We start from the raw sequence: 60,948 nt of genomic DNA, 5'->3' as shown, positions 1-60,948 counted from the left end.
ACAAAGACCCAACGCAACCATAAATAAATAAATAAATTTAAAAAAATAAATTAAAAAAAACAACTAAAACAATGGGCAGAAGACTTGAATAGACATTTTTCCAAGACATACAGGTGGCCAACAGGCACATGAAAAGATGCTCAACATCATTAATCATCAGAGAAATGCAAATCAAAACCACAATGAGATATCACACCTGTTAGAATGGCTAGCCTCATAAACAAGACAAAAAGACAACCCTCAGAATGGGAGAAAATATTTGCAAATGAAACAACAGACAAAGCATTAATCTCCAAAATATACAAACAGCTCATGCAGCTCAATATCAATAAAACAAACAATCCAGTTAAAAAATGGGTGGAAGACCTAAATAGACATTTCACCAAGGAAGACATACAGATGGCCAAAGGCACACGAAAAGGTGCTCAACATCACTATTAGAGAAATGCAAATGAAAACTACAATGAGGTATCACCTCACACCAGTCAGAACGGCCATTACCAAAAAATCTACAAATAGTAAATGCTGGAGAGAGGGTGTGGAGAAAAGGGAACCCTCTTGCACTGTTGGTGGGAATGTAAATTGATACAGCCACTATGGAGAACAGTATGGAGGTTCCTTAAAAAAATAAAAATAGAGCTACCATACGACCCAGCAATCCCACTACTGGGCGTATACCCTGAGAAAACCATAATTCAAAAAGACTCATGTACCACAATGTTCATTGCAGCACTATTTACAATAGCCAGGACATGGAAGCAATCTAAGTGTCCACCAACAGATGGATGCATAAAGAAGATGTGGCACATATATACAGTGGAATATCAGCCATAAAAAGGAACGAAATTGAGTTATTTGTAGTGAGGTAGATGGACCTAGAGTCTGTCACACAGAGTGAAGTAAGTCAGAAAGAGAAAAACAAATACCATGTGCTAACACATATATATGGAATCTAAAAAAAAAACAAAAAAAACAATGGTACTGATGAGCCTAGTTGCCAGGCAGGAATAAAGAGGCAGACATAGAGAATGGACTTGAGGACATGGGGTGGGAGGGGGAAGTTTGGGCGAAGTGAGAGTAGCATCGACATATACACACTACAGAATGTAAAACAGTTAGGTGGTGGGAAGCAGCAGCATAGCATAGGGAGATCGGCTCGGTGCTTTGCAATGACCTAGAGGGGTGGGATAGGGACGATGGGAGGGAGGCTCAAAAGGGAGGGGATATGGGGACATATGTATGCATATGGCTGATTTGCTTTGTTGTGCAACAGAAAATAGCACAGTATTGTGAAGCAATTATACTCCAATAAAGATTAAAAAAAAAAAAAGAATGGCTAGCATCGAAAAGAGCACAACAAATATTGGCGAGGATGTGAAGAAAAGGGAACCCTTGTACACTGCTGGTGGGAATGTAAATTGGTGCAGCCAATGTGGAAAACTAAAACTAAAAATAGAACTACCATATGACCCAGCAATTCCACTCCTGGGTACGTATCTGGAAAAAACAAAAACACTAAGTTGAAAAGATACATGCACCCCAATGTACACAGCAGCATTATTTACAACAGCCAAGATAAGGAAGCAACCTAAGTGTCCATCAACAGATGAATAGATAAAGATGTGGAATACATATACGATGAAATACTACTCAGCAATAAAAAGAAAATGAAATTTTGCCATTTGCAACAACATAGATGGACTTGGAAGGTATTATGCTTAGTGAAATAAGTCAGAGAAGATAAACACTGTATGTTATCACTTACATGTAGAATCTAAAAATTAAAACAAACTAGTGAATATAACAAAAAAGAAACAGACTCACAGATATAGAGAACAAACTAGTGGTTACCAGTGGGTAAAGGGAATGGGGGGAGAGCAAGGTAGGGGTAGGGCATTAACAGGTACAAACTACTACATATAAAATAAACTACAAGGATATACTGTACAACACAGGGAATACAGCCAATATTTCATAATAACTATAAGTGGGGTACAACTTTTAAAAAAATAAAAAGATAGTCTAATGATTGCCCTGTGTGTTCCCAAGGGTACAGAAATAGAACCAATAAATAGAAGTAACAAGGTGCTGCTCAACTGAAAGAAGAACCTCCTAAGTAATTAGGTGCTCAAAGAATGTGCTGTTCAGGGCTTCCCTAGTGGCGCAAGTGGTTGAGAGTCCGCCTGCCGATGCAGGGGATACGGGTTCGTGCCCCGGTCTGGGAGGATCCCATGTGCCGCGGAGCGGCTGGGCCCGTGAGCCATGGCCGCTGAGCCTGCGCGTCCGGAGCCTGTGCTCCGCAACGGGGGAGGCCACAGCGGTGGGAGGCCCGCATACCGCAAAAAAAAAAAAAAAAAAAAAAAAAAAAAAGAATGTGCTGTTCAAAGAGGCAGTATGTTCTCACTTAACAAATATTTATTTCACACCTGCTATGTGCCAGGCACTATGCCCTCTACTGGGGAGACAAACAGTAAGCAGCACAAACCAAATCCCTGCCATCTCTACAATTAAAGTTTCATAAATGCCATGACATGCTATATATATATATATAGTATGTATATGTATTCCTGATATGTAAATATATATATAGCATATATACTAGGGATATCTGACCTAGTCTAGCTAGGGGGCAGGGTGTAGTCAGTAAAGATTTCACAGTAGTTACATTGAAGCTGGGACCTGGAAAATTTAGTAGACATTAGCCGGGTCATCGGGAGTATTGGTAAATATTCCAGAAGAGGGAAAAATACGCATGAAGGCCCAGAGTGAGAGAGGGCATGTATTACCCTTTCAACAAACTTAAAGGATTTTAAGATTAAAGTTGACTGGAACTTACTAAGAAGAAAAAAAGTGGCAAAAGATAAAACTGAGTGAGTCCTAGTCAAGGGGGAGTTTGGACTTAAGCCTAAAGGCAAACTGTAGACATTCAGTGACTTCAGCAAGAGTGAAAAGGTCATGCTCTAGGAAGATCACTTTGGGGGTGTAAGGTGGCAGAACTAGAAGCAGAGAGCCTTTTTTTTTTTTTTTTTTCCTGGTATGCGGGCCTCTCACTGTTGCGGCCTCTTCCGTTGCGGAGCACAGGCTCCGGACGCGCAGGCTCAGTGGCCATGGCTCACGGGCCCAGCCGCTCTGCAGCACGTGGGATCCTCCCGGACCGGGGCACGAACCCGTGTCCCCCGCATCAGCAGGCAGACTCTCAACCACTGCGCCACCAGGGAAGCCCCAGAGAGCCCATTTAGGCGGCTCTCAGAGGATACATGTGGTGGCCTGAACTCATTGAGGATACATGTGGTGGCCTGAACTAAAATAAGGGTACTTGACAGAGGGGGACAGGGAGGAATTGGAGTTAATGAGGGAAAAGGAAGTGTCTAAAAATGATTTCTGCTTTGGGTAGCTGGGTAGACAGTGAGACCATTCCCTAAGAAAGGAAACAGAGGAGTTGAAGCAGATTGTGCATATGTGTGTGTGTCTCTCTGTGTGTAAGGGGTAAGGGGCAGTAGTTCACATGTGCATGCTGAGGTCCCTTGTAAGCTATGCAAGTGAGATCAACTATAGCACCTAAATATATGGGGTCTGAGGCTCAGGAGAGAACTCTGGGCTGGAAATTTGCAAGCCACCTACATATAAAGGGGGAAAAAAAGCTACATAAATGGATGAAAAAAAAACAGCGCAGTTCTGTAGTGAGAGCACAGCAAATCCTTGACAGAGTAAAATAGAAACCTGAAGAGACTGGGGAGGAAGGGCCAGAGAAGTAAGAAGGAAAACCTGGCGAGAAGATGTCACAAAGCCAAGGGAAAAGAGGGGTAAAGGGAGAGTGGGAAGCCAAGTTGCAGGCTTCCCAAAGGCAAGCTAAGAAGACTAAAACATGCTGAAATTAGTAAAAGGGTCATGGGGAACTGGTGAGAACAGTTTTACTGGGTCAACGAGCTTAAATGCTAGATTGGAATAGCTTGAGAAATGGGGGGCAGAATGGAGGCAACTCAGGAAGGGGATGAGAGGGTCACAGACAGAAGGGAGGATTTTGTTGTTTAGGACAGGCAGGGATGATTTGACATTTAAATGCTGGTGGAGAGTCCAGTATTATGCTAGAAAAAAAAAATAGTGGCAGTACTATTTCATTCTTCAACTCTAAAGAATGTTGAAGATTGAAAACAGAAAAAAACAAAAAAAACAAAATCAATCAAACAAACAAAACCCTTAGAAGAGCAAGACTTGGAGGACAGAAGGAATACAGAGTACAAGTGGAGAGATTCGATTTCAATGGTAGAAGAACCCAATATATAATGGAACTGCTCCAGTGAATCCTGAATGACCACTTGCCAAAAATGGTGTGAGTGCTGACCCATGGTGTTTTGAAATAGTCACCCCTTCCCCCAAACCTTGAGAGGCAGTAGAACATAATGGCTAAGAGCATGGGCTCCAGAACCAACCACATAGATTTCTATACCAGCTCTACCACACAGCTGTGTGATACAGGTGAATTAGAAACCTTTCTGTGCCTCCGTTTCCTACTCGGTTGTTCAAGGATTAGGTTAATAAGTGTAAAAGGTTTAGAACAGTCCCTGGCACAGTGTGGCACCCAGGCATCACAGTTCATTGCCGTTATTATTTTATTAGGTTTTTAAATTAAACTTGCTAAGGATCATGAAAAGCAGGACTAATCGGACTCCTACATGCCATGAGAATCTTAATTTATATCCTTAAAACCAAGCATCTTTAAATGCTATAGAAGGGTCCAGTTAAAAGATGGTTTCAGAGATTTCACTTCCTAGAAATCTAACCTAATGACAGTAGGTTGAGAATTAGGAACAGTATATTAGTCTTTTTTGTAATGTTGTCAGATGGAAACATGGTTCTCTATTAATATAATAATGAAGAGTAAGGATCAAAATTTAGATCATGTTCAAGGATAATCTGAAATTGAACTTCATCTCCTCTAGGAGGCATTACATACTATAGTGTCTGAAAGCTACAGTGTCAAAAAGGTTAGTCAGTAATCTTCCAGAGAAGACAATTCTTTGGGGAGAATTAAATATGTGATTTATAATTGCTGAAAACATAAGATGTAATACTGAATAACCTGGATAAAAAGGAAAAAAAATCTTAATTGAAAAGGCAAAAGAAATCCCCTAGTCATCATCTCTAACAGATGTTTTCTGGCCTCTGCTTAAAAAAAAAGTGATGAGAAGCTTACTCCTTCCCAAGCAGCCATTTATGAACAGTTCTGTTAGAAAATCATATTTAGCAGACTGTTTTACTGAAATTTCCCCTTTTTGTGCAAACTGTCTTTTGAGGGCACAGGTGAATTCTTCTTCCACTTGATGGCAGTTTTCAGATAGTTCAAAGGCTATCACGTATCCCTATCATGTCCCTTGTCCAGGCCAAACTCTCCCAATTCCCAAAGTATGTCCTCATTAACATAATTTCCAGAGCCATTGTCATCCCAACTTAATACAAGAAAATCCAGTTTTAAATCACATAAAGAACAAAGTCAATTTGGGAAGCAAAATGACTAGTGTCTAGTTTAGGAAACTATCATTATAATAGTGACTGCAGATCCAATCCCACTAGTATGAGTTGTGCAAGAATTTCTAGGGTGTACTTTTTATTTTCATGACATTTAAAAAAACTGTTACCAGTTATAAACACACAGCTCTTTTACAATAAGAATTTTCAATTTTAAGACCTTTTACAGAATAAGACTTTGAAGTCAGTGTTTTTCAAACTGAGGTATCCTTTGGGTCCATGAAAAACTGTTTCTTTGAAAACATATTAATGTTTGAAAAATAGTTTTAGGATACCGCATGGGATTTAGAGTAATGTTACCCAATCAGTGTTTTAAGGACTTAATATGCCTATTTGGCAAAAAGGTTATTACATTTATAAATTCTGGGAAATCAGATTCAGCATACTGATATAAATTTGCAGCAGTGAACTTTAGTGTACAAAAAAAAGTCATGTTTTAAAAATCAACCTAATTGGGGCTTCCCTGGTGGTGTAGTAGATAAGGATCTGCCTGCCAATGCAGGGGACACAGGTTTGATCCCTGGTCAGGGAAGATCCCACATGCCGTGGAGCAACTAAGCCCATGCACCACAACTACCGAGCCTGTGCTCTAGAGCCCGCGAGCCACAACTACTAAAGCCCGTGTGCCTAGAGCCCATGCTCTACAAGAGAAGCCACCGCAATGAGAAGCCCACGCACTGCAACGAAGAGTAGCCCCCGCTCTCCGCAACTACAGAAAGCCCACACGCAGCAACGAAAACCCAACGCAGCCATAAATAAATAAATAAATAAAATCAACCCAACTGAATCAGAATCTTGAAACAGAATCTCTATTTCATAGGACTGGCAGGTAAGATTTCCTATCTTTGGTCCATACTGATGACTAGTGTCAAAGCCCCACAGTCTCCTGAAGTCCAGGGCTCCTCTGCTTCCACGCTGTTTTGGGGAAATGAATGTGTAGCCTGCGGACGACACTTTCCTACGTGCACAACTCAGCTACCTCCCGGTGAGGTCATCTCTCCCTGAGGCAGTATTACCGACCAGCAGCAGTTTCCCAAGACTCCTGGGAGCCACCCTGTGCCTGTCCTCAACCATCCTGTCCTCTCCTCACTCTCAGGCAATCTACTCTCCCTTGGGTCCACTATTACAAATAGGAGGCATGCAGTCCAACTTTTTACTTAAGCTATTATTAACAAGGTGATACAGATGTGGTTAAATAATTTGTCTTACTTTTTTAATAGGTTGCATCTGGCACAAGTATTTTAAAAATTTGTGTCCTGGGGAAAGAGTCAGATGCCTTTAAAGTCAGACCAAAGTAAATTGATTCTGTAAGTTCACTGATAAGTAGTAAGTCAGTGGAAATTACTTTGTTTCCTCAGCCTCAAAGATGATATTCTGTTATTTGAAAAAAAAATCCTTACTAGAGAAACACATTCCTCTTATGCAGCAAGAAAGTAACAACAGAAGGGAAAAGAAGTGAGAAGAGAAGGTTATTAAAAAATCCTCTGGGAATTACTTCCAATTATTAGTCAAGCAAAGAGTAAAGGATTATTTATTTATTGAGCACTTACTATGTGTCACACAGTAGACGCTGAGAAAGCATCCCGCTGCCTTTATAAAGTCAATGACAAAGACCAATTGCTAAGAGCATGAGCAGCAGGGTTATTAACTCAGAACTAAATGAGCAGGCAAAGACAGGTATCAGATGGAATGGGAATCTTTCACTTAAGAAGCAATCACTCGAAAGCAATCAGAACTGGGAATGTTCCCCAAAGAGGTTCTAATGCCATTCTGACCCAATCTCCTGTTAGTATCATCTCAAGGATGTGGGTGGAATTTAAAATTTAAGGAGTCAGTTGGCTGACAAGCTTACATGTGCTTATATTTTCTTAAATTTTGCTTTGGAATTATTTTTATAAATACAATATTCTTAATCATGCTTATATGCTTTAACATTTTTATTTCAATAAGACATAGCAGTAGAAAAGTAAGCTATAATCTTGAGCTCCTATTTACCATGCATATCTGCCTTGCTTTTTGGACAAGGCCAAATAATCCCTCCACCTATGCAGCTTATCTGAATCATAGTCAACATGATTACATCAAAAACCAATCCTTGGGGCTTCCCTGGTGGCGCAGTGGTTGAGAGTCCGTCTGCCGATGCAGGGGACACGGGTTCGTGCCCTGGTCTGGGAGGATCCCACATGCCGCGGAGAGGCTGGGCCCGTGAGCCATGGCCGCTGAGCCTGCGCGTCCGGAGCCTGTGCTCTGCAACGGGAGAGGCCACAACAGTGAGAGGCCCGCATACCGCAAAAAAAAAAAACCAAAAAAAACCAATCCTTTACTTAATATGAAAGTATGTACCTACCCAGCTGTCTTGAAAAGCATAAACTTATAAAATGACAGCAAATTCTGTAAGACATTTAAGCAATTACCTTGGAAATTTAACCAGCATAAACTACTAAACTGGGCATCTCTGAACAAAACTGCGTGTGACGTTTTGTCCTCTGCTTTAAAAAGACAAAGAAAACAAAAAGAACATGCAAAAAAGGTAGAATAATGATGTATTCTTTTATGACATTAACAACTGTAATTATAAACTAAAAACTTGTGCAGATGTGGAATTCTATAAAAGGTGTGACAACACAGGCCTATACCTCCACATTTTCTCCACTGGACAGATGCATGAATGGCTGCGGTAACATCACTGTATTCAACTTTAAAGTATTAGTCCATGTCTGCACTTATTTGTGTGTTCCAAAGTGTACCAACTACATAACTTGTTTTCAAAGGTGATGGTTTCTGTCCTAATCAAGTAAGTGTTTTTCTTCAAGTAAATGTTTTTCTTCAAGTAAATTTGGTCACACAGTATTTAGAAGCCTGAATTTAAAATATGCATGCAGTATTTAGCTAGCCAAATTAATTTTTAAAAATTTTAGTTCTATGAAAGGAAAATATAAGCAAAGGACACCAAACTATTTTAATTGCCAACATCTAGGGAGATTTCACATGAACATTTCAGACTTACCGTCTTCCTTCTGTGGTGACAATTAGTTGGAGCTGAGTAGTGATGTCCGCCTTACCTAGGGAATGAGGTCTCTCCCCATCTCTCTCTCAGGTCTCCATGGCCCTGAGATCAAGTCAGTGGCTATTTAGTAAGGGGCTCTGTGCTGCTCCGCTTTTCTTAGAGAGGAGCTGAGAAAACCCACCAATGTGGGAAAACAGCACAGACAAAAGGGAGAAAGTAAATGAGTGTAAGTAAATATTCCCACATTAAGTATGCAAATATGTCTAAAAAAGAATTATTCCACTATAAAACAAACTCATGGCTTGCTTCACTGATTTATATTACATGCTTAGTTCCTATATGTGTTTTACATCATTGACTTTGATTTCAATTTTTTAGAAGTATTTTTGGAAAAAACCTACCTTATCTGATTTCACTGTTTATTAGCACCTCCAGTTAGAGGCAAGAACTGTAACGCATACTTAAACTGATCATTTTGACATTTTGCCCAATTCTAGGAAAAGGGCTTACTGTAAATGAACATCTAGATTAAATGACGTAGTATTTTCTCTGTGCATTGTAGCTAGTAATGTTTTTATTTGAGTAATTGACTGGGGACTCTGAGAGCAGAAACAATGTTAACTTTTTCAGAAATGGAGTCTTCAATGGGCTCAATTTGCTGGATTAATGTTCTAACACTCTGGTGAGTCCCAGATTTATAGCTTCAAAACTGATGGCATATACTTGAGACCCAAGCTGGACAATTCAGTCCCTATCACTAAACATCAAAGACAGGATAATGCTAAAAGTCCTACATGGACTCCAAGATTCAGGATTCTTCTAAGAATGGCCTTTCTTATAAGGAAAGTCTTATGTTTTTAATAGCTCACAAAAATATGAAACACTTTCCGATCAAGGACTACTATTCAGAATGAATCCCAACTGGGCCATCATTTTGTCAAGTTAATAAAAATTATATTAAATCGGTAAATCTGTAACTATACTTCAAAGACCAAATCTTATGTTCTCAAATTCAGGATGAAAATAGTACAGGTTTTAAAATAAGCTGCTGTAACTAATCAGAACATTGTAATTTAGCAATGGGTAGAAAGTATTTTAAGAGACATGAAAAAGAATCATTCCTACTAACAGTCATGACACACGACTCTCAGCTATCAACAGCACACTCAAACTCACAAGCATCCTACCATTATGACTCCGTCAACTTAAAATGGAACTATGGCATAACGCTTACTCAGTTTTCGAATAAGAGAGACATGTACTGACAGTTTAAGTTTCCACGTTTATGAGCTAAGCACTCATAGGTGGCTCTTCTACTTACCAAAGTATCAGCAGTATACCGCTGGTACAATACTGATCCACTCCAACTCTGGATATGTGACCTGCCTGCCAAGTCAGACTTGATCCTGTTCCCCAGCTTGACACCTCTTGCACTGTGCTGTCTCAATCCACACTCAGACTGACATCTCTACAATTCCTTGGTCTAAACTGCTGCAGCAGTGTTTGGGTATGATATTCCCCACCACGAACTCTATCCTAACTGACATCATCAACCTGCTCCCCTTTTCTATTCTACACATTGAGGACAAGTCAAAAAGTACTTTGGGCCTCCTTATCTCCATCCTCTGAAAGGAGACAGGTAACAGGGAAAACTGTTGCCAATGAAAATAAACATCAACATTTGGCTTAGAATACCTAGAACTGTAATTATGTATAATACTAGGAATGCTGATCTTAAAATTTTTAAACTAAAAAAGTTTAGGATTATTACAGAGTTACTGGTTTCAATCCTCCATAAGGAATTAGTAAATAAAGCAACTAAAAATCATTTTTGGTGATCCCTAGATGATTCTGTGACATATAAAAATGATCAATATAAATAGATGACCAAAAGTCAGAAGAGGTCAGAGTAACTGAGTTTTCATTGGAAACCTTTCCTCAATGAATGAAGATCTATTGTAAAACTGATACCCCAACCTTTACTGAAAGTGAAGCATAGCAAAACTAGTAGGTCAATTCCATCCCGTTATAAAAATGCCCATTACATTGTCAAAGGGAAATTCTTGGCCTTGCTTTTTTTCCCCTAACACCTACTCTTTTCTTACTTACTCTATTCTAAATATGGTGGGCTGTGGCTCCTTTTAACTTTCAATCTACAAAAAAGCCATTCATAACTCTCTGTAAGATGACATTATGATACAGATCTCACAGATGACTAGACTAGCTAAGCACCAGAAATGCTGCGTCCCTTGGCTAAGCCCAGGGCATGGACCAGACTACAGTCCTGTTTAAAGAAGAGAGTCACTCCCTAGCTGATATTTCTAAGGACCTACACTGGGCAACTGGAGCATCACTTTTTTTTTTTTTTTTTTTAATACAGCAGGTTCTTATTAGTCATCCATTTTATACACATCACTGTATACATGTCAATCCCAATCGCCCAATTCATCACACCACCACCACCACCAGCACCACCACCCCCGCTTTCCCCCCCTTGGTGTCCACACGTTTGCTCTCTACATCTCTCAATTTCTGCCCTGAAAACCGGTTCATCTGTACCATTTTTCTAGGTTCCACATATGTGCGTTAATATATGTTTTTCTCTTTCTGACTTAATTCACTCTGTATGACAGTCTCTAGATACATCCATGTCTCAAATGACCCAATTTCGTTCCTTTTTACGGCTGAGTAATATTCTATCCCATATATGAACGACGTTTTCTTTATCCATTTGTCTGTCGATGGGCATTTAGGTTGCTTCCATGACCTGGCTATTGTAAATAGTGCTGCAATGAACATTGGGGTGCGTGTGTCTGTTTGAATTGTGGTTTTCTCTGGGTATATGCCCAGTAGTGGGATTGCTGGATTGTATGGGAATTCTACTTTTAGTTTTTTAAGGAACATCCATACTGTTCTAGATAGTGGCTGTATCAGTTTACATTCCCACCAACAGTACAAGAGGGTTCCCTTTGCTCCACACCCTCTCCAGCATTTGTTGTTTGTAGATTTTCTGATGATGAGCATTCTAACTCATGTGAGGTGATCTCATTGTAGTTTCTGTTTGCATTTCTTTAATAATTAGTGATGTTGTGCAGCTTGTCATGTGCTTTTTGGCCATCTGTATGACTTCTTTGGAGAAATGTCTATTTAGGTCTTCGGCCCATTTTTGTTTTTTGTTTTTGTGGTAGGCGGGCCTCTCACTGTTGTGGCCTCTCCCCTTGCGGAGCACAGGCTCCGGACGCGCAGGCTCAGCGGCCATGGCTCACGGGCCCAGCCGCTCCGCGGCATGTGGGATCCTCCCAGACCGGGGCACGAACCCGTGTCCCCTGCATCGGCAGGTGGACTCTCAACCACTGTGCCACCAGGGAAGCCCCTTCTGCCCATTTTTGGTTTGGGTTGTTTTTTTAGTATCAAGCTGCATGAGCTGTTTATATATTTTGGAGATTAATCCTTTGTCCGTTGATTCGTTTGTAAATATTTTCTCCCATTTTGAGGGTTGTCTTTTTGTCTTGTTTAGGGTTTCCTTTGCTGTGCAAAAGCTTTTAAGTTTCATTAGGTCCCATTTGTTTACTGTTGTTTCTATTTCCATTTCTCTCAGAGGTGGGTCAAAAAAGATCTTGCTGTGATTTATGTCAAAGAGTGTTCTTCCTATGTTTTCCTCTAAGAGTTTTATAGTGTCCAGTCTTACATTTAGGTCTCAAATCCATTTGGAGTTTATTTTTGTGTATGGTGTTAGGGAGTGTTCTAATTTCATTCTTTTACATGTAGCTGTCCAGTTTTCCCAGCACCACTTATTGAAGAGACTGCCTTTTCACCATTGTATATCCTTGCCTCCTTTGTCATACATTAGTTGACCATAGGTGCATGGGTTTACCTCTGGGCTTTCTATCTTGTACCATTGATCTATGTTTCTGTTTTTGTGCTAGTACCATATTGTCTTGATTACTGTAGCTTTGTAGTATAGTCTGAAGTAAGGGAGTTTGATTCCTCCAGCTCCGTTGTTTGCCTTCAAGACTGCTTTGGCTATTCGGGGTCTTTTGTGTCTCCATACAAATTTTAAGATTTTTGTTCTAGTTCTGTCAAAAATGCCATTGGTAATTTGATAGGGATTGCATTGAATCTGTAGATTGCTTTGGGTAGTACATTTTCACAATACTGATTCTTCCAATCCAAGAACATGGTATATCTGTTGGTATCATCTTTAATTTCTTTCATCAGTGTCTTACAGTTTTCTGCATATAGGTCTTTTGTCTCCCTAGGTAGGTTTATTCCTAGGTATTTTATTCTTTTTGTTGCAGTGATAAATGGGAGTGTTTCCTTAATCTCTCAGATATTTCATCATTAGTGTATAAGAATGCAAGAGGCTTCTGTGCATTAATTTTGTATCCTGCAACTTTACAAAATTCCTTGATTAGGTCTAGTAGTTTTCTGGTAGCATCTTTAGGATTCTCCATGTATAGTATGTCATCTGCAAACAGTGACAGTTTCACTTCTTCTTTTCCAATTTGGATTCCTTTTATTTATTTTTCTTCTCTGATTGCCATGGCTAGGACTCCCAAAACTATGTTGAATAATAGCGGTGAAAGTGGACATCCTTGTCTTGTTCCTGATCTTACAGGAAATGCTTTCAGTTTTTCACCATTGAGAATGATGTTTGCTGTGGGTTTGTCATATATGGCCTTTATTATGTTGAGGTACATTACCTCTATGCCCACTTTCTGGAGACTTTTTATCATAAGTGGGTGTTGAATTTTGTCAAAAGCTTTTTCGGCATCTATTGAGATGATCATATGGTTTTGATTCCTCAATTTGTTAATATGGTGTATCATATTGATTTGCATATATTGAAGGATCCTTGCATCCCTGGGATAAATCCCACTTGATCATGGTGTATGATCCTTTTAATGTGTTGTTGGATTCTGTTTGCTAGTATTTTGTTGAGGATTTTTGCATGTATATTCATCAGAGATATTGGTCTGTAATTTTCTTTTTGTAGTATCTTTGTCTGTTTTGGTTATCAGGGTGATGGTGGCCTCGTAGAAAGAGTTTGGGAGTGTTCTTTCCTCTGCAATTTTTTGGAAGAGTTTAAGAAGCATGGGTGTTAGCTCTTCTCTAAATGTTTGATAGAATTCACCTGTGAAGCCATCTGGTCCTGGACTTTTGTTTGTTGGAAGATTTTTAATCACATTTTCAATTTCATTACTTGTGATTGGTCTGTTCATATTTTCTATTTCTTCCTGGTTCAGTCTTGGAAGGTTATACCTTTCTAAGAATTTGTCCATTTCTTCCAGGTTGTCCATTTTATTGGCATAGAGTTGCCTGTAGTAGTCTCTTAGGATGCTTTGTATTTCTGTGGCGTCTGTGGTAGCTTCTCCTTTTTCATTTCTAATTTTATTGATTTGAGTCCTCTCCCTCTTTTTCTTAATGCATCTGGCTAATGGTTTATCAATTTTATCTTCTCAAAGAACCAGCTTTTAGTTTTACTGATCTTTGCTATTGTTTTCATTGTTTCTATTTCATTTATTTCTGCTCTGATCTTTGTGATTTCTTTCCTTCTGATAACTTTGGGTTTTGTTTGTTCTTGTTTCTCTAGTTCCTTTAGGTGTAAGGTTAGATTATTTATTTGAGATTTTTCTTGTTTCTTGAGGTAGGCTTGTATAGTTATAAACTTCCCTTAGAACTGCTTTTGCTGCATCCCATAGGTTTTGGATTGTCGTGTTTTCATTGTCGTTTGTCTCTAGGTATTTTTTGATTTCCTTTTTGATTTCTTCAGTGATCTCTTGGTTATTTAGTAACGTAGTGTTTAGCCTCCATGTGTTTGTGTTTTTTATGTTCTTTCCCCTGTAATTCATTTCTAATCTCATAGTGGTGTGGTCAGAAAAGATGCTTGGTATGATTTCAATTTTCTTAAATTTACTGAGGCTTGATTTGTGACCCACGATGTGATCTCTCCTGGAGAATATTCCATGCGCACTTGAGAAGAAAGTGTAATCTGCTGTTTTTGGATGGAATGTCCTCTAAATATCAATTAAATCTATCTGGTCTATTGCGTCATTTAAAGCTTGTGTTTTCTTATTTATTTTCATTTTGGATGATCTATCCATTGGTGTGAGGGAGGTGTTAAAGTCCCCCACTATTATTGTGTTACTGTAGATTTCCTCTTTTACAGCTGTTGGCAGTTGCTGTATGTATTGAGGTGCTCCTATGTTGGGTGTATATATAATTGTTACATCTTCTTCTTGGATTGATCCCTTGATCATTATGTAGTGTCTTTCCTTGTCTCTTGTAACCTTCTTTATTTTAAAGTCTATTTTATCTGATATGAGTACTGCTACTCCAGCTTTCTTTTGATTTCCATTTGCATGGAGTATCTTTTTCCATCCCCTCACTTTCAGTCTGTATGTGTCCCTAGGTCTGAAGTGGGTCTCTTGTCGACAGCATATGGGTCTTGCTTTTGTATCCATTCAGCAAGCCTGTGTCGTTTGGTTGGAGCATTTAATCCATTCACCTTCAAGGTAATTATCAATATGTATGTTCCTATGACCATTTTCTTGTTTTGGGTTTTTTCAGGTCCTCTTCTTCTCGTGTTTCCCACTTAGAGAAGTTCCTTTAGCATTTGTTGTAGAGCTGGTTTGGTGGTGGTGAATTCTCTTACCTTTTGCTTGTCTGTAAAGCTTTTGATTTCTCCATCGAATCTGAATGTGATCCTTGCCAGGTAAACATGGTTGTAGGTTCTTCCATCACTTCAAGTATATCATACCACTCCCTTCTGGCTTGTAGAGTTTCTGCTGAGAAATCAGCTGTTAACCTTATGGGAGTTCCCTTGTATGTTATTTGTTGTTTTTCCCTTGCTGCTTTCAATAATTTTTCTTTGTCTTTAATTGTTGCCAATTTGATTACTATGTGTCTCAGCGTGTTTCTCCTGTATGGGACTTGCTCCCCTTCCTGGACTTGGGTGGCTATTTCCTTTCCCATGTTAGGGAAGTTTTTGACTATAGGCTCTTCAAATATTTTCTCGGGTCCTTTCTCTCTTCTCCTTCTGGGACCCCAATAATGCAAACGTTGTTGCGTTTAATGTTGTCCCAGAGGTCTCTGAGGCTGTCTTCATTTCTTTTCATTCTTTTTTCTTTATTCTGTTCTGCAGCAGTGAATTCCACCATTCTGTCTTCCAGGTCACTTATCCGTTCTTCTGCCTCAATTCTTCTGCTACTGGTTCCTTCTAGTGTAGTTTTCATTTCAGTTACTGTGTTGTTCACCTGTTAATTCTTCTAGGTCTTTGTTAAACAGTTCTTGCATCTTCTCCATCTTTGCCTCCATTGTTTTTCCGAGGTCCTAGATCATCTTCACTGTCACTATTCTGAATTCTTTTTCTGGAAGGTTGCCTATCTCTACTTCATTTAGTTGTTTTTCTGAGGTTTTATCTTGTTCCTTCATCTGGTACATAGACCTCTGCCTTTTCATCTTGTCTGTGAATGTGGTTTTTGTTCCACAGGCTGCAGGATTGCAGTTCTTGCTTCTGCTGTCTGTCCTCTAGTGGATGAGGCTATCTAGAGGCCTGTGCAGTTTCCTGATGGGAGGGACTGGTGGTGGGTAGAGCTGGGTGTTGCTCTGGTGGGCAGAGCTCAGTAAAACTTTAGTCCGCTTGTCTGCTGACGGGTGGAGCTGGGTTCCCTCCCTGTTGGTTGTTTGGCCTGAGGTGACCCAACACTGGATCCTTCCCAGCTCTTTGGTGGGGCTAATGGCAGACTCTGGGAGGGCTCACACCAAGGCGTACTTCCCAGAACTTCTGCTGCCAGTGTCCTTGTCCCCACAGTGAAAGAGAGTCACCCCCTGCCTCTGCAGGAGACCCTCCAACACTAGCAGGTAGGTCTGGTTCATTCTCCCCTGGGTTCACTGCTCCTTCCCCTGGGTCCCGATGCACACACTACTTTGTGTGTGCCCTCCAAGAGTGGAGCCTCTGTTTCCCCCAGTCCTGTCGAAGTCCTGCAATCAAATCCCACTAGCCTTCAAAGTCTGATTCTCTACGAATTCCTCCTCCTGTTGCCAGACCCCCAGGTTGGGAAGCCTGATGTGGGGCTCAGAACCTTCACTCCAGTGAGTGGACTTTTGTGGTATAAGTGTTCTCCAGTCTGTGAGTCACCCACCCAGCAGTTACAGGATTTGATTTTGCTGTGATTGCACCCCTCCTACCATCTCACTGTGGCTTCTCTGTTGTCTGTGGATGTGCGATATCTTTTTTGGTGAGTTCCAGAGCCTTTCTGTCGATAACTGTCCAGCAGCTAGTTGTGATTCTGGTGTTCTCACAAGAGGGAGTGAAAGCACATCCTTCTCCGCCATCTTGGTTCAGCCTCAAGACCAGTATCTCTGTCTTCTTCGTTCCCAGGTCAGCTCTAACAAATACAGTTCTATCTCTAGGTAAGTTTTAATCACTAAAGTTGAAAATGTACCATCATTTGAGTAAAAATTCTAACCAACAGTTCCACATCGTATCTACATCAAGAAAAGCATTAGTCAAATGCTATCTGTATTAGAAAGCACTAACATGTTGAACATGTTAAATTCATCAGGCTTTTAAGGATCTCAAGCCTATTTCTGTAATTCAGTCCCTATCTTCGAACTGAGTCTTTAGTAAATACAACAAAACCTCATTTTATGAGCCAATGAAAAGCACAGAACGGCTACTCACAGACCAAGAGAATAATCTCATCTTAGGTCAGTCCTTTTTCATTTGGTAACAATGACAATTTCACTCACAGAAAAGAGACTCCCAAATTTCAAAGGTTTAAAGTTTCATTAGAAAAATCATACACAAAATAAAAAATAGATTTATCAAGAACAATAATGGCATTATTTCATTCAGCAAATTCATTTAAAACATGGGTTACAGTACAGAAAGAGAAATGACAACATAAAGTCTCACACAACTAACTGATCTGGGAAACCAGTCCCTTAAAAGGCAACTGCAGTTCCATTTTCCAAGCTCTCTTCTTAAGTTGAGGGTCTTCTGTAATTTGGTTTTACATTAAGTTTTCTCCATAACAAGTTTAAACATGCATGTCATTTCCTCAACACCAAGTGCTTTATTTCCCAAAATGTTTAAACCAAGTACCTGATAACCAGATGTCTCTGTTGCGTCCAATTCTTTTATTTTGTTAAGGAATATGAAACTGCTTTGAAAGTCAATCCAAGATCAAGTCCATACCAAAGTTCTAGCACTTGGATGTTTGTCCTTGTTTGTTTTTTAGGAAGTATTGTTAACAGTCATCAGTAGCTGCACAACTGAGATTATAATGAGTATTTTTTTTCTCTTTGTAAAGTCTGCCTACTAGGTTCTACCTCTTACCTTCCCACCCCTGGGAGCTCCACCTCCCCAATCAGATTTAGATTTGGGAGGATGTGATTTTGTTCCAAGTCTCTCAATTTCTTCTGTGGTCAAATTATATGAGTTTAAGATTTTTCATAAAGAAAGAAAAAATAAGTCTCTTTTCATTGTTTCAACAAGAAAATATTAAAAGCCTAAGAGAAGTTTACCATCTGTCCCAACTTCATTCCATCAAGGCTGTCAGACAGCTTCCCATTTACAGTGACAGCAGTGGCAGGATGTCCATTATCAACTACTGTCAGCACTAGTATGATACTCCAGATGGGGTCTTTTTTCACTGCTCACTTTATTTCTAAAAAGCAAAAGCCTTTGTAATTAGTTGAAATCTATCAGAATAAATTCCATCTCTGAAAGTGAAAGTATTTGTGTTGTTCCATTTTGTTCGGCTACATGCACATGACAAGCCAGGATGACTCATTTATTCTGGACAAAACCAGACAGTGACAACTGCAAGGGAGGTTGGCTAAAATATTCCTGCAGCTTGGAGAAACTAAAGCAAAGTGCAAGTTGGAACAGAGTTCTAAACAACGTCTCCCAGTTGAAATTCAAACTATCAGAAAGGTGAAGGGGCATTAATAGGATCACTGTCCTAAAAACTATCGAGGTGGAAAGCCACCTCTGTGTGCTCCTCCACGGCCCCCCCTGAAACCACCTCTTTCTCCTCGGAAGTTAGATCGATTTCTTTCTCGCCCGCGGCCAGCAGAAGTTCCACCTCTTCCTCCTCCTCTGGGAGCTCCACCTCCCCGATCAGATTTAGATTTGGGAGGAGGTGATTTTGGTCGAAGTCTCTCAATTTCTTCTGTACATCCAGTCAAATAGGAATTAGGGGTACTGAAGTAGGATGCATACGTTTCTGCATTGTAGTTGCTATTTGTAAGAGTTGGTCCAACTGTAAGCCAGCCTGAAATGGAGGGAAAAGAGATTATCCTTTCTTTTTCTTTTTTTCAGTTCTCTCTTATTGATCCTTTAGGAGCTATTTCAAATCTCCAATGCATTCTTTTTCTCACTGTTGTGGCCTCACCTGTTGCGGAGCACAGGCTCCGGACGCACAGGCTCTGCTGCATGGCTCACAGGCCCAGCCACTCCGCGGCATGTGGGATCTTCCCGGACCAGGGCACGAACCCGTGTCCCCTGCATCAGCAGGCGGACTCTCAACCACTGCGCCACCAGGGAAGCCCCTCCAATGCATTCTTAAGGGTGTCCCAATCACTCACCCAATATTGATATTTTTTACAGAACACATAGCATTTAATCATGGTCATAAAGATTTCATATGTATATATCCTGTTTCTCCTCCTAGACTGTAACTTTTATAATATAACTTCTTACATTGTCTCCACCCATATTTCACATTCTGTGAGAACAGCACTTAGAAAAAAAAATATTACACACTATACTGAGTTAGGGCTTAGTGAAAATTTAATAAATTTTATATCACCTTCCTACTTGTAGAAATGATACAACAGTTTTCTGATTAACATCCTGAAACTAACTTTTACCTCTATTCTTCCCAACCACAACATTAACCCAGCTGATAGGTCTCAGGAATTCAACCACGACCATGCTGCTCCTATTCATTCCCATCTTTCCATTTCTATTGCCACCCTTAAATTTTAGTCTTTATTTTCCTATATTAGGGGCTATTCCCCTAACACATGTAACAGACATACATATAAACTGTAATGATCTCCCAACCTCTCCTCCCTTTAAAAGTGGAAAGCCTAAAGCAAAGCTTAAACTATGTTCCTTCCCTACACAACCTTCTGGGCTTTCCACAAAGCCCAAACTTATAAACATGGAATCTGAAGTCTTATACGATGAGGCGTGAACTAGCTTTCCAATCACATTGCTCATTAATGCTTTTCATGACACCTTCACTTGAGTAAAAACAATGAACTGCTACAGTTAACTGTTTGTGCACTGGTCTCCACCTCTGTGCCTGTTACTTTTCCTATCCTGTCAACCTGCTGAAAATTCCTCCTTCCACATCCACTTCAAATATATATCTTATATGAAATTAATTTTCTCTCAGAATTTCCATTGCACTTTACATTTCTATGGGTAAAAAGGTATTTTGGTCAACTACATTGCTAGACAACTCTGCTTATAATAGGGATTTTTTTTTTTTTTTTTTGCGGTACGCGGGCCTCTCACTGTTCTGGCCTCTCCCGTTGCGGAGCACAGGCTCCGGACGCACAGGCTCAGCGGCCATGGCTCATGGGCCCAGCCGCTCCGCGGCATGTGGGATCCTCCTGGACCGTGGCACGAACCCGTTTCCCCTGCATCGGCAGGGGAACTCTCAACCACTCTGCCACCAGGGAAGCCCAGGGATGGTTTCTTTTTTATTACATTGTATCTGGAATGGGAGGAACTACAAATTAACTGTAAATGCCTGAGAGAGACACCATGCTTCAAGGTTTCCTGGGTGTGGTTATTCTTGCTCATTAGGACAGGCTGAGGAATCTCTAAGAATCAGGTTCTTCGGGCTTCCCCGGTGGCACAGTGGTTGAGAATCCGCCTGCCAATGCAGGGAACACAGGTTCGATCCCTGGTCCGGGAAGATCTCACATGCCACGGAGCAACTAAGCTCGTGTGCCACAACTACTGAGCCTGTGCTCTAGAGCCCGTGAGCCACAAGTACTGAGCCCACGTGCCGCAACTACTGAAGCCTGCGTACCTAGAGCCCTTGCTCCACAATGAGAGAAGCCACTGCAATGAGAAGCCCCCGCTCGCCACAACTAGAGAAAGCCTGAACACGGCAAGAAAGACCCAACACAGCCATAAATAAGTAAATAAATAAATAAAAATTTAAAAAAGAATCAGGTTCTTCATAGGTTCACACTATTTCTGCCCTATCATTGTGAAGATTATTTCTTAGAATATTAGGTCCATTATAAAATGCTATAAAATGAAAATATTTTACTAGGATCATATTCTAAAATATAGTAGCCATTTTTGTACAAAATTTTGTTCAGCATTTAAAAAAATCATCAGTATCTAACAGTGCACAGATAACTAAGATCTGTAATATATGAAGAAAAAATGACAGATAAATCAGATTGTGCCTTTTATGTCTCATCTAGTAGATATCACCCTGATAAGTAGAGAAGTACTTAATCAGATGAAAGAGTACACGGCACACCTATATGGTCTCACTGACAACTGAATCTATGAGACTTTTACTTGCTCCCTTCTGGTTTGTTTTTTGGCACGTATGTTGTGTTGTGAAACACAACGCACAAGCAAGAGAAAAGAAAGGAGAAAATTTAAAGATTTAATAAAAATAGTTAATATTGCCTCTTTCATGCTATATTGCCTCTTACATAATAAATAAGACATGTAAATCTTTACAGAGTAAACTGCAAGGGACTCCACCTCCCACCCACAAATTCTTCATTGCAATAGCATTTTATTACAACTTCTAAAGGAATTACTAAGACCCAAGTAAGTTTAAATTAGCCTGGCTTCAGCATATACGACACATATAGCAATTTTTAAACCTTTTAAAGCAATAGTGAAGAGTACTCCTATGGTATATGTGATAAATAGCTTTGACTACCTCCTTGAGGAAGAAGTGCACTTGAGGATTCAACCCAAATAAATTAAGGCCCCTTGAACAGACTTACCTCAATTGCTCCTACTATTATTTACATGGTTAACCTCCAACTACCTACAATTTCCCCAAGCAGATATTCCTTCTTAATTTTGTTTTACTAAAGCCAATACTAAAATCATTTTTTCAGGACTTCCCTGGTGGCGCAGTGGTTAAGATTCTGCACTCCCAATGCAGGGGGCCTAGTCTAGTCAGGGAACTAGATCCCACATGCACGCCACAACTAAGAGTTCACATGCCACAACTAAGGAGCCCACAAGCCACAACTAAGAAGCCTGCCTGCCACAACTAAGGAGCTGGCGAACCACAACAAAGGAACCCACCTGCCACAACTAAGACCCAGCACAACCAAATAAAGAAACAAATAGAATAAAATAAAATAATTTTTGCAAGAATGGGCAAAGATAAAGAATTGGATAGTAGTTCGAAGCAAAAAATAAAACTTGTACCTCTAAGACTTTGTTCAACTGGTAGAGATACAGCTAGAAGTATATCGTATATGAAAGATATAATGTACAATCTAAAGTGGATAAAGTGGCCACAGCTAAATGGATGGAGAAAACCCTCATTATGTTATAGTTTTGGAATATTATAGTTACAAATAAAAATTGGCATCAAGCAAAATTTCTATTTTAGTTGCTGTTTATGCTTATACCTATAATATACGTAACAATTATTCTCTCTACTCCTTAGGTTCTTCTACTCATGTTAAAAAAAAAACACTAATTAAAATAATGCTGTAAGGCCATTAAAAGCATTATAATTATTTAAAATGTAGAAATATATTTGACATAATATTGAGAAAAATACAAAATGATGACTACAGTTATATAAAACTTTGTATGCACAAGAGGAGTGGAAAGTATTATGTAAAAAAAATGAAAATAATTCTTAGAAGTAGTGAGATTGAATCTCTTTCCCTCTTCAAAATTTTCTTTAATGTTTCTTTAACACTGATTTTCAATTATTAAAAGATATCCATCTGGTTTGATGTTGCCTTTACTCTTCAAATAGTTTTGCTTTTTCTTTAAAGTTTTCTACTTCCTTTACACAGCAGTTGCCACTGGAGATTGTTCCCAGATTCAGGAGCTGTTTTTGGGTAGAACAGGTTAATGATGGAAGAGAAAAATCTGTTCCTTATTTCCTCAAACACTAGAGCCATAATCTTGATATTCAATATATACGGACATCTACACTTTCTGAAAAACACACCACTCGAGTTGAGTATCTAGTGATGTTACTTTCTTTTAAGCCAGTGAAGAGGAAACATTTGCTTGCCACAAGCTCTGCTGCCAAAATATTTTACTTTGATAAGAGAGTAAAATCATCCACAAAATTTCCAAACAAGATTTTATGTATATGTTCAATGGAAGTCTAAACAACTCAAAGCTCATTCTATAGCTGTATATATACTACGTATGTAGTGACTTATGCATGAACTCTACGTGTATTGCAAAAAACTGGTTTAAAAAGATTAAATTTAAACCATAGCACTCCCACCCTTTAAAAATCAATATACTATTTTAATTTAGAATAATTCAAGGATGCATGCTGCAATTTCCGAGATAAACACTGAAGGAACAATAAAAGAATATCTAACTAACAAGCTAATTAAAAAAAAGAAAAATTTAATAATACAAGAATACGTAATCCAAAAGAAACAAGAGAAAAGGGAACACAGAACAGGGGGTACCGATGTAAAGCAAACAGTCAGATGGTAATTTATGCCCAAATATATCAGGAATTACATTAAATATAAACTGACTAAGCAATTCAATTAAAAGATAAAGATAAAATGGATGAAAACTATGTGTTTGCTCACAAGAGATACACCTTAAATGTAAGGATATGGAAGATCGAGAGTAGAAGGCTGGAAATAATATGCCAAGCAAACACAAACCAAAAGGAAGCTGAAATAGCTATAATAATGTCAGATGAAGTAGAATTTAAAGTTGAGAAACACTGGATAAAGAAGAACATTTCATAATACTAAGAGGGTCAATCTACTAGGAAGGCATAAAAATTTTTACCTTTTAGATACACCTAACAACAGAATCTCAGATATAAACTAACAACTAAACAAAACCACAAACCCATAATCCTAATAGATTTTAACATACCTTTCTCATAGAGTAAGTAGTTTAAAAAAAAAATCAGTAAAGACATGGCTGACATAAACAGCAACAATAAATACAACCAATCAAAAAAACAATATATTGTTACATTGTTTTCAATCAGACTTCAATTATTTATCTAAATTGGGTCAAAAGCAAATCTTAACAAATTACAAACAAGTGAAATCTTATGGTATATGTTATTTAACAATATTAATCAAAAAAGCAATGACAAAATGATAATTTAAGCAACATAATACTGAATAACAACCTGCCAGGAGCAAAAATTTACTTTTAAATATAGGAAACATTTTCTCTAAAGCCAAGCCCCAGAGTAAACATTTCACATGCAAAATATTTCTTTGTAAAGAGAATGTAGTTTTTTACTTTTCTCTTTATCATTTTACACAATTTTATGAAATTTAAGGCCATCAGTTTCTACAACTGAAATTTTTTTTTTTTTTTTTTTTTTTTTTTTTGCGGTACGCAGGCCTCTCACTGTTGTGGCCTCTCCCGTTGCGGAGCACAGACTCCAGACGCGCAGGCTCAGCGGCCATGGCTCACGGGCCTAGCCGCTCCACGGCATGTGGGATCCTCCCGAACCAGGGCACAAACCCGTCTCCCCTGCATCAGCAGGCGGACCCTCAACCACTGCACCACCAGGGAAGCCCTACAACTGAAATATTTTTAAGATACCGTGTTCGCCAGCGCACACTCACAAAGAAATAGCTGATGGGGCTGAGGAGGGGGTAGAGGAGTGATGGATTACGTCATACATACATAAGGCAACTTTAAGCATTACTTTTTTTTTAGAATGAACATCAGAGTTTCTTCTAAATTCTTAGGTACTTTTAAGGCCAATTATTCCACTGTTAACTTCTTCAATTTTTACTTTTTATAAAATGTAGACTGTTTAAGAAATAAGATCCTGGCTCATTTCAGTATTTTTCCTTTCAGCTTTAAACAGCATTTCTAGCATGGTAAGGCCAAACAGGTTGATTTTATACATTGTGACTGAAGTGATGCAATGTTCTTAAAAGTTACTTCTATATTTTCTGAGAAGTAAAAGAAACAGAATGCACTATTATTTCAACAATACTTTGTAAACAAAAGCTGTGCCCTCTATAAAAGAAAATCCTGGTCCATAAGATTATTATTTTCTACTCATTTTTTTTTCAAAATAGTAAATTCACATTATATCGATTTAGTAAAGTGTTAAAATTTTGATGAAACAACATCATGATACATTTAAGGAAAGAAGCCAGGTACTTTCATTTCTAATAAAGCCAAGATCTGTATTTCAAAAAGGTATGGTTATTTTCTGCAGGATCATTTTATTAGCAGACATTTAGTCCTGTCCAAAGATACTTGAAATTTAGTCCTATCCAAGACATCCATGAGCACATTTGGTCCATGCCAAATGGTTTTGGACAGGGCCATATATCAGGGACATTTTGGTGTGGACCAAATATCTTACAGATGTTTTGGACAGGACCACATGTCCTTTATGCATTTCTTCACTCAACACAATATTTACTCAATAACCTGAATGCTGGGTAGAGAGAAGAGAATAAGACAATCTCCGCTTTCTATGAGACTGCACACTAAAGAGACTGACTATAAACATATGCCCAAATGTATCTATAATTCAGATAACGATAAGTGCTATGAAGAAAAAGAAAATAGATTGAAGGGAAGGAGAGCAGTGGGAGGAAGGGAGTGGAGTGGCAAGTTGGCTAATTTAGACAGGGTTGTGAGAAAAGGTCCATCAGGTATTTGAATGATAGGAGAGAGGTCCATGGAAGAGTACTGAGACAAGACTGAGCTTAGCATATTTGAAGTATAGCAAGAAGAGGAATCAAACATATAAGAATTTTATTTTACATAACACTGTGTGATCTTTCTTAACATCTATATCCCAAGGAACTATCAAAGTTTTTTTTCCTCCTGAGGTCTTACCTGGTCGAATTGTACTATCTCTTCCAAATAAATGAAGGCGTCTTCTACCAAGACAAAAATGTTCAATTATATGAAAAATTTCTACAGGTTTTTCTATATTGCCAATTTCAGGTTCTTCTGTGATAATCAAGTCAATGTCAACATTAGCATGAATGAAGTCCCCGTCTGTGCTACGCTTAACAGTTCCTTTGATCCCCATAAGGCAGTGTTCCTAAATAACAATAAGAGCAGAACAATTAATCTCTTTTCATCAACAGTCATATTTCACAACATTTTACATTTCTGACGTTCCTCAATTCCAAAACAATCCTCATTTCTCTGACTCTTTGGGATACAGGTCTATGGGCAAAAACACAAAAGGAAAAACCTGGATCTCTGGATCTGAGAAGACTGCCAGGGAAACTAGACATTAGAGTATTAAACTTGGGGCCATGACATTTTAGAATTGAGTCAACAACCGTAGAATCTTTTCCTCTGCAACCCTTGATAATAACTTGTCTTCAGCTGTTATGGGCATGGCACTTGACCTTGGAATCTTTTTTTTTTTTTTTTTTTTTTTTTTGCTGTACGCGGGCCTCTCACGGTTGTGGCCTCTCCCATTGCGGAGCACAGGCTCCGGACGCACAGGCCCAGCGGCCACGGCTCACGGGCCCAGCCTCTCCGCGGCATGTGGGATCTTCCCAGACCGGGGCACGAACCCGTATCCCCTGCATCGGCAGGCGGACTCTCAACCACTGCGCCACCAGGGAAGCCCGACCTTGGAATCTTAAAATGATGTTATACTGGGCCTCACATGATCCAAGATCAAAACTATATATAAGGTATAAGGCTTTTCATATGGAGAGGACTTCAAGCATGGATACAGACTTATAAATACTCAACATAAGTAAATGTGAAAATCAAACGATTTTTTTGTTGTTTGTTTTTTGACCTCTATTTAATCTGGATGACAGAGTATGGTTTAAATAAATTTAATCTCACTTGACTCCATGAACCAATAATAGCAAGGATGGCTTAGATTCCCTTCAAACAGAATTCCTAGTCCAAGAAAGACTTAAAAAGGACCCTCCGGGCCTCCCTGGTGGCGCAAGTGGTTGAGAGTCCGCCTGCCGATGCAGGGGATACGGGTTCGTGCCCCGGTCTGGGAGGATCCCATATGCCGCGGAGCGGCTGGGCCCGTGAGCCATGGCCGCTGAGCCTGTGCGTCCGGAGCCTGTGCTCCGCAACGGGGGAGGCCACAACAGTGAGAGGCCCGCGTACCGCAAAAAAAAAAAAAAAAAAAAAAAAAAAAAAAAAAAAAAAAAGGACCCTCCACCAGAGGGTCCCTGCAGAGTGAAAGACTGGAGGACAAACTGTTAAACCCTTATAACTAGCTGGGCAGTCCTCTGAAGCAGAGGTTCTCAGTGGTTCTTGTTCAGGTTCTTATGTAAAAAAAGAAAGGAAGGGGAAAGAAATATTCATCTAAGCTGGCCAGCTATGAGTCTTGCTGCCATTTCTTTTTTCTGAGCATAGAGAAAGGAAAAAAAGCTCGGGGTCAGAAGTACTAAAAGCCCATATCTGACTTAGAATTACAGCAGTTTAGGATATACAGGAATATCTTCTCCAGCTCAGTATAGGTTGATCTGAGTGAATAAAATATTTTTAAATTAACTTGGATGTATTACTTTAATGCTCAATGCCATCTGTACAAGTCAAAGAGAAAGACCTTTCCACCAAAATTAATTAAACAGTATACAGTCATCTGGAAAAGCTTGAGAGAAAATAATGAAAATAAAGAAAACAAAACAGTAAAGGCAATACCTTTGTTCTCTGGAAGACAGCCTTTGGATCTAAAGTCTTAGTCTTCCCAGGATTGTTTTTATTGGTTTTAATCCAACAAATATCTTCACATCTTCTGTAACCCCACTTGCGTAAACACTAGAAATGAAAGAATTTTTTTAAAAATCCTTAGTTAAAAGAAATAAACAATACTTAAAATAACCAACCAGCATTAAAAGCTTCCTAGAGGTTTGAGACATTAAATTCCAAGGTGTCACAGTAATTTTGTCTTTGTGCAGAAATAAAGAAATACTAGTCTTTAAATATACAGCCATTATACAGAATACACATATACCTTCTGAATATTAATACAGTTGATATCAAAACATAGAAAGGATTACATAATACTGATTCTTTAATACTATCTTCTACTGTCATCAGTAGAAAGTTTTAAATCATAAGAAAACTCAGTCTCTTTAATCAGAAAATAATTCAAAAGATAATTTTGAATAAATGGGCCACACTCTTCAAAATGTTAAGGTCATGAAAGATAAGAAAAACTAAGAAAGTCTTCCAGATAAAAGAAGATTGAAGAGGGCCTCCCTGGTGGCGCAAGTGGTTGAGAGTCCGCCTGCCGATGCAGGGGATACGGGTTCGTGCCCCGGTCTGGGAGGATCCCATATGCCGCGGAGCGGCTGGGCCCGTGGGCCATGGCCGCTGAGCCTGCGCGTCCGGAGCCTGCGCGTCCGGAGCCTGTGCTCCGCGACGGGGGAGGCCACAACAGTGAGAGGCCCGCGTACCGCAAAAAAAAAAAAAAAAAAAAAAAAAAAAAAAAAAAGAAGATTGAAGAGACATGAAAACTGATGACACTGAGTGATCCTAAGACCAGAAAAAAAATATTTATACTATATAGATGTTGTAAGTGGGACAACTGCAAAAATTGTCTTATTGAGAATAGTATCAAAACAGTGTTAATTTTATGATGCTAATAATTGTACTATTATTATATAAGAAAATGACCTTATCTTTCAGAAATATAACTGAAGCACTTAGAGGGAAAGGGACATTATGTCTAGAATAACTCTGAAATGGGGGAGGGAAAAAGGGAAAGAATGAAAAAGAGTAAAAGAGAGAGTGAGGGGGAGAGGAGAATTAAAAAGTAAATGTGAACATTTGAGCTTCTGGGTGTAAATGAGGATTGTTGCATAATTTTTAGAACTTTTCTGTAAGACTGAAGTTATTTTGGGCTTCCCTGGTGGTGCAGTGGTTGAGAATCTGCCTGCCAGTGCAGGGGACACGGTTCGAGCCCTGGTCTGGGAAGATCCAACATGCCACGGAGCAACTGGGCCCGTGAGCCACAACTACTGAGCCTGCGCGTCTGGAGCCTGTGCTCCGCAACAAGAGACGCCCATGCACTGCGATGAAGAGTGGCCCCCGCTCTCTGCAACTAGAGAAAGCCCTCGCACAGAAACGAAGATCCAACACAGACAAAAATAAATAAATAAATTAAAAAAAAAAAAAAAGACTGAAGTTATTTTGAAATAAAATGTCTTAGAATCAGAAAAAAAAAGATAATTTTGTTCCTTCCACCTCAACTTCCTATCCTCTGACAAAGCTAAAAACTGTTGAAAATGTTCTGATAACTTCTTTTCAAGTGAGAGTCTTATGTATTTTTATGATTTAATACTAAACCTCAAAAATTCAAAGACTTGGGCTTCCCTGGTGGCGCAGTGGTTGAGAGTCCGCCTGCCGATGCAGGGGACACGGGTTCATGCCCTGGTCTGGGAAGATCCCACATGCCGCGGAGCGGCTGGGCCCGTGAGCCATGCTGCTGAGCTTGTGCGTCTGGAGCCTGTGCTCCGCAACGGGAGAGGCCACAACAGTGAGAGGCCCACATACCGCAAAAAAAAATTTAAAGACTTAAAATGGTTCTTATATTTCTTTATTGAGTAAAACTTTACTTTCATCTTTATGTAATCTAGACAATAGAGAGATTTGAACCTTAGTGTCCTAGAATCTGTTATATATGAACATATAACAAATACTAGCTAAGTGAGTACTCAGAGTGGCATTTTGAGGCCCACCATATGTAGGTGTTGACTAGCTGCTGGGAAAAAAAACATGAATAAGATATAGTCCTTACCCCTAGCTGATTAAGAGCAAAGTAGGGGGAAATAAGTAAATTGTGCAGTACAATATTGTTGGTACTATGATCAAGTCCAAATAGAGATGTAGTGGAACAATATACACACTTTTCAGGAATGCTCTTATTGTATAAACTGAGATACACCACAAAATGAAACTTAGATTTTTAATTTAAAAACTCAAAAATCAAGATCAGTATCTGTTCCTGTTGCCAAGTATTTGTTTCGCACTGCATTAAATATCACAAGGGCCTAAATCCAACATGCCCTAATCAACTTAGCACAAGCTCATGAGTATTTATCATGCTGAATTATTTTTGTAATCATTTGAAGCCAAAACCTGCTTTCAGCAATATGATAAATTGCTGCATAAATAAGATAAAACCTCCTTATCAATTTCAACCTAATTTGGGGGGTGGGAGAAAAGCCCAAAGCCAGACATCAGAGCTAAAAAAGGTAAATACCAATACACCTATAAAAACATACAGTATGTCTCTATTTTCTTAGATTTTCTATAGCATCTTAGGGAGGTGCCAGCAATAAAGTAGATACCCTATATACAGTTATAGTCTTACCATGGATTTAACAAATGACAGAAGCAATGATGTTATCCAAGTCTCAAACTTGCTATTTATACAAAGAATACAAAAGCAATTGCAGAATTTCAGGATTTGAGAACCAATTTATCTCAATATAATCCTACTTAAATTCTTCACCTGTCAAATGGACACATCCTAAAATTACCAGGATTTAAATGAGATCATAGGCAGTAGATCAAGTAATATTTCCTAAAAATGGAAAGTATTATCCAATAACAAGTGAGGTAACTGAAACACACAAGAGTAAATATCTCTTTACCCAAAGTTTCACTGTTGGACATCAGAACTGAGACCAGAACTAGCCGCAATGATTCCATTATAAAAAAGCTTTATTATTTTGTTTCCATTTAGAAATCCAAAATACTCCAATCAAAAAACCAAAAAAAGTTCTGAAATACAATAAATATAAGGTACTTAAATTGAGATGTTATAACTTCTCACTCTCATGAATTTATTCAAACTATATGCTCCAGATGCTGTGTTATTTTTCCAATTTGATTTGGTGTTCACTTAGAATTCAGGAGTTAATGCTATTCAGAAGAATACTTTTTAACTACTAATAATGAACAGTAAATGACACTAAGCAGCTTGCTTTTGAGCTGCAATTCAGTTTCAAATCTCTGAACTGTTCTCTTCCTGCAGTTGTAATAAATCGTATTTTGATTTATTCACCCCTAATGTTAGTTAACTAAGGGATACTGCCTTTTGCACATTCTTTTTTTTTTTTTTGCGGTACGCGGGCCTCTCACTGCTGTGGCCTCTCCCGTTGCGGAGCACAGGCTCCGGACGCGCAGGCTCAGCGGCCATGGCTCACGGGCCCAGTCGCTCTGCGGCATGTGGGATCTTCCCGGACCGGGGCACGAACCCGCGTCCCCTGCATCGGCAGGCAGACTCTCAACCACTGCGCCACCAGGGAAGCCCTGCACATTCTTTTTTAAACATTTTTTCTTCTGAATATTTTAGTACTGTTCAAGAAACAGAGGAAAAAATAACATTAATCTTCAAACTTCTTATGCAACATACTATGTTATTTTTTTCTTACGAATTTAAAAAACCACTTTAAAAAACACCATCTTACCACTCTTCCAAGGTCCAATCCCTCCCCAGAACCACACCAGAGAAAAATAAATGATCGAGGTGCTGCAATCTCATCAATTTCTAACTTCATGATCTGTAAGAAACCAAACCAATATTGCATAGAAGCATTTTATTTCCCATTCATCCTAAATCCAAAAGAACAACCATTGAGATTTATCAGGACTTACAGTAAATGTGTTCTTTAAATGTACTAATTTTCATTAGAAAATACAATGGAAAATAAATTTTATCCTTAAAACTTGTTCTTCTGGTTTTTTATTCCCTATTAAGACAACAACACGCAGATGCACACATGCACATACATACACTTGATTTTATATGGCAAGAGTTTACAGGAAACCATATTTATAGAATTACAGAATTTTATAAGTTATAGCTTGAGAGCAACCTGTTACCATTAACAGAAAAAGAAACTGAAAAGGGATTAAATTACTCCAAAGATAGGGGCAAAATTAAAACATAACCACAAATGTTTGGGGGAGGACTTTGTTTCCAGTAGAACAGTTCTAAACAAAATAAAATCAATATACACATTTCAGTATAATGACTAAGTCTGAAATGTCACAAACAATAGACTATAATTGCTTTGTATTTGTTAAGTGTGTCAATTTAAAAAAAAGTTCTGCAATAATTAAATCTCTAAATTGGGGAAATACCTTATACTTGTATAAATGACTACAAAAGCAACCATTTTATATGGTATTCCTTTTCTTTTAGCTTCCTGTCACAGTTAAGAAGTTCCAGAGACAACGATTCAAGCAAATATTTTTTAGTTTCATGTATTAAGAAAATCTTAACTTCTACATGAGTGGATCATAACCACATCATCTATAATTTATCTAGGTAAAAATACATTATTTGACAGTAGTAATGGAAAAAAAATTACAATAGGCATAAACCTATTCAGTTTTATACTTCCGATTTTAAGTCTTGATATATCTCATCTAATATTCTCATAGGAATATGAATTAAATATGTAATACACACACACATATATTCCTACAAACGTCTATACATGGTATAGCTAAAGATAAGTGATGGCACACATCAGTGAAGAATATTAAGCAAATTACTCTCTTGACATTACAATTATAAATGCTAAATGCTGTTATTTTAAGAAAGTGCTTATATTCTTTTGTTTTGTTTTGTTTTTGCAGTACGCGGGCCTCTCACTGTTGTGGCCTCTCCCATTGCGGAGCACAGGCTCTGGACGCTCAGGCTCAGCGGCCATAGCTCACGGGCCCAGCCGCTCCGCAGCATGTGGGATCCTCCCGGACCGGGGCACAAACCCGTGTCCTCTGCATCGGCAGGCAGACTCTCAACCACTGCGCCACCAGGGAAGCCCAAAAATGCTTTAATTCTTAAACAAAACACACTGGCCTCTACTGACTCTCTAATGTGAAAAAGAATACCTGTGAAACCTGAATGCTTTTCTTATTTATACTTTATTTATATTAGCTACTGGCACTTTCTTTAAGGTATTATCACATAAACGTTAAGAGCTTAGGGCTCTGGGGCCAGACAAAACTTTTCAATATGCATATAAAATGGAATTCCTTTATTTCAAAAACTCTGTTAGTTTATCAGATGTAATTGAAGCTCCTGTACCTTCACTGACCAAACCTTAGAGACTGGCTAGAGAAAATAAAGTTCAACCTAACCACTAATCAGACATAATAAGATTAATTTTTCAATTTTCTTTTGACTAAACTGACGAAGTTTGTTTTACATTATTAATCAATTTTGATGAGGATATAGTGAGATAGACATTTCTTAAACACTACTAGAAGGAATGTAAATTTGTGCAACCTATCTGGAGAACTTCTCAGCAATATCAAGAGCATTACATCTTTAACCTTAAGTTTGGGGGATACTATATACTGTATACTTTTCTATTTCAACAACAAACACAGATTACACTTATCAGAGGAGAGGAAAAACTTTTGTAAAGTAAAATAAAATAAATAAAATTGCCAGAGGTACTGAAGCTGAAAGGAAAAGCTTCAAGGAAGAAAAACTGAAGTTATTACGTCTTGAAAAGTAAGTAATATTAACAATAGTTAATAATTATTAACTCAGAAGATGTGCAAGCATTCAAAGCAGTTTTCTATGAAACACCAGTCTAGAATTTCAGTCCTTTCCCTTCCCTACCTCTCTTCTGTGTTCAGTGCTCCTGATCACTCTCCTCCTCGAAATTCCCTATTCCGTTGGTTTCCGTGACATTCATACTCCCTTGGTTCACCTCATTCATCTTTGACCCACTCTTTTCACACCTCTTTTATAATGTGCCTCTTAAATGTAAGTTCCCTGAGGATTTACAGTAAATCCACACTGTATCTTAACTGAGACACTATCTCGAGACAAATTCATTTATTCTCATAGGTTTAATGTGCTAACTCTTTAAAATCTGTATTTTGAGATATCAGATCTGTCTTTTAAGTTTCATACTCTTATTACAACCTCTACGTGAATGTCTCGCATACACCTCTAAATCAACACATTCAGTAAAATCTAATCGCTCTAATCCTGCTACTCTTCTTACTCTCTCAGCTGGTGATAACTCAACCCATTTATCCCAAGACTCAAACTCCTGAGTCATCCTTTAACTCTTCCCCTCTTCCCAATCACTAGATCTCACCAGAAGTATCTACAAAACATTACTGAATTTATCATCTCCTTTCTATTCTTATTACCATCACCTTAAATCAGGGTCCCTTCATCTCCTAACTAGACTACTGCAACGGTCTTCTATCTGCTCTCCCCTCTCCAGACTTCAATTTCTCTAGTCCATCCTCCTCTACACACTAATCTGACCATTTTACTAAACTGGTTAAAGCCCTTCAAAGATTCTTTAATGCCTTTAGGCATTAAGCTAAGTTTCTAAGAAGACAGCATCTCAAGACAGTCCCAATCTGTGTTCCAACATCAACCTACATACAGACCTCCCTCACCCGTCTCTTTGCCTCCATCCCTTCTGCTCTTGCTGTTCCTTCTGCTTGGAATCCCTAATCCACCCTTTTCTTCAGCTGGTCAATTCCAGCTAATCTATCCATACATACTGTTCATGTGTCATCTCCTCTGTTTATGTCCCCGCAGCTTCCTCAGCTTGGTCAGTTTTTCTCAGATCACCTTATGCAGTCCTCTATTATTGAACTAACAATATGATAATGCAATTATCTGTTTAGGTCATTGTTTATTTTATCCCATTAAACTGTGTGCCCCTTAAGGCCAAATACTAAGTCTTATTCATCTTCCAATCTCCAGTACCTAGTTGCCTAGTACAAAGTGGTGCTCAATAAATATTTGTTATTTTTGTTATTGATCAGTAAAAACAGGTTACGTTATGTAACTAACTGAAGCTATCAGCTTGTTCAATTTTATTCAGGAAAATATAACATTATCACAATTATATAATACTAAATTATATCACAATTATATAATACATATGTCCCTTAAATCTATTATACTGTAAGTTCTTTAAAAAGTAGAAATTATGTTCATATGTGTGTGTGTGTGTGTACGTATACTCTGTTTACTAAAACTAACCAAATATGGAATGTTATCAACCATTCAATCTGTTTTTAGACTTACTTCTAGCTATATATCCAAGGACTCTAAGACTGGAATTGTGAGTCTTCCACAGACGATTTACTCACTATCTGTTCAACTTCTGCCTCAAAAAGACAAATCAGACTAAAGATATTATAATATTTGTTAATGTACCTTAGACCTTCAGCCATAATATATACTATAAATCTATATTTACAATTCCTAAAAAAGTAGGGATATTTATAATATTACTTTCTGATCAGACATATATTTATTTGAAAAATAAATAATTCGTTACAATGTAAAAGTTTGATCATACATCATCCCAAGTCCAGCATTTTTCATTAGCAGTGATGCCAGTCTCTCTGTAATATTCTTCTAAAGGGGGTTCAAGAAGAATCACATCAAATTTGGGTGTTAATTCTCTGATGTCAAAGGCTTCTATATCTGCTTGTAAGTACCTATTTGATTAAAGCATAAAATGTAAGAGATTTTCAAATACTTTATAGATGGTAATGAAAGAAATTTCTTAAATGTTTCCTAAACACTATTTACAAAGTCACCATGAGCTAATTGCTGAATACCTTTTTATGGAGGAGTATCCTTCCTCAGTACAGACAGTAAACCATCTACCAGTGCTCTTCCCGAGGACATGGATACACTCACACTACAAAGTAAAATCACAGTCCCACACGAACATCCGAAATACAAACTTCTCTCATTTCTTATATTGAAAATCCATACTCAGATGAGTGTCTGAGCCCCTTTCCATTATCATCTTAATATTCCAAAGAATACCATATTACTTTCTCCACAATTGTTAAGTTAGAAAAACTATTTGTTAGTAAGTTTTAAATTTCTCCCTCTAAAAGTTTCTAAAAATGGACATAATTTTCTTTCTTTAGTTTGTGCCTTAGTAATATTGTTTAACAGTCTTTTCTAGATACTTAGTATAAATTACTACTAGCCTTTACTTAATGGTTATTTCCACATAGGATGAAAGTATTTTAAATATAAATATAAAATACTTTAAATGTAAGAGTATTTTTAAATAGGATGAATATTAGTCTGCTAAAATTTTTGCCACAAACTCAGACTTCTTCGTGGTTCTTCTAATCATTAACAGTATACATTTTAGCAAACTGTTAAATGTACAAAATGTTCAAAGTAAGCTAAATGTGTAATAAAGAGAGTCTCCAATTTCAAAGACCTTAAACACATTTTTTTAGGGAAACATTAGTCTGTTTAGCAAAGGTTAAAATGAATTTTTGTATTCCAAAATGTTAATAGCATCTCTGGTTGCTGAGTTATAATTAACTTTCATTTTCTTACTTTCCCTCTCTAAGTTTTCTAACTTTCTTCAATAAATAATTTTTGAGAAAAAAAGTCATTTAAAAACATTTTAAGATAATCAGGAATACAACAAATATGATTTTCTAAGAAAAAAATTTAAATTAGTAATTTAAAGTAAATTATCTAGAAAACTGAAAATAAATTAAATGAGAACCTACTGTGTACTCAGCACTGGAGTTTCAAACTAATATATTTTACTATACAGAAGAAAGAGAGTGTGTTAACCTTACAAAGATGGTGAATTTTTTTCAAACAGAAAAGGGGTTACATGATAAAATGACTAATATTTTAAGCCTGAGTTGGGAACAAAAAACCCCACTTACATAGGAGGAGTGTTAGATTTAGCTATTAACTCATCCTTCAGCCTGATGAGCTCCCTCAGTTTAGGGTATTCTTCAAATCTGTCAGCCAAACCTGAAGAGGAAACATAGTAAATTCCAAATTTCAATACAAATGAGTATCAGTGCATTCAAACGTGATGAGCCTGCTCAGAACAAAACAATACACAACCACCTCTTCATCCTCACATCCTTTTAAAAAAGTCTGAGGACTTTTAAACAATTCATATATACATTTTATATACCTAATGACCTTAATCCCACATGCAGGCAAACTCCCAGATGTTCTAAAGCCCAGATCAAGTCAATTAACCATTTAATTTCTCAAATTTATTAGATTAACTAACCTGCTTATAGCATCAAATTTAGACATTCTGTTCTCAGGAAAAGAAAATTTTTTCTTTCAATCATGCTTTTTTCATTTTCTTTTTACTAAAAAAAGTCTTCCTCCCAAAGAATCAAGTGATTGTTAAAATTTTTACTTAGTTTCTTAGACAGTTATCCAAAGCACAGAAAATGAGGATTCTTTTCTTTACTACTGATGGTCTTAAATTAAGTGGCTACACTTTATGGACACAATCCCAGAACAAATCTAGTTAAAAAGATAATGAGTCCCTAACAGTCATTAGCTCACACCTCATTCACTCTGATTACTTATCAAAATTGTACTACCAATTCCAAGATAAGTCACTTTCTCTAAGAATATTTCCTATATCAATATTTATAGTTTTAAAGATCTCACTCCACATTATTATAAACCAAATCCTCAGATACATTTTCAAGCTTAGGACGTTGAAAAACATCTCCAAGTTCCATAAAGGTTAAAAACAGGAGACTTGTTCCCATGTCCTCAAAAATATTTAAATCTCTGAGCCTCAGAAGAGATTTTAGATAAAACAACATAATAACTGTTTAAACAACTGTAGGAGTAAGTAGGGCTTTGAATATCAAAGATTCCTAAAAGTTTTTATTTTGTTTTTTTCCTTCCCTACAAGAAGCATATTCATAACAATATAAATTATATAAACATCTTAAGTTGAAAACCAGAAGTACATTTTAATAACTTTAATATCAAAGAGTAAAAAAGTGAAAGATTTTGTAAAGCCTCCTCAATCAGTGGTTACATATCAAATTTCAAATGAAGCAAGTTTGAAGATTTTAGTACAGTCAGGTTTCAATCACAATAGAGTCAGCTCTCAATCATCTACAGAAGAGGTACACCTTTTTCTCAATCCGTAATAGTTTCCTAAGTACATTTTCTTTGCCTTGGAGAAATAAGTATCTTAAAAGCAGAAAGTCTGATAATGAAATTTGGTTATATCAATATAACTTATCACAACTTTGAGGAGAAAAATAGCTTTTTGAAGTATAATTGATAAATAAAAACCTTATATATTAAACCTGTATTTAATGTATGCAATTCGATGAGTTTGAACATATGCATACACCTGTGAAACCATCACCACAATCAAGGTAAGACATATCAATAATCTCCAAAAGTTTCTTTGTGTTCCTCTGGTTTTAGTGTGTGTGCGTGTGTGTGTATGTGTGTGCGGTAAGAACACTTAAGTAAGATGAAATCTACCCTCTTAAATTTTTTTAAGTATTGCTGACTATAGTCAACAGTATTGCTGACTACAATTTGCTATACAGCAAATCTACAGAAAAAATTTATCTTGCATAACTGAAATTTTATACCAATTGAACAACAACTCCCCATTTTCCTGTCTCTCTAGCCCAACAATCACTCCTGCATTCTCTGCTTCTATGAGATTGACTACTCCAGGTACCTCATAAAAGTTATATGTTTATATACACATACTATTTTAGATACCTCTGTAAGTGCATGCATATTTGTCATCCTGTGACTGGCCTATTTCACTTACCATTATCATAACTTTTTGTGCTACATCTCAATTTTGCCTGTGAAAAACATTAAAATCAGTTTCTACATGTTGCTTACAAACAAGAAAGGAGAAAATAAATTGGATTACATCAAAATTAAAATTTTTGTGTTGTAAATGGTACCAACAAGAAAGTGAAAAGACAGGAATTCCCTGGCGGTCCGGTGGTTAGAACTCTGCGCTCTCACTGCCAAGGGTGTAGGTTCAATCCCTGGTCAGGGAACTAAGATCCTGCAAGCCACAGTGTGGCCAAAAGAAAGACAACCCACAGAATGGGAGACAATATTTGCAAATCATACACCTGATAAGGGACTTGTACTGAGAACATATAAAGAACTCTTACAATGTAATAATAAAAAGAAAAATTACCAATTAAAAAATAAGCAGAGTTTAGACATCTCTCTAAAGTAGGTATTTAAGTAAGTGCAAAAATAAGCATAGAAAAAGATTCTTAATATCATTAGTCACTAGGGAAATGTACATCAAAACCACAATGAAATACTACTTCATACCACTAGGAGGGCTATAATTAAAAAGACAGATAATAAAATGTCAAGGGTGGTAAGAAACTGGAAATCTCACATATTGTTGGTAGGAATGTAAATGGTACAGCTGCTCTGAAAAACATTTGGGCAGTTCCTCAAAAAGTTAAACATAGTTATCACATGACACAGCAATTCCACTCCCAGGTATATACCGAAGAGAAATGAAAGCATACATTCACACAAAAACTTTACATGAATATTCACAGCAGCAGAGTTTATAACAATCAAAAAGTGGAAACAACACAAATGAATAGATAAACGAAATGTGGTATGTACATACAATGGAATATTTGGCAATAAAAAGAAATGAAGTACTGATAATATGCTGCAACATCAATGGCCCCTGAAAACATTATGTTAAGTGAAAAAACCCCAATCACAAAATATCACATATTGTATGAGTCCAATTATATGCAATGTCTAGAATAGGCAAATTGATAGACAATAGTCAGTTAATGATTACTTAAGGCTGGGGGGCAACTGTGGGAGAAGGAATGGGAACTGACCGCTAATGAGGACTAAATTTCTTTAGGGGAGATGAAAATATTCTAAGGATGTGGAGAAAGGGGACTTGTACACTGTTGGTAGGCATATAAATCGGTAGCCACTGTGGAAAACAGTATAGAGGTTTCTTAAAAAAACTAAAAATAGAACTACCACATGATCCAGCAACTCCATTTCCGGGTATATATCTGAAGAAAATGAAAACACTAATTCAAAAAGATACACACACCCCAGTGTTCTTAGCAGCATTATTTACAATAGCCAAGAAATGGAAGCAACCTAAGCGTCCAGCAAAGGTAAATGGATAAAGACAATGTGCCATATATATATATATATATATATATATATATATATATATATATATATACACACACATACACACACAATGTGGTGTATGTACTCACACACACACACACAAACATTTATTACTCAGCCATAAAAAAAAAAGTGAAATTCTGCCTTTTGCAACAACATGGATGGATTGGAGGGTATTATGCTTAGTGAAATAAGTCAGACAGAGAAAGACAAATACTGTATATTACCACTTATACGTTGAATCTAAAAAATAAAACTAGTGAATATAACAAAAAAGAAGCAGACTCACAGATAAAGAGAACAAACTAGTGGTTACCAGGGGGGAGAGGGAAGTGGGGAGAGCAAAATAGGGGGAGGGGATTAAGAAGTACAAACTTCTATGCATGTAATAAATAAGCTACAAGGATATATTGTACAGCAGAGAAAATACAGCCAATATTTTATAATAACTATAAATGAAATATAATCTTTAAAAATTGTAAACCATATTGGTACACCTAAAACTTATATAATATTGTAAATCGATGATACCTCAATTTTTTTAAAAAGTTCTAAAATTAGATTGTGGCAATGGCTGCACAAATCTATAGATATTCTTAAAAAACTGAATTATATTCTTTAACTAGGTGCACTGTATGGTACATGAATTATCTCCGTCAAGCTGTTTTTAAAAATGTAGGGATAATGCCCTTGGTAAGCTTATCGGTAGACTGGACACAGCTGAGAAAAGCTTCTGAGCTTGACGATATCTCAATAGAAACCTCAAAAACTGAAAAGTAAATAGAATAAAAATTGGGAAAAAAAAAGCCAGACTATCTAAGGAATGTGGGACAACTACAAAAGGTAAAATGTGTAATGGAAATATAAGGAGAAAAAACAGAAAGAGGAACAGAAGAAATATTTGAAATAATAATGACTGAGAATTTTCCCAAAATAATGTCAGACATCAAACCCCAGACACAGGAAGCTCAGAGAGTACCAAAGAGGATAAATGCAAAAAAACCCCAAAGCAAACAAAACCCAGCTAAACCTACACATATGATTCTCAAACTACAGAAAATCAAAGCTAACGAAAAAATTCTTAAAGAAACCAGAAAAAAAAACCCAAACCTATTGAGGAACAAAGTTAAGAATTATATCCAACTTCTCAGAAACAAGCAAGAACAGGGTGAAGTAAAATACTTAAAGTGTTGAAAGAAAGAAAACACCAATCTAGAATTCTGTACTTTGCAAAATTAATCTTTCAAAAGTAAAGGAAAAATAAAGACTTTCTCAGGCAAACAAAAATTGAGGGAATTTGTTGCCAATAGGCCTGCCTTGCAAGAAATGTTAAAAGAAATTCTTTAGAAATTTTGTTAGAAATAAACCACAAAATGGGTAAATTACATGCATGTAATCAACAGCTAGCAATAGCATATTCCCAACAAATCTGACATACCTACATCTCTGATGAAATTTTGAGGTCTATGTCCGGTGTCTACAAAATGTTGGCAGTAATCATTATGGGGATTTAAACTCTGTGTTCCCTAAAGAAAACGTCAAAATTAAATTAATAGCATTCGCTCTGAGGGCAGATACACTAACTCTGAACTTTATTTTTTATTATGAGGCCATACAAAATATAAGTTAACTGACATTAAAAAAAACAGAAAACATCACTATTAAAATAATAGTATTACAATTCAGTATCTACAGACATTAATAAAGCATTATCTCATCCTAAATGGGCAAGCATCAGAAGAATATTTCATGAATAACTTTAAATGACCTTTATTTTATAATGATGATCCCTCAATAACTGAAAAAATCTTGAAAACAAATAAGTATTTAAAATCTTTTCAGGCATAGAGCTGAAATGTGAAGTTATGACCTGAAAATTATTTATTTACCTTAAGAAAAGTACTAGAATCTTTGTAAATCTCTTCTTCATATGGCAAATTCTCATCCTCCTGTTGCATTTCTAATTCATCCTTGGAAAAGGAAGTATACATTTTAAGAGGAATATCTTACATATTATGATATCTCGATTATTAAGACTCATATAAATATTTTCTTTCCCTAAGACACAATAAAGTTTTCAAATTACTGTTAAAGTCAAATATTGAAGTCAGGACTTCCCTGGTGGTCCAGTGGTTAAGAATCTGCCTTCCAATACAGGGGACGCGGGTTGGATCCCTGGTCCAGGAACTAAGATCCCACATGCTGTGGGGGAACTAAGATCCCACGTGCCGTGGGCAAGTAAGCCCGCGCACATATCCGACAGCTAGAGAGAAGCCCACGGGCGGCAATGAAGAGCCCACATGCCACAACTAAGGCCCGATGCAGCCAAATAAATACATACATACATAAGTAAATAAATAAAAATACAAATTAAAAAAATTTTTTGAATCTAAAAACAAATTGAAGTTTTTGCTTTCTCATCATTAGCTGTAACTAGTTATGCTTATAATATATAAAATATTTCTTTTTCATTCTCATCAGTAATAACTGTCTATAACTACTAATTTTGTTGACTAAGTTATCTAGGATTATTTATCTCTGATATAATACCTTAAATATTAGAATTTAGCTCAAATCGTGAAAGATATGACCACCAATAGGGCAATTTTATTTCTACTAGATCAAACCATATGAAACTATTTTATAAGTCAAAAATGTTAAAATATCAGAAACTGTATGTATATGGTTTGACCTAATATAATCACAAATAGTTAAGTTATATAAGAGGATATATCAAATGCAACCAATACACAAGAGAATATCTATGAAATCAGATAATTATATCTAAAGATTTACTGAAACTATTTATTCTCTTCTCTATTGAATATAGTTGTATGACAATTAATTTGAAAAAATGGAGGTAGGTTATTTTGTCCTTAACTTTCTTTCTTTTCAACTACATATTGTAATTACAAGTTGAGAAGCTGGGTTTTTGCCTTGGGCCTCTGTCAGAAATGGTGCTACACTGCTGTCTAGCCCATGAGTTCTCAAAATATTTTAATTGTACTACCCTATATTGTTAACATGGAATAATGCAAGTCAAAGAAGACAGTATTGTAGCCTCTCAAAATATGATCAAATTACCCAAAGTTTCTGATACATCTACCTCCTTACTCTTATTTAAGAATGCTATCGCCTAGTGCTTACTAGGCATTAAGCTAAGTGCTTTATATACATCACCTAATTTAATCCACATACCTCTTGTGTTAAACTGATATAAATGTCTTAAATTTACCTAATTACATACACACTACCAACAATTATTCAGTATTCTGTCAAAATTCAGCTTCTGTCAAATTTTGTTTTCCTGGGTAAGACTCTACAGATTGTAAGGACTTATTTTCTTCTTGACCATAAAATTGTCCCATTCTCTACTTGCCTTATATTCTTCCATTTTGTCTTCATCTGTCTCTCCTTCATCCTGATACTTACGTTTTGCATTTGGAGCAGAGGTATCATAGGAAGCCCTGAAATTTAAAACTGAAATATCACTCACAAATATATACAAGATGTATAAATGTACCCATTAATAATATTAAAGAACCGGTTATAAAAACAGAAAAAGGCAAATTTTTCCTGACTAAACAGTATCTATTCACCCAGTTTATAAATCTTAAAAGTAATACAACCTGATGAATAATCTGTATTTTTTTGAGAAAGCAAACAAATAAGAAACTAAGCTTTTATAAGGTATGAATGGCAAAAAGAAAGTTCTACATTGTGTATCATTCTAATGTCTTGAGCAAAACTGATGTTCTACAAAGGATCATGAGAGACTACTACAAGCAACCATATGCCAATAAAATGGACAACCTGGAAGAAATGGACAAATTTTTAGAAATGTAAAAAATTCCCAGACTGAACCAGGAAGAAACAGAAAATATAAACAGACCAATCACAAGTAATAAAATTAAAACTGTAATTAACAATCTTCCATCAGGGGCCTCCCTGGTGGCGCAGTGGTTGAGAGTCCACCTGTCAATGCAGGGGACACGGGTTCGTGCGCCGGTCCGGAAAGATCCCACATGCCACGGAGCGGCTAGGCCCGTGAGCCACGGCCGCTAAGCCTGCGCGTCCAGAGCCTGTGCTCCACAACGGGAGAGACCACAACAGTGAGAGGCCCGCGCACCGCAAAAAAAAAAAAAAAAAACAACTTCCATCAAACAAGTCCAGGAACAGATGGCTTCACAGGTGAATTCTATCAAACATTTAGAGAAGAGCTAACACCTATCCTTCTCAGACTCTTGCAAAAAACTGCAGAGGGAGGAACACTCCCAAACTCTATTAAACTCTATTAAAAGGATCATACACCATGATCAAGTGGGATTTATCCCAGGAATGCAAGGATTCTTCAATATATGCAAATCAATCAATGTGATACACCATATCAACAAATTAAAGAATAAAAACCATATGATCATCTCAATAGATGCAGAAAAAGCTTTTGACAAAACTCAACACCCATTTATGATAAAAACTCTCCAGAAAGTGGGCACAGAGGGAACCTACCTCAACATAATAAAGGACATATATGACAAACCCACAGCAAACATCATTCTCAATGGTGAAAAACTCAAAGCATTTCCTCTAAGATCAGGAACAAGACAAGGATGTCCACTCTCACCACTATTATTCAACATAGTTTTGGAAGTCCTAGCCACAGCAATCACAAAAGGAAAAGAAATAAAAGGAATACAAATTGGAGGGACTTCCCTGGTGGCACAGTGGTTAAGAATCCACTTGCCAATGCAGGGGACACGGGTTCGAGCCCTGGCCGGGAAGATCCCACATGCCGCAGAGCAACTAAGCCCGTGCGCCACAACTACTGAGCCTGCGCTCTAGAGCCCACGAGCCACAACTAATGAAGCCCACATGCCTAGAGCCCATGCCCCACAACAAGAGAAGCCACCGCAATGAGAAGCCCACACACCACAATGAAGAGTAGCCCCTGCTCACTGCAACTAGAGAAAGCCTGTGCACAGCAACGAAGACCCAACACAGTGAAAGATAAATAAATAAATAAATAAATATTTTTTTTAAAAAGGAATACAAATTCGAAAAGAAGTAAAACCATTGCTGCTTGCAGATGACATAATATACACAGAAAAATCCTACAGATGCCACCAGAAAACTACTAATCAATGAATTTGGTACCGGATACAAAATTAATGCACAGAAATCTCTTGCATTCCCATACACTACAGAAGATAAGAAAAATAAATTAAGGAAACAATCCCATTTACCAATGCAACAAAAAGAATAAAATACCTAGGAATAAACCTACCTAATGAGGCAAAAGACCTGTACTCAGAAAACTATAAAACACTTTTGAAAGAAATCAAATATGACACAAACAGATGGAGAGATATACCATGTTCTTGGATCTGAAGAATCAATATTGTGAAAATGACTATATTGCCCAAAGCAATCTACAAATTCAATGCAATCCCTATCAAATCACTAAAGCCATTTTTCAGAACAAAGAATTTTACAATTTATATGGAAACAGAAAAGATGCCATATAGTCAAAGCAACCTTGAGAAAGAAAAACGGAGCTGGAGGAACCAGGCTCCCAACTTCAGACTATACTACAAAGCTACAGTAATCAATACAGTATGGTACTGGCACAAAAAAAGAAATATACATCAGTGGAACAGGATATAAAGCCCAGAGATAAACCCACACACCTATGGTCACCTTATCTTTGATAAAGGAGGCAAGAATATACAATGGAGAAAAGTCAGCCTCTTCACTAAGTGGTGCTGGGAAAACTGGACAGCTACATGTAAAAGAATGAAATCAGAACACTACCTAACACCATACACAAAAATAAACTCTAAATGGATTAAAGACCTAAATGTAAGATTGGACACCATAAAACTCTTAGAGGAAAATGTGGGAAAAACACTCTTTGACATAAATCACAGCAAGATCTTTTTTGACCCATCTCCTAGAGTACTAAAAATAAAAACAAACAAATGGGACTTAATGAAACTTAAAAGCTTTTGCACAGCAAAGGCAACCATAAACAAGATGAAAAGACAACCCTCAGAATGGGAGAAAATATTTGCAAACAAAGCAATTGACAAAGGATTAATCTCCAAAATATACAAACAGCTCATGCAGCTCAATATCAAAAAAACAGATAACCCAATCGAAAAATGCGTGGAAGACCTAAATAGACATTTCACCAAAGAAGACATACAGGTGGCCAAGAGGCACATGAAAAGATGCTCAATATCACTAATTATTAGAGAAATGCAAATCAAAATGACAATTAGGTATCACCTCACACCAGTCAGAAAGGTCACCATCAAAAAAACCTATGAACAGTAAATGCTGGAGAGGGTGTGGAGAAAAGGAACCCTCTGGCACTGTTGGTAGGAATGTAATTTGATACAGCCACTATGGAGAACAGTATGGACATTCATTGAAAAACTACAAATAGAACTACCATATGACTCAGCAATCTCACTAGTGGGCATATACCCTGAGAAAACCATAATTCAAAAAGACACATGTACCCCAATGTTCATTACAGCACTATTTACAATAACCAGGACATGGAAGGAACCTAAATGTCCAACGACAGAGAAATGGATAAAGAAGATGTGGTACATGTATACAATGGAATATTACTCAGCCATAAAAAGGAACGAAATTGGGTCACTTGCAGAGATGTGGATCAACTTAGAGTCTGTCATACAGAGTGAAGTAAGTCAGAAAGAGAGAAACAAATATCATACATTAACACATATATGTGAAATCTAGAAAATGGTACAGATGAACCTATTTGCAGGGCAGGAATAGAGACAAAGATGTAGAGAACAGATGGTTGGACACAGGGGGCAGAGGGAAGGGGAGGGTGGGATGAACTGGGAGATTAGGACTGACATATATTCACTACCATGTGTAAAATAGCTAGTGGGAACCTGCTGTATAGCACAGGGAGCTCAGCTTGGTGCTCTGTGATGACCTAGATGGGTGGGATAGGAGGGGGTAGGAGGGAGGTCCAAGAGGAAGGGGATATATGTATACATATAGCTGATTCACTTCACTGCACAGCAGAAACTAACACAACATTGTAAAGTAATTATACTCGAATTAAAAAAAATTGATAACTACAATACTGAAAAATTCTAAAGGCTTTATGAACTATCAAATCAATACCACTTTTAGGGCAAAGTGTGTTTTTTTTAATAAGGATTTTTTAAATAAAATTATATATGGTATATAAGCTAATTCCTAGCCTAACATTCCATTTTCTAACTACTTTATAAATGAAAACTTACTGTATTCAGATAATAAGTATTTCGTAATTCATGAACTAACAATAAAAACCAATGTTTCCTAAATCTGTATGCTGATGCTTATAACAACACACTTCATACCTAGGATTATTGTTTATTAAAACAGTGATCCTTTCACAAATATTAACATGTCACTAAAAAAATATTCAACTGACCTGCAAGTTTCTCTTGTTTCAGCAATTTCTCTCTGCTCATCTTTGCTATTTAACACAGCACCAATACTGTCAGCACTTTCAGCTCCCAACTGAGAAAAGGCAAAAACCAAAAATTAGATGACAGTGTACTGAATAGCCTTCCCAGTCATTTGTAGCAGCATTTAATACATCAAGTATTTAAAAAAACAAAAACAAAAAAATCCGTAACTACTGCAGCAGGCAAATGGATGAATTACCTTGCAGGAAAAACAGAAAACACCTTGGAGCAAAACCATGTTAATTAAGAATGATTTTGCCTTCTGAAAAGTATTTTATGCTTTCAGTTATTCTGAAATTAAAACAATTAACTTGAGCCAATCCTCTACTTTTAAAGCAAATAATAAAACACAATTTAGCAGCAGTAGCAATAACAAAACAAAAAAAGCAGCTAACATACAGTGTTTATAGTGTGATATGCACTACGTTAAACACTCTGCATCCATCAGCTCACGTATTGTACCTTATTTATTCCATGCCGTAATAAATACCTTTTCAGTTTTATTCAAGCCAAGTCTTTATAATGATTATAGGCACAATACTAAACTTTACAAAAACCTGAAAAATAGTCATGCATATTCGGGTTGGCAGTTTGGGAAATTTTGCAAAATACAACAAATGTAAACAAATCACTAGTTGAAATAGGCTTGGCTACATAGTGTGGGATCAATTCATGGAAAACTTAAAAGCCAAACCAAGAAGTATAGAATGCAATTTACAGGCCATGAGGAACCACTTCATATTTTTAAGCACACGAAGGGCATGAGGAAATCTGCATTAAATAATCCCTTAGCTCAAGAAAGGTGAGAAGGCACACTACAATGTTAGAGCTGCAAGTCCCCAGCCTTGATCTTAAACAATTACCACTGCCTCTTTAGACTACCCACTTCATGACTCCCCTAACGTTTCCCCAATGATAAATCTCTTCCAATGTATCAACTGTTCCTGATATTTTAACTCTTCCATAAAATCTTCCTGACCCCTATTCTCTTTAGTCAGAAAACACATTTATTCCCATAGGTGGAATGCTTTCTAACCTTCTTCCCAAGACTGACCCGACTCCCTTCAAATCTCAGATGAGTACATTTCCTCTGAGGGTCCTTCCATGAACACTATATACAGAATAGGTAGCCTCCTTTCCATTATTTTTACCTCCTCCTTTCCTCATTCACATCATAGCACTTAATACACTCTTTTTGTTTTACTTTTGTTTCACAGTCGCTATCACAACTTCCAGTTTTTTATTTGTACAATTCAATTACTTTATCAGTTTACTTTTGTTGACTTCTCCCCCACTGAAATGTTAGCTCACTGAGGGGAACAACTCTGTCCTGTTGATATCTGTATGTTCAGCAGCTACTATAACATCTGACTTATAGTACACGCTTATAAATATGTGAATGAACCAATGAGATTTTTTACCAAGGTGTAAATTAGAATACAGTGTTTTACAAGAGGAATGCTTTACATCAAATTGTGCTTACATATATAATTGTCTTCTCATGCTCCAACATTTTAAAAAAATTGTGGAATGACTGGAGTAATAGATTTTCCATTGTGGTAGCACTAAATATATTATTTGAATAATTATGACAATTTGGTATCATTTGAAAGCATGTATAACTCTTTGAAACAAAGCTACAAGTTAAATAAAAACAGGTGTAAATCTTTGGTGATAGCATCAATTGCCACAATCATGGTCTGGGCCTATATACTGCATCCGATATCTTCATCCAGCAGCCAAAATAAGTCAAGCAAATTATATACACTTGAGTTGTGCTCTACTCTGACAGATCATCAATCAACAAAATTTTATTAAAAACTTACTTTGGGCAAGAAACAAAGTTAGGATAGAAGATTAAGCCAACAGGAATTAAATGCAAAGACGCTACAAGCAAACTGTTTATATTCTGTATGATGGTTAATAACATACAGTAGTGGACTCAACAGTAAGGAAAATGGATGCTCAGAGGGAAAAGAGCCTAAGCCAGGGAGATCACAATAGGTTTCATCACAAAATTCTGACCTGGGCTGTCACAGAGGATAGACAGAAATCAGAAAGAAAGGACAACCTTTAAAAACCATGAAGTATGTACTGCAAAAATCACGTTCTGGAGAGTAATAAACCAGTCTGTCTTGTTCATACAGAGAAAAGTAAGTGAAAGAAAGGCTGAAATTAGTTGGAAAAGTGGAAGTCTGTCATTGATTATATTGTACATCCTTACTTAGGTGGAAAGATTCCTATCCAACTGTACTAGGAGGCAGCCAGGTGTATTGCAAAGGCCTAAAACTGGAGCTTGCAAATGTAAAAGGTTTGTGGCCTTCAGCATGTAACCAATTTCCTGAGCTTTATTTTCTTCATCTATAAGACACAGATAGCATCTGACTGGTATGATCAAATATAATGTATGTACAAGCTTGGCAGAGTCTTGACACACAGAAAGGACTTAATAAATGGCAGCCATTATTAAATTCTGTGCAGTACGTAAGCTCTCTGAGGGTAGGACCACCTATTATTATTCATAGCTGAATTGCCAATGTCTACAAAAGCTCCTGGCACATAGTTAGACACTCAACCAATCATTGTTTACGACTATTTTGAGTCAAACAGACGTATGAATTCAAAACTAAAGAGTAAGAATCTTGGTGGTAACATAGAACTGCTGAACATTTTTGAAGATAACATAATAGAAACTGGGAAAAGGAAGGCTTGGAAAAGATACCTGATTTGTCCAAAATCATTATGCCAGGAACAGATCTGATTCCGAACGCCCCCTTTTTTTTTGGCCGCGCGTTTGTGGGATCTTAGTTCCCGACCACGGATTGAACCCGGGCCACAGCAGTGAAAGCGCTGAGTCCTAACCACTGGACCACCAGGGAACTCCCTAAACGCCCACACTTTTAACACTGTACCATAAATCTTTTCATCAGATCATAAAAGAGGATAGGTCTCAGATTTCCATGTACTAAAACGAAAATTTATTACTGAAAAAAATAACAGTAAGATGCCTCATCAAAGCCTGTGAGCATTTCCCCCATCCCTTTTACCGGTCTGAGTGGTAGAAAGTAAAACACAACCTATAACTTTAATTAAGCAGAGGTGTGCATCTGCATTTTCTGCATGTGTACTCTACTAATCAAGTGGCAACTTACTCATACACAAGAAGGAGTGAGGCCAAGATTTGGAGAGACAAACCTGGGTTCAACTTTCACTTTCTGGCCCAGAGGTGAAGGAGCCGGGGCAAAAATTAACCTCTGGAGCCTCTGTTTCATTATCCGATATGTAAAGACAATATTACCTATTTCAGAGATTTGTTGTGATCGATACAGATTAAGAATTCAAACATTAGCTGCGGGTGAGGACGAGGATACCGTACACGGCAGAGTCGACAGCAATACGCATCATGCAGAATCTAAAATTTACACTCAGGCTACTACCAATGCAGTCGTTAGACACTAACCCAGAGAAAATACTGTAAACCTGACCCACAATGAAGCCCCAATCTCAAGAATCGGGAGCTGATTACGAAGAAAGGCAAGACACAAACGACAATTTAAAAAGTGAACAGAGGGGCTTCCATGGGACGCAGTGGTTGAGAGTCCGCCTGCCGATGCAAGGGACATGGGTTCGTGCCCCGGTCCGGGAAGATCCCACATGCCGCGGAGCGGCTGGGCCCGTGAGCCATGGCCGCTGAGCCTGCGCGTCCGGAGCCTGTGCTCCGCAACGGGAGAGACCACAGCGGTGAGAGGCCCGCGTACCGCAAAAAAAAAAAAAAAAAAAAGTGAACAGAAATTCTGGAGGATAACAAGGCACTTTTCTTTGCCTGAACTGCGGTAACTTACACACAAAGACCACTGTATTCTCATCATTGAGCACCACTCGGCGGCCATAACGGTTGCTAAAGACCAAGCGTGGCGTTCGGTTCAGCACCACCACAATGACCGCGAGGTAAAACAGGAAAAGATTCGGGGTACCCCGGGAGTTGAGAACAAGAGGGTAGGTGGGCACAGGGATTAAGGTCGCGGGACCAGAAAGGACCGCACCGCGACCGGTAAGGAGACAGAAAAGGTGGGAGGAGGTAAGAAGCCGGCCGCGCACGCGCATTCGCGATCCCTCCCTGGGCCCCGGACCTGCTGCGCGAGAAGCTGTCGCCGTAACTTCTGCCGTTCCCGGATCTCCTGCAAGCGGCTGTCCATGTCCCAACTCTTGTTTTCCACTGCCTCGAAAACTTGGCAATGAGCGGACGAATACCCGCCCAATTTTTCTTCAGAGACTGTGGAACACAAAATTCTCCAGGAGCTTCTAGCGCGTGTACCCACTGTTTTTTCCTCAATAGCTGTTTCCGGCGCGGCCGGAATTTGGCTCCACCGCTCCCGGAAGTCCCGCCTCCTTCTGGACGCCCGCGATTTGCCGCTGCCTAGAAGGGGCCCAATGAGGGTCCTGCGACGCCGGCGCCAGAGGCGTCTCTGGAGGCTTCGGCCGTCCAGAGCCGGGGCTGTTGGAGCTGTGCTGGCGAATCGCCTGACCCCTCGCTTGCCCCTTCCTGGGACTTGAGCCTCCCTTGGTCTTTCAGCACTGTTGCCAAGTGGTGGGCCGTTTTGTTGATTCCCTTTTCCATTAGTTCCCCAGTTGCCAGTTCTGACGTTTTGAACATTGCCAGATACCCGTTTTTTCGTGAAAGCACTAACGCGAGTCAGATTGCGGGGTTTGAACCCTGGACTGTCGTTTACTAGCTGAGTGGCCTTGTCTAGATAATCAACCTCTGTGAGCCTCTAGTCTTCCCATTTGTAAAATGGGAGTGATAAGAGTGCCTACCTCACAGCGTTGTGAAGACTGAAAGAATAAATAGAGCCAAACACATCCCGCCATGCAAGTGTTCATTAAGCTTTTTATTATTACTTTCCACTTGAGGCAGGGAACAGCAACTGCATCTGCCCGTGCTCTTCTCCACAACTCACTAGCCCTTGAGAAGTTTCCTATTTTACCATAATGCATTTTATGGATTCTTTAGAGAGATGGGAGGGTGATAGTAAAGTATGTCTTGGTTCATGTCCTAGAGGTCAGAGGCTACGGGGGCCCTTTTTGTGCTTGTGCATTTGTCTTAGCTGGAAATAACCCTGAGATATGAAAACAAATAGCCTACTGATGCTTGTGGCAGAGGTGCTCAGTGATGATTCTCCTCTCTTCATAGGAAGGCAACAAGGACCAAAGTCTTAAAGTTATTACCATTATGCACCATATTTGTCATCTTATTCCAAATTCAAAGTAGCAGAAGTAGACTAAGACGTCATGTTGCCCCAAGTTTAATTGGAAATTGTGGCACATACTTACCAACATTAATAACAAGTCTGTTCTTTGAGAGAGGATTTAATTTTTGAAAATAGTATTAAATCCTCCAGATCAAAAGCAGGTGGGTCAGGCTAGGCCAAAAGTGGGCAGACTAGGCTCTTACTAATTGTCATGTCTTTCTCAAGAACTAGCTCTGAAAGGCAATTTCAAAAGAGGAATCCTAAAAATCCCTTGAGTAATGGCAGCACTGTTTGAAAAAGTATGTTAACTTCCAAGGGGCCTATACTGTAAAAGACAATACTAATTTGTACATATGAATTAAAATGTGTTTCTTTCACACTCAGCTGAATCACCTGCCAGTCAGGTAAGCTGAGTACTGATTTGAACCATTTTTCAGTGATGTGAATAGGCATTTTGTTCACTCAAAAATTTATTATAGGGCTTCCCTGGTGGCGCAGTGGTTGAGAGTCCACTTGCCGATGCAGGAGATACGGGTTCGTGCCCCGGTCTTGGAAGATCCCACACGCCGCGGAGCAGCTAGGCCCGTGAGCCATGGCTGCTGAGCCTGTGCATCCGTAGCCTGTGCTCCGCAGCGGGAGAGGCCACAACAGTGAGAGGCCCGCGTACCGCAAAAAAATATATATATATATTATATTTATTGAGCATTTTATATGGCAGACACTGTGATGGACCCTTGAGTCTATCAAAAACCAAAAACCGAATCAGTCAGTTTTTCTTTAGGGAGTTTACTACCTAAAGGAGGAAAAAAATTTTTCCTGGTAAAGTGTAGTGCAGGTGCTGGTGGTATTTAAGCCCCATACTCACCTGAACTCTGCTCTGTGATGATGGTTGGGCTGGGAGTTTGCAAACTGTAGTTCCCAGCTTTCCTTGTCAGACAGCTTCCTGTAAGATTCTGCTAAGAATTCTGCACAGGCAGAAAATCAGAAGGTGGAACATGGGAAAGCTATTGTTCCTTAGTTCTCTTCCTCTCTGCTTCTGGTATCCAGGGCAGTGGCTGTGTCCTTTACAAAGTCCAGCACTAGCTGCAGCAACCCCTCCTTGGTGGTCCTGTATTCCCTTTCCCTACACTCACGTGGCATCCGCAAAAGAGCATTTGCTCTTGGGCTCTGATAATACCACCTCCACCTTCTGTTCTACCAGCTCTAGGACTAGTAGCCACTTCCTGCAGTTAGGAATTTCTGATGTAATCTCACCTTCCCCTTTATGCTCTTTTAGCCGTCAACATTTCTCCATAGCAAATGCTGTCTGTTTAGAATTCCTTATTTGATTTCTGTTTTCTTGCCTGGGACCTGTACTGATGAAGATGCAAATGTGAACTACCTTTAGTATTTACAAAGCCTTTGGAATGCAGCAGAGGGTTGTCCTGGTTTCCACAAAGAAAGGGATATAACTCTGAAATCTGTATCCCAACCAATGAATTTTAAAATACCAGACCACACCTGTGGAGTACTGTACATGCCTATCAGTAACATTTGTTCATCACAGCAACATAAGGACCACTAGGGAATGTGTGTGCTGGGGAGAAGGGGGAGAAGAAATTTAGAAAGTCCCCACATATAATTCATATTCTTTGAAAAAGCAATTTAACTTCTAGGTACTTATTTTAAGGAAGTAATGAGAGATCCACGTAACAATGAATGCATCTCCCTTGTTGGGCTGCATCCCATAGGCCTACAAGTCTTGTGCTTGCCCAGCTTCAAGACTAAAGAAAGAGCCCAGAGTCAGCAACAGAGACATCAATGCATGGGGGAGACTACACGTCTGAAGCAAAGTCCTGGAGCAAAACCCCACCGGGTGCCCTGGAGGGCAGGCAGAACAAGGTGGCCGTCTTCGCTGTGGGGAAGGGAGGGAGATCACCAGTTACAGGGGAAATAGATGTCAGGTGGGCTCATTAGTTACCAAGGAAATCAGTAGAGGCGAATGCCCCTCCCCGCCTTTGATAAGAAGGCTAGCTGGGGCCTGGAGCAAGTACAAAGGAAGGTCAGTCATGTGAGTAGGCTGTAGGTGCAGCAGGCGCTGGTCGAGCAGGGGACACACAGAGAGCAAGAGAACAACCACCTTGAGTGGCCTGACCATACATTCCCCCTAAGTTCCTTGAGAATGACTCTTCCAAATCTATGTATCCAACTGCCTATTGTCCATCTTACTAAAATGTCCCTCACAATCTCGAAGTTAACATGGATATAACATGAATTTGTCAGTCACCCCCATCTTCTCAAAAATAATTTTTTAATTCTACTCCTAAGGTGTTTCCTATTTCAGTGAATGGGATCAATATCCACCCATTTTCCTAAATAAAAAGCACTCTACCTCTCCTTCAGCCTCCTTATCTACTCTGTGCCTGTAGTTCCACCCTTGACCTCAACCCTCACACACACACACACACACACACACACACACACCATTCTTCATTTCTGCAAACACAACTTCTGATGATACATATCCTGATTCATATCCTAATTTCCCTACCAGTTTCCAGCCTATCAGATTCTTCCTAGAGATTTGTGGAAAATTATAATTTTATTACTTCCAACTCTGCTCAAAATTTTTACATGTCTCCTCAATGTTTGGGGCAGTGCTGTCCAAGAGAACTTCTGTGTGAATATATCTTCATTTCTTTGGGATAAATGTCTGGAGTGCAATTACTGTGTCATGTGGTAGTTGCATGTTTACTTTTTTTGTTTTTGTTTTTTTAACTGCCAGACTTTTCCAGAGCATATGTATCATTTTATATTCCCACAAGCAATGTGTAAGTGATCCAGTTTCTCCACATCCTTGTGTGCATTTATTATTTTACCTATTCTGATATTTTATATACATACACACACACACAGTGTGGCTTACATAGCAATTTGATGAAGCATAGAACATTGCAGACACATTCCTTGTTTTGAAATGAAAAAATTTCTGATGTTATTAAAAGCATCTCGTGGTTTTAATTTGCACTTCCCTAATGAATAATGATGTTGAACATCATTTTATTTCTTTATTTGCCATTACATACCTTTTTTGGTGAAATATCTCTGCATGTCTCTTACCCATTTATTAACTGGATTGTTTGCTTTTTACTGTTGAGTTTTAAGAGTTCTTTGTATGTTCCAGATATTAGTCCTTTGTTGCATACACAGTTTTCAAATTTTTTCTCCCAATCTGTAGCTTGTCTTTTTGTCCTCTTAACAGAGTCTTTCACAAAATGAAAGTTTTAATTTTGATGAAGTCTAAATTTTATTTTTATGGATCGTACTTGTGGTATAAAGTAATAGGTAACATTTTTTGTGTGTGGAAATAAGCATCCTCTCTTTCCCTCACTTCCCTTGTCCAAACCATTGGCAGATCCTGTAATAAACAATTCTAAAATATAACCTAAATATGTCTACTTTTTCTCCACTTTTACAACTATCTCCCAGGTTCAAATTACCATCATCACTCACTTAATTTATTTTCCTTCTTCCCTTCCTTCTCTATTTTAAAACTGTAAATTAGATCATGTGATTCCTTAACTTAAAATTCTCCAAAAGTTTCCCATTAGGCTTAGAGTGAAATCCAAATTCTGCTACAGCCTATGAGAACTTACCTCATCTGGCCTGCCTATCTCTGACCTCACTTCAGTATACTAACCTCTGATCTTCCTGCACCTCACCCTAGTGCCCTAAACTACAGCCAAATTCTTTTCTGTTTGTCTCTCAAATACAACAAGCTTCATCCTGCTTTTGGCCCCAGCATTTACAGGTCCCTCTTCCAATGTTTGTATGACTAGCTTTTCCTCATTAGGTCTCTCCACAGTCAACTGCTCCAAGGTGCCTTCACTGATGGCCTTATTGAATGAAGCCTGTGTTTCTTTTATCACTTTGTGTTATTACTCTGTTTCACTATTATTATCTTTTTGCACTTGACCAGGTGAAGTTATTCGTTTACTTCATCTACCCCCACTTAAAGGTGGGCAGTGGCCCACCTTTATCAAAGCAGTGGCCTTGCCTTTCATATTCACCCATCTCAAACACCAAGCACATAGGGGTCATTCAAATACTATTTATTAAATGTTTAATATTTCCATTTTCTTTTTGAGTATTCAACTACTGGTAGATTCAGTATGTCCTCAAAAGGGACTATTTATAATATAATGTTTCTAATTAATTACAGAAACAAAGAAGGTGAGTTCTGGTTTCTGATAATTTCAGCTCATGCTATCTTACCACTAAGTCATGTCCTTTATTCATGTCTCATGAAGTAAATTAAAAATGTAGAACAATATATAACTCAAACATATCTTGATTCTAACTGCAAGACAGGATACTGTTATTGTGTTTCACAAGTTTCAGAAACCATGGAAATTTTTATCCTTTGACTTCACCAGTAATTCTATGATTTAACCTAGGCAAGTCTGAACAGGTCTTTACGGCTTAGTGTCTTGCTGTGTTAAAAGGATATAACACAAGCTTACCTCATCAAGATGCTATGTAAAACAGTTTCTATTTATTCCAAGTACTGTATGATTTTGTGTCTATATTTGTGTGGAATAGCACATTTATTACACAATGGCATCAAAAGAGTTATGCCACAAAGGATGCCACATTCTTAGAGATACCTCATCAAGATGCTATGTAAAACAGTTTCTATTTATTCCAAGTACTGTATGATTTTGTGTCTATATTTGTGTGGAATAGCACATTTATTACACAATGGCATCAAAAGAGTTATGCCACAAAGGATGCCACATTCTTAGAGATACTAGTGGGATTATATTACACCTGTTAAGTTAATTTTGGGGATTGTGTTGCAATTAAATCTAACGATAAATTTGGAATTTAGCTAGGCTGAAAAATTGTCTCGGATCATTTTAAATTGTGTTTTTAGAATAAGCCTCTTAGATATCTCAGGATAGCCTCAAAACTTTTGTAGAAAATCAGTGAAATATATCTTATAAACTTATAATTTTATAAAGTTTATGTGTGTGTTTATTATATAATTAGAACATTGAAGACACATTCCTTATTTTGAAATGAAAAAACTTTCTGATATTATTAGTATTCATTTACTTGAAACCCTGTGGAACTCAACACAATAATAGAACACAGGGATAGAAAAAAAAAACTGTCATCTTATCCAAGATGTAAGTCTGATTCTGAAAGGATTTTCAAAGAAGCTGAAACTTGAAATATACTCTACAGTTTCATAAAATGCATTGTGTAGAGTTTTTAAAAGAATTTTAAAATGTCAAGAGTCTTTTAGTCACCTTAATATAACTAGCAGTAATATTGTAATAGAATTCAGCAAAATAACAAAGGTAATTTAATTTATAAAATTAGAATTTTTATTTATAAATGTAAAGTAGGCTTTTAAAATTCTGGAGCCATGAAGATAAATTAGCTTTATGACTTGGATCAAGTGATCTAACCATTTTGTATCCCAGGTTCCTCAACTGTAATTCAAAGGGAATGAAATAATTCAGTGGTTCTCAAAGATTTTGGTCAAGGACCCCTTTCCTCTCTTAAAACTGAGGACCTTAACGAGCTCAATTTGTGTTTGTGAGGATTTATCAATCATTATTTACAATATTAGAAATTAAGACTGAGAAACACTTAAGAATTTTTAAATAACTATTTCACTATATGTTAGCATGAACAATATATTTTATGAAAAATAACTATATTTTCCAAAACAAAAGATTTTTTTTGAGAAGAGTGGCATTGTTTTACATTATAAAAACTGGTTTAATATCTGACTGGATTCTTATATTTTTTCCTGCATTAATTTTGCTGTCATATGTTGTTTTGGTTAAAGTATATGAAGAAAATCTGGCCTCATGCAGATATTTGGAAAGGGTTTAAGCCTTTAAAACTTTAATATTCTTTTAAGATAACTATGGATATTTTTCATCATACTGCATGGAAACTTGACATGTGATCATTTTTAAAGCCTAGTTGCTATGTGAAATCTGAAATCATAGCAATGAATTTTTCATATCAAAGAGTAATAATAACTTTTTGGAGAATGGCTTGAAAAATGAATAGAAATTATGCCACCCTTTAGCATACCACTGAAGAGTGATGTGATGAGAGCTTTTTATTCCTTTATCTTTATTTGACTACTTTTCATTATTGAATATTCTTTCATTGTTTTAAAAAATATTTTTTTGGTGAATTTTCTTAAGGCTAGATAATAGTTAAATAATCTCTATATATAGATGGGTAGTTAAATAGGTAGCACAGTAAAATGACAAATGCTGAATATCATTAATTTAATCAGAAGTTCTGTGAGTCTCTCTCAACTGAAAGATAGAAGTAGATTGGTGGGAGAGGAGAGAATGTAGAACAGTGTTAGTGGCTAAGTACAGTCACAGTAATAGTAATAATAGAATAATTCTCTGATTCAGTTCTACCAGCAGAATCATGGGAACCTAACTCCTAAATCTTTTGTTCAGGATCGAGAAGTGCCCAAAATGTCTCTTAGATCTATTTACAATCTGAGTCTTCTTAGTCCTCTCTTAGCAGCCTCCCTTTCTGCTGCTGATAATGGCCTCCTGGGTCCTATATCACCAGATCTCTGATCATCTGTTCTTCCCTGAATTGAAGACACACCCTGCTCCTCATCTGTCTGTGCCATTAGGACAGACATAATGTAACTCTCCTCAAAATGACTTTATTCCATTCTTCGTTTTATTTTGAGAGTTTCTTTCTATCCGACACTCTGGCTAAGAGGTTAAAGATTAGATCCTGTTCTCTAATGATTTAGGGATCTTATACCTGAGCCAGGGAACAGCTACCCAAAGTAGCTAAGCCAGCCATTGCCCTTCTCATGAATTTTACAGTTCTTCAAGGAAATAGACCCAGCAAGTCCACCTGCTTTCACCATAAAAGTAGCTGGTGGATACAAAAGTGGTACATGCTTTGGACCTCATTCTGGGAAACTTCCTACCCAGAATTTTGGTCTACCTTGCTCTCTCTCTTGATTTTATTTTCTCTCAGTCTCAGATACTCCTGTGCCTGCATTCTCTCACTCTCTCTAGCCCAATTATTACTTGCTTAATCATAAGCAAGTAAATTTGATCCATGCTCCAAAGGTTTAAATACATCTCTGTGTCTCAGAATCATCTGAGGATATTTACAAAAGTTTTATTCTAAGGCTGTGTCTACCTCTTTCGAGATACAAAGTCTGTGTGTATGTGCCTGGAAGAGGAAGGAGGCGATGACAGGGAATGGTGACCTACAGATGAAGAGAGCTAGGCATTAGGAATGGAAGTTTGGTTGGAGGAAAAGTTGCCCTTTTCTCTCTCCTACATTGTTCTGGCCAATTATTCCCCATCCCATTGCCTCTTCAGGGCCTAAAAACAGTGGCATCAGCTCAGTGCCAGCCCAGGATAATAACGTGGTAGCATATAACAGTTAATGCAGGCAAGCTGGCTATGCCCTGAGCATTCATTTTACCCCTTTATCCCCTTCACCCCAACTCTTCAGCCAGATAATTACAGCTGAAGGAAATAGTTTCTGGAAGGAGCAGTGCCCAGGTTGGTAAAGGTGTTAGAAGGTCTCCTAAGGGATAGGATTGCCTGGTAGATCATGGAAAGGGTGGGATGGGGAGTGGTCAATCCACATTGCAACATCAAAGACAAAGAAAACATTTTAGAAGATTTCTGAGAGACAATGCATATCGCCTATAAAGAAATAAAAATCAGATTGACATCAGCCTTTCATGATCAACTCTAGATGCAGGAAGAAAAAGTAGTAACATTTTCTTTCAAAGGATTTTAGCAAAACAACTTTTAGCCTAGATTTTCACTTCTAGGTAAACTACAGTTTGTTTGTTTTTTTTTCCCGAGTTTTTTTTTTAACATCTTTATTGGGGTATAATTGCTTTACAATGTTGTGTTAGTTTCTGCTGTACAATGTAGGTAAACTACATTTGTGTGTAAGGGCTTGATAATACAAGCAGGCAACAGTTTATTCCTCAGAATTCTTCTTTGAGAGCACTCTTGGAAGAAATACTCCATCAAGAGAGAAATAAATCCTAGAGAAAACAACTATATATTTATATTTATATTTAAAGGTGAACAATAAGTTAATTAAGCATTGACTCAAGGAAAAGAACACAAAAGAAACACTTAAAATATATTCATACCAATTCAGAACAAAAGTGCTAGATGGCACCAATATGGCCTGGTGAAGGGCTGGGCCAGAACAGAAAGAAATGGGCTGATGCTAAGGTCCTTATCTTGTTTGAGGCAAGACATATTTATTGATAAGCTTAACCAATTTATAGGAAAAATTGATTCTAACCCTCTGGGTTTTAGGAAGAGATAACAAAGAACACAAATAACACAACACATAACTTTTAAATTAGCAAAAGATAATATGCATTATCCTAAAGGAAGTAGGAAAGGAAGAAAAGGATATGGCAATTGAAAAACTCTAAATAAGGGATCAGAAAAGAT

The 60,948-nt window shown here is 37.8% G+C and overlaps 1 protein-coding gene across 4 annotated transcripts; it reads right to left on the bottom strand.

Annotated features, from left to right (window-relative positions):
• Positions 1 to 7,856: 7,856 nt before the first annotated feature.
• On the bottom strand, positions 7,857 to 51,549 carry METTL14 (methyltransferase 14, N6-adenosine-methyltransferase subunit). Of its 4 annotated transcripts, none has more exons than XR_009533041.1 (12): positions 51,341 to 51,549; positions 47,174 to 47,262; positions 43,088 to 43,175; positions 41,598 to 41,678; positions 41,147 to 41,234; positions 36,426 to 36,516; positions 35,069 to 35,210; positions 31,181 to 31,273; positions 27,402 to 27,518; positions 25,602 to 25,812; positions 15,189 to 18,816; positions 7,857 to 8,700 (listed from the first exon to the last, which is right to left on the bottom strand). XR_009533041.1 is itself a non-coding variant. In XM_060105340.1 (12 exons), the coding sequence occupies exons 1-12, from the start codon at positions 51,404 to 51,406 to the stop codon at positions 8,690 to 8,692; spliced, it is 1,326 nt and encodes a 441-aa protein (XP_059961323.1). In that variant the 5' UTR covers positions 51,407 to 51,549; the 3' UTR covers positions 7,862 to 8,689. The 4 variants fall into 4 exon arrangements, 3 of the variants coding, with proteins under 3 accessions (XP_059961323.1, XP_059961332.1, XP_059961309.1); XM_060105340.1 differs by having other exon boundaries at positions 7,862 to 8,700; positions 18,568 to 18,816; XM_060105326.1 differs by lacking the exon at positions 7,857 to 8,700 and having other exon boundaries at positions 11,875 to 18,816.
• Positions 51,550 to 60,948: the final 9,399 nt, after the last annotated feature.

Source organism: Mesoplodon densirostris, chromosome 1 (assembly GCF_025265405.1).
Source record: "Mesoplodon densirostris isolate mMesDen1 chromosome 1, mMesDen1 primary haplotype, whole genome shotgun sequence".
Classification (NCBI taxonomy): domain Eukaryota; kingdom Metazoa; phylum Chordata; class Mammalia; order Artiodactyla; family Ziphiidae; genus Mesoplodon; species Mesoplodon densirostris.
Note: the sequence above shows the minus strand (reverse complement) of the source record. Positions and strands in the feature narration are given on the sequence as shown.

Coding starts and splice junctions, on each gene's coding strand:
- METTL14 (XM_060105326.1), bottom strand. CDS start 51,406: ATGGACAGCCGCTTGCAGGAGATCCGGGAACGGCAGAAGTTACGGCGA. Junction 36,517..41,146: donor AAATTTCATCAGAGATGTAG/GTATGTCAGATT, acceptor TTTCCTCTTCAG/GTTTGGCTGACAGATTTGAA. Junction 27,519..31,180: donor GATTGGACCTTGGAAGAGTG/GTAAGATGGTGT, acceptor TTTCATTTCTAG/TGTTTACGCAAGTGGGGTTA.